The 62,104-nt window shown below is 42.4% G+C and overlaps 6 protein-coding genes and 1 gene segment (V, D, J or C); 2 read left to right on the top strand and 5 right to left on the bottom strand.

Moving 5' to 3' along the window:
- Positions 1-3,621: 3,621 nt before the first annotated feature.
- Positions 3,622-9,495, bottom strand: btbd17b (BTB (POZ) domain containing 17b). Its single transcript, XM_048246038.1, has 3 exons — positions 9,221-9,495; positions 6,314-6,599; positions 3,622-5,420 (listed from the first exon to the last, which is right to left on the bottom strand). The coding sequence occupies exons 1-3, from the start codon at positions 9,315-9,317 to the stop codon at positions 4,346-4,348; spliced, it is 1,458 nt and encodes a 485-aa protein (XP_048101995.1). The 5' UTR covers positions 9,318-9,495; the 3' UTR covers positions 3,622-4,345.
- A 4,076-nt stretch (positions 9,496-13,571) lies between these two features.
- LOC125296242 (G-protein coupled receptor family C group 5 member C-like) lies at positions 13,572-20,364 on the top strand. Of its 2 annotated transcripts, none has more exons than XM_048246037.1 (5): positions 13,572-13,654; positions 16,117-17,196; positions 18,193-18,293; positions 18,564-18,689; positions 19,552-20,364. In XM_048246037.1, exons 2-5 carry the CDS (start codon positions 16,209-16,211, stop codon positions 19,576-19,578), a joined length of 1,242 nt encoding a protein of 413 aa, XP_048101994.1. In that variant the 5' UTR covers positions 13,572-13,654; positions 16,117-16,208; the 3' UTR covers positions 19,579-20,364. The 2 variants fall into 2 exon arrangements, with proteins under 2 accessions (XP_048101994.1, XP_048101993.1); XM_048246036.1 differs by lacking the exon at positions 13,572-13,654 and adding an exon at positions 14,621-14,919.
- A 2,720-nt stretch (positions 20,365-23,084) lies between these two features.
- On the bottom strand, positions 23,085-26,136 carry ccdc137 (coiled-coil domain containing 137). Its single transcript, XM_048246034.1, has 6 exons — positions 26,013-26,136; positions 25,410-25,543; positions 25,061-25,271; positions 24,873-24,955; positions 24,655-24,734; positions 23,085-24,537 (listed from the first exon to the last, which is right to left on the bottom strand). The coding sequence occupies exons 1-6, from the start codon at positions 26,072-26,074 to the stop codon at positions 24,337-24,339; spliced, it is 771 nt and encodes a 256-aa protein (XP_048101991.1). The 5' UTR covers positions 26,075-26,136; the 3' UTR covers positions 23,085-24,336.
- A 6,160-nt stretch (positions 26,137-32,296) lies between these two features.
- Positions 32,297-34,715, top strand: LOC125296240 (retinal cone rhodopsin-sensitive cGMP 3',5'-cyclic phosphodiesterase subunit gamma-like). 2 transcript variants are annotated; one of them, XM_048246033.1, is made up of 4 exons: positions 32,297-32,347; positions 33,212-33,408; positions 33,555-33,595; positions 33,743-34,715. In XM_048246033.1, exons 2-4 carry the CDS (start codon positions 33,254-33,256, stop codon positions 33,817-33,819), a joined length of 273 nt encoding a protein of 90 aa, XP_048101990.1. In that variant the 5' UTR covers positions 32,297-32,347; positions 33,212-33,253; the 3' UTR covers positions 33,820-34,715. The 2 variants fall into 2 exon arrangements, with proteins under 2 accessions (XP_048101990.1, XP_048101989.1); XM_048246032.1 differs by having other exon boundaries at positions 33,209-33,408.
- A 251-nt stretch (positions 34,716-34,966) lies between these two features.
- On the bottom strand, positions 34,967-36,943 carry LOC125296239 (tetraspanin-10). The gene is made up of 3 exons (XM_048246031.1): positions 36,795-36,943; positions 35,897-36,519; positions 34,967-35,570 (listed from the first exon to the last, which is right to left on the bottom strand). Exons 1-3 carry the CDS (start codon positions 36,885-36,887, stop codon positions 35,237-35,239), a joined length of 1,050 nt encoding a protein of 349 aa, XP_048101988.1. The 5' UTR covers positions 36,888-36,943; the 3' UTR covers positions 34,967-35,236.
- Positions 36,944-50,371: 13,428 nt separating this feature from the next.
- On the bottom strand, positions 50,372-53,861 carry LOC125296238 (immunoglobulin lambda-1 light chain-like). Its single transcript, XM_048246030.1, has 4 exons — positions 53,773-53,861; positions 53,364-53,685; positions 51,385-51,422; positions 50,372-50,868 (listed from the first exon to the last, which is right to left on the bottom strand). The coding sequence occupies exons 1-4, from the start codon at positions 53,810-53,812 to the stop codon at positions 50,546-50,548; spliced, it is 723 nt and encodes a 240-aa protein (XP_048101987.1). The 5' UTR covers positions 53,813-53,861; the 3' UTR covers positions 50,372-50,545.
- A 6,202-nt stretch (positions 53,862-60,063) lies between these two features.
- The window catches only part of LOC125295673, a 6,773-nt gene continuing 4,732 nt past the window's right edge, over positions 60,064-62,104 (bottom strand). Inside the window, 2 exon segments of the C gene segment in view lie at positions 60,064-60,465; positions 61,139-61,192. Coding sequence covers positions 60,145-60,465; positions 61,139-61,192 — 375 coding nt within the window.

Below are 62,104 nucleotides of genomic sequence, written 5' to 3'. Positions count from 1 at the left end.
GTCTTGCATAGAAGCCATAATAAGGCCATATCTGTGTATTATTTGAAATTTTAGGCTATGGTATGTTTATTTTTTCTTCACACAGGATTAGTGTGTTAGTGTGCCGTGGGACATTTTAAGTGTCAAAAGTGTGCCGTGGCACAAAAAAGGTCGAAAAACACTGGTTTAGATCATACCTTCCTAACTGTCAACAATTTGTACAGGTCCATAATAAACCATCTACCCAGATTATGGTAAAATGTGGAGTGCCTCAAGGCTCAGTACTGAGGCCCCTGTTGTTTAGCAGCTGATACATAACTATACCTCTACATAAAACCTGATGAATTAACACTGTTAGCCAAATTTGACACATGTATAAGAGATATAAAGACATGGATGTCGAATAATTTCCTGCTTTTGAACTCAGATAAAACAGAAGACATGGTTTTAGGTTCTAAAAAGATGAGGGATATCCTATCCACATCACAGGCTACATATAGTGATCTTCCACTGACCTCATCCACAAGTGTTAATAACCTAGGAGTTATAATTGACCAGGACCTAGCACTAAGTAATCACATAAAACAGATCACCAAAACTTAATTTTACCATTTAAGAAACATTTCAAAGATAAGGAAGTCCTTATCCTTACCAGATGCCGAGAAATTAATGTTTTGTCATCTCAAAGATAGACTATTGCAATGCTATTGCAATGTTATTATGCTGGCTGTAATAATACCTGTCTAAAGAGCTTACAGCTTATACAAAATGCAGCTGCTCACACACACCAAAAATATGAACATATTTCCCCCATCCTAGCATCTTTACACTGGCTACCTCTTAAAAGTCATTGACTTCAAAATATTACTTATAGTTCTTGGTTGGTTGCCTGCATTGAAAGAGGACACCTCATGAAGACGCTCTTTTGTCTGCTTCTGACAGAAGAAGCACTTATCTATGCTGGCAGCAGCTGCTGCTGAACAAGTGTCCCTCTAGATGGACTTGATGCAGTTGCAGGTGTTGCTGCAGGTTCAGAAGATGGTCTACCGCGTCTTTTCTGAAGACACTGAGTCCTGCCTGCTTCACATGATTTCTAGTAGCGAATCTTAGCATGCTGCAGATGCTCACTGTTACAGGTGGATTTGTAGCAGTTCCTGTGCCAAACTGCTTTGTTCTGTTGTAAAATAACTGCACTGTAACAATGTAATCGTTGGCTGATCTGTGATACCCATCTCCATACTCTCTCATGGACAAAAACAAGAAATTTGGCATATGTCTCTAGTGATGGGTCATTCACCAGTCCACACATATCTGCCACTGGATATATATAGCCCAAAATCTGTTTCTTTTAGAATATGTGTGCCATCACCTGACTAACATAAAGACACACCTCAGAAACTAGACTGTGCCACCATGAAATATGAAAATGTGCTTGCTCAAATGTAGAAGGCTAGAAGGTCACTAATATCACCAACCATGAAGAACAGAACACTATGTGCTTCAAGTTATTCGATATTCTAAATTCTATCACTGCCAGCTATCAACAGCCAACTGTCACTGGTAGTCAGGGATGGATTACTGCACGGACCTACCGGGCCCAAACCCAGAGGCCCAAGGAGTCAGAGGGCCCAAGCCATTGCATGGAATCATTGCCTCAATATCAACACATCATATCAACACATAGGCTATGAATCTGATTGAAATAAAGTATTGGCCATCCCCAAAATGCACCAGAATACAGGAAATCACATCAAATAAATTAAAAAAATGTCCCCCGCAACAATTAGTGGGGGGCCCTTAATACATCTGGGCCCAGGGGCCTGAAAGTTCATAATCCGTCCATGCTGGTAGTGTCTCTCTTTCTCTTTCTCTCTCTTACACACACACACACACCTGTCTGTTTGTCTAGCTGATCCTTTACCCTTTCTTTTCTTCACACTTACATAGGCTTCGGAAGGCCTAATAGACTTCAGCTGGTACTATGTAGAAGTCTATTAAACTTGATTTAACAGAGATCTCTGCACTTTGTGCTCTGAAAAAATGTTTCATAATGTTGTATTGTTTATGTGGTCCACTTTTGCACACTACCTTGTAGAATATCTTTGCTTTTTGGCACCAAACCCTATGCTATAATACCAGCAATGTGAGATTTATGGACAAAACACCAAATTTGACCTTTTCCGAATTTGACCTTTGATTTGGGTCCTTCAAAACCTTCAAAAAAAAATGGAGACATGTTTTTTTTTACTCTTAAGAACCCCTAGAACAAAGATATAATACTCTCCAAAAATTAACATGCGAATCCCACAAGCCCCCAAATTAGACACATAGGCCCCCCTACTATTAGTGTTTAGGCCTACAATTGACATTTCAAAGATTATTAGGTTGATCAAAACCACAAGGAGGCCTTGCCTTACTATTAGCAAAACAAACATAATATTAAAATACCTCCAGTGATTAGCCTAGCCATAGCCTATTTTCAAGTGGCCTAATAATGAAAATCTGAGCGATTATCTTCCTGTAACTGTCATACTGTTGTTGTACAGTAACTGGATTATCGTGTTAGCTGGTGAAGATGGCTGACTTTGCAGCTGGAGTTAACATAGCAACCTCCTTGTGTTGCAGATCTGTTCAGCCTGCCGCTCACGTCTGCTTAACACAGTTTAATTTTAAATGTGACGCGATATGCCAGCATTTGAAGTGTCAGGTCCTCTGTAGCTAATACCCACAGAGTAACATTAGTAACGGCAGCAATAAACTTGATGTACCGCATAGCGGTACAAATTATGACCGCCTCTCAGTCCTGCATATTCTCTTCGCAAAAATAAATCACGCTTGTCAATTTGTCTCCATCTCCTACTCCTGCAACTCATGTGCATGTAAATGAGTGTGTGCATATGTGAGTTTGCTTTTGTTTATAAGAGTGTGTGTGTGTGTGTGTGTGTGTCTGTGTGTGTGCATGTGCGTATGCGTGCCTGTGTTTGTGTGTTTATGTGTGTGTGTGTGTGCGTGTGTGTGTTTCCATGCGCACATGCGTATGCGTGCCTGTGTGTGTGTGTTTATGTGTCTGCATTCATGTCGTAATGCATTACGAAAATGACACAGTTTTAAAAAACACACTTTTTGTGTTCATTCAAGTCTCCTACATGCTACATATATCATAGTTTCGGCAGGTTCCTTCAAAATTCACAGAGTTTGTAGAAAACCTGTAATCTCTCACAAAAGTGTGTCCATTTCATGTCACATCCATAACGCTGATAAAATGCCTTGTATTCTTAAGATGAAATTGATTATATGAAATTTGAGGATTTTTCAGTATTCAGAGGACAGAGGTTACATTAAAAGTTATGCAAATTAATTCACTGATACTAATTTTGCCCCCACTCTAAGGCATTTTGTTTACCAATATGAGTCCAATTGTCACATCCATAACGCTAGAACTGCCCCTAAATGAACTCGATTGTGTGCCCACCTGCGATATTGTCATGCCATAAACAGCACATGCATGACAACGATTCCACTATTACCAATGCGAAAAGAAACCTAAAGCAGAATTTGAACGTTGTTCTTTATCAATTTAGGCTACAACATGCCATTTGGTGTGATCAAGTAACCCTGAGGTAAATAGAAATTTTGCACCACTTTCAAGTTTTTATCTTTATTTGAGGTGAGCAAAAGGAAAGTAAACATCTATTGAACAGCCTAAGAATCTTAACACTGACCAATATATTGCAACCAAGACATTAGGCTACCTCTTGTAGTTTATGGCAAACAGGTTTAATGCATTCAGTGAATATTTAAACCACATCAAAACTGTCATATTCGTAAACTTATTTCAAATGTGAACATGTTTGCATGGTCCTGAATAACTGAGATGTTCAATGTAATAATGCACATTTTTGTATCATGCAGGAGACCAAATGGAAATCAGGTGTCTATAAAATGCATGACATATGATCTGTGAGGATCTAGTAGCACCAACCAGTTGACAGTTCAGACATTAAAACACTTTGCCTTAGACTAAATAAACTGCTGTTTCAACAAAAATGCACCAAAGCAGCTGTTTCAAATGAAAATGCATTCAAAAATGATACCATAGGTTTAAGCAATGCAGTACATTGCCTGCATAAGCAACAAGTCAGGACTGAGTTTATGTAACCTTAAAGTTAATGATACATGACAGCACAGTATAGGCAGTGTTTAATATGAGGAAACACAGGTGAAAATCAAGAATCTGTGTGAAATCTCATAAACTACGAATGTTTAATGGTGAATAGAGGTGTACTACTTATTTCCAGGCAGGTGTGTGAGTGCAGGGATGGAAGTTATGTCAGACTAGAACAGAAGGTTATGAAGGGGATGAGCTTTACTTCTTGGAAACAATAAGACTATGGTAGAGGGGCTTGACTATGACATGTAAAAACAGGGAGTTGTCAATGAGGTACTCAGAGCCACGGCGCTGCAAGTCAGCCTCCACCAAGAAATCCCCAGATTCCTCAGTGCTCTGGTGGAAGTTGTAGACGTGACGGACCACCATCTTGCCTTGCTGCCTAGCCGACACAATCACTGTCTTCTGGAAGCTCACGCCTGCAAAGTCCGGGCTGGATGTGGCCGGGGTGACGATGATGCGTGGCCGGCCATGCTCGGTGCGCGTGGACTGCAGGGCGCCATGCTCACCGTAGCCTGAGCGCACGCTCAGTGGCAGCCAGCGTGGCGAGAACAGGGCGTTCCAGGTCACCCGCTTGCTGGAGTCGTGGCCGCTGGGGCCCAGCTGCGTCTGGAAACTGAAGCTTCGGTCATCGCGCGTTGGGTTGTTGATTACCCAGGGCGCCCCCCACGATGAGGAAAGGTAGTTGCGCGGTGTGAAGATGCTGCAGTTGACGTCAAAGTACTTGGCGAGCTGAATGGGAGAGGCCGAGTGGAACTGGAAGGCTAGGAAGAGCAGATCGCGGATGGATTCGTAGTACTTGATCATGAGCGGTGACTGCTTCTGCAGGCGGAACAAGTGCTGGGGCGGGATCATGCCGTAGCGGATGGCTCGCAGTGCGTTCTCCACCATGGTGCTTTCTGGCTGGTTCTGCTCGATCCAGTTCTCCAGAGCCTCGTAGAGGTCCAGCTCGCTGTACAGGATGAGGTCCGAGCGCTGCAGGAGCGACATCAGCAGCTCGTCACTGATGGAGGACCACTCGGCACTCTGCAGCACGGACGACAGGTTCCAGGACAGGTACTGCAGGCAGCTGTCTCGCAGCGAGACGTCGCCGATCTGCATGGCATACTGGTACCAGCCCACCACGTGACCCGCTGGCGAGTCACTGGAAAGGTGCTGAGTCATGTAGCGGGTCAGTCCTTGCTGCAGGCTCCACACGTGGTACTTGCTGGCGAGCTTGTGCAGGGGAATGGCCTGGTCCAGACGCACAGCGATGTCACCGCAGTAGAGGTACCTGCAGGGAATGTGAGGAGGTTAATGAGTTAAAATACACTAACCAGTGACTATATTGACTTATCGCCATGGCCACAATCCAGTCAAAAGTGGTGTTGGTCTAAAATTTGTGAGCTGGTGTATTGGTGTAGTCTTTCCGGTGCCAAGAGTAAGCACTTGCTGGAAATAGTTGGCGAAAGCTTTTCAACCACTCACATGTGGGGAAAGTTGTTATTACATTCATTTTATGCCCACCACGACCACAAAACTACATAATAAAAATGCCAGGGTGGCTAGTGAGAAAGATGATAATGTGTTGTGATTATCTCCCTTTCAAGTGACCTTGAACCATCTATTTCAATTTGAGATTGTTCTAAAAGACAATTAGTAATACAATTATACTTTATGAATGCCCTAAACAATGCCTAATGGTTTTGTAGTAGTAAATAGTATCTTTTTTTCTGGTGCGTGAGATTGGGTCAGGTCATCCAATCCATGTTAGTACCAGAATGCAACAATAGGGGGAGCCATCTGACAAGATTATACACTGCAAGAGTGTCAAGTGAGGTCCATCGGTGAGGCTCACATCAGTCAGAGATTTTCTCCTAATAATCTGCCCACAAAACTGTGGGTACAAAGAGGGTTGGTCAGTCTTTCTGGACAATTACCTTCAGCAGTGATATACTTCGCATGGGACCTATCAGAAACTTTGTGACTTATGTTAAATGTCTTAATTTCAAAAAGGAAAGCTCATTCCTATATGTTTGGCATGGCAGACTTGATGTGAAACTGTGAAACTGAACAGTGAAACTGACTTCAACACAATCCAACTCTGAATCCATTCCAATCCAATCCAATCCCCAGGAGAGACAAATGGCTTAAAGTTATGGCTTAATCTCACCCAAAAAAGCCTACCTGATAAATTTGTCAAAGACGGCAGCACAGTCCTGGGGCTCCCTGAGGACGAGGAAGCTGTTGTTGTTGTTCTGGAGCATCTCGTCGAACACGTCGCTCTGCAGTGTGAGCACCAGACTGTGGGCCTGGATCACTTTCATCTCATCCGTGCTGATGGTCCGCACGCGTAAGGTCACGTCACTGCCGTTCCCTTGGACCAGCAGGGACTCCATGCGCTGCAGCAGAGCCATGGAGTGGTTCAGGGTGGTAAAACCATTCTCAAGGTTCATCTCCTGCCTTATAGCAGCTGCGGAGAAGAAAAAATATATTTACATATTTAATACATTTATATATATTGTAGTTTTCACCCTTCCCATATCAGTCAATATAAATTAGGAGTGCTGATTACAAAATATCAATGCATACATTAAAAATAGACTAGTAAAATATTTAGTATATGACCATTAAAATGTAGATGAGGACGTCATTTGTCTGCTCCCTGGTTTGTATAAAAATGGACTATTGCACATCTGGTTTTAGTACGTAGTGCGGTACACTGTTAGTAATGTTGTATTTACACCAGTGTAGTATAATGAAGTATTTACACCAGTGTAGTATAATGAAGTCTTGGCATTGTCATAAACCTATCCATGCTGCCAGTGGTAACCTGAACTATAACTGTGAAATCTACAGATTTAAACATCATTCCAGCTAAGAATGACAGTGTCTACACTACATTGTGTGGACAACAACATGAAGAATGGTATCATAGTGGTCACTTTTAGAACAATTTTGGGAACAATAGAACGATAGACAATCAAAATGCATTGAATTCTATAAGCATCACATTAATGAAGAATACTCCTCTCATATTGTTGCATTTCTAATTATCGTTAACAGTCTGAACTCCCTGACTACCAACATTCAGCAGCTGTACTTCATGTAACATGCAACTGACAGTAGTAGCCATAGGGTATGTGTGACCTGAGGTCAGTGTTGCATGGACAGTTCACTAATGATGATCAGTAGCTTAGAGAGTCACTAGATCCACTGTGGTTCAGCATGAGCCAGCACTTTTCATGCAACTAATCCACTTGAGCCAAATGCGTCTCAGATGTGCTAGGCACCTTCTGAACTTGAATGAAAGATACAGACAGTTCACTTTAAACATGTAGTTGTACATGTGATACTTTTCAGGTTCTAGTTTTTATTCCTCGCCTTAGTCTAAGCTGCTTCTTTTCTGCTTCCTGTCTCCTCATTCCTTGAAGCTATTCCCCCTTTTGAGATTGGGTGTGCATGGTTTCCTAAAAGCCATGTCTCTTTCACCAAGTGATTCCTCTTGGGGTTTTAGACCTCAGTATCAGTCTCAATTGTTGACACCGCAAAAAAATGAATGAAACTCAAATTAAAATTAGGCTACTATATTATGTCCTGTGTCAAACTCCTTTATGAAACAGACGGGGCAGCCTTGGAGTGTCTGACTGCATGTTTCTGAGACGCTTCAGAGGAACACAAGTGGTGGGAGGAGGAGAGGTGAGGAGGCGAGTAGGGGGCTGTGTGTGCAGCTGCGGAGCTGCGCTCACACTCCCGTGCTGGAATCACACATGAAAGGCATGGCGCGGCACTGCGGGCACGCGTGCAGTCTCCCAGCCCAATTAAACATCATCAGATCTCTCATCCTCAAAGGTCACCAGCTGCTCTGCTCCAATGGCTTTGAATGAGATTCAGAATCAAGTCTTTTTTCTCTCTCTCTTCGGTCTGGCTCGTCTGTCAGTATCCTTGATGCTCAGTAGATCTGGTAGCTGTAACAGTTTGAAACAACTGAGCACTTAGCTATCTGTTTTTAGTTAATACTAGTTTTAGGAAATACTAGGAATTACTCTCAGAATCGTTCTCAAATGAGCTTGTGTGTGTATGTGTCAATCTGCATATTATAGCCTCCAGAGCAAAATTACAAACAGTTCCACTGTAGAAAAGGTTTTATGAAAAAAAATAAATCTGGCAAATTTCTTCAGAATGTGTTTTCATATAAGTAATATCCAAATTCATTCATTGCCACATTTATCCTGCAGTAGTGTGACAGCTGTAGAAATAAGACAATTGTTTACGGTGTTTACAGTGACCTCAGAACATACAGATCTGGAAAATATTAAGAGACCACTGCACATTTTTCTGATGTCATCCTACGGTAGCTGAGTGACATTCGAATGAGTTGACGGTCATATTCAAAATTAAGAGACCACTGCATCCACCTTCAAACTCATAGAATATTTGCATAGACACCTGAATATGTGTTTTTTTCGCTAAAAGTATCCTGAGCTATCCAATGGCTATATACCGGTACATTAAAATGCATCACAACTGCTGAAGTCTGTCTGTCGATCTGTGCTCAATTTTTTTATTTTTATTAAAAGCACCAAAGCGCCCAGGGCTGTCCTTGTACACATGCAGGGACTAAGAGGATGTTTGGGGAGTGCAACAGCAGTGTTGTCATGCTGATAAAGCAGCCGCCTTTTGTTCGCGTGTCCAAGTGTCTCCCCCAGGGCTGAATTGAGAAAAGCTACACTGAACACAGACACTGCCTGGACTGCACTCACTCAGATAGAGCCTATCACGGCCAAGAACTGGGCTTTTTGATGGAGCGGGATAGAGAGAGAGAAAGAAGGAGAAAGAAAGAGAGAGAGAGAGAGAGAGTCTGCAGGCACTCCACAAGCACCGAAGCAGGAGTAATTCACCTCATTCACCAGGGAAGGAGATTAGGCAATGGCAGGGAAGACAGAGCATTTATGAAGCACAAGCAGTTTTTTAAACCAATAACAATAAATATAACAGCAAGTGTAACATAAGTTGTACATTTTGTTGTTGATATGCAGTCTGGAGAGAGAGAGAGGCAGTACAGTGTGTGTTTGTGTGTGTGTGAGACCTTACCTCCCCCAACGGCCACGGTGTGGACGCCTAGCCCCACCAACAGAATCACTAGATAGAACTGAGTAGACATTCTCCCTCCCTTAAACGAGTAGGCCATGCCTGGTCCGGTCCTTCTCTCTTGTTCTTATCGCTCTTCTCCCTCTGGTCTGTATTCCCCTGCCTTGTCCTCCCTCTCTCTTTCCGTCCACTTGTCCTTCTTTTACCCTTCTGTTTCTCGCTGTGCTTAGGATGTCGGGATGCCGGGTCGCCCTGTGTGGTGCTTTGGCTCCCAGTCCTGCGCTCTTTATGTAGGACGCCGGCCCTTCCTCGCGCATCTCACAGCTTTGCAGTCCACATTGATTGGTGGAATCTGCCTAGGCCGTTGCCATGACTACAGCTTTGATTTTGAGTTTTTCCCTTTTCAGTGTTGCATGACATCGATCTGCGTGGTACTTTGCCAGTTGGGGGTCCATAGTTTTTTTTTTTTTAAGATTATTTTTGGGGGATTAGTGGGAGGGTGGATGAGTGGGGTAGGATCTCTTACAAGGGAATGTTATTGCTGAAATAAACGTACATCAATATTCACATGCACTGCATCACAACATAACAGTCACCACAGAGGATATGAAAACAGTGTTATGCATGCATGTCCACCACATGTGTTCTGAAGCTAAATAGAGTTAAAAAAGTAAATCAGGTGTATAGGCTACATAATTGCATAATTAGCAGTCTGCTAAATATGTAATTATTTGAGCTACTTTACTGTTATTGTCAATTTGCAACATTACACTTTAATGCCATGCAGGGATTAACAATATGAAATCTGAATAAGAAATAGGGGACTTTACTGGTAGGCCTATTGAAATGTCTTACCTATTTCCATGGTCTAAATTTTTGACACACAAGAGGCACAACACACAAGAGGCCTGGGCAGTGTTTCAGTGACTGGAGTTGTAAAATCTTTGATGGCAAAATCTCCTACAGGCTTTGATAGTCTGCAGACATTCCGAGGTGAGCACATTAATTGCCAGAAATGTAGGTGTTGCTGCTACACCTATTGTCTTTGCTTTTGAAACACTGATGGAAGTTTCATTCACTCCACACACGGACAAAGCTCAACCGAAGCACATCTTCTGAAGCAGACGCTTGCTGAGAGCCTGTGCGTGCACGGTGTGGTGTGGGGAGAGTTGTGCCCCGGTGCGTGCTGTGACCCCAGGACCCTGTGTGCATTAAGTTCGCTGGCAGCTGCAGGCGGGGAACAACGCTAATGACCAATGCCAGAAAAGTGCAGGCAGTCAATACTACGCTCTACCCACTTCTGCAGGCTCTGCACTCGCACCACAAACTGAACCAAAAGTACCAAGCTTGTCCAGTCCCGTGGCATGAAATAGCCTATACGATGCTCTGGTGTCCTTTCAAAACTTTGCTATAACATATTCGTCCACTTTCAAAGTATATGCAATTTTCATGGCAGTTATACAACTTTCATGGGGTAAGTTCATGACATAGTTCATAACAGTTCATGATGACATGTTAAGTTGTTGGTATAGCTACTCTAAGGCATAAAGTTACAACCAACCAGAGGAGGTGCTTATTAAAACAATAACTTGAGCCCTCAGTCCACAGAATAAATGTGATAATGCAAAATATTGCCCTGTATTTTAGGATATTCTAAAATAAATGCATCTACAGAAAGATATTTAGTAATATGCAATGGTACAAGTCCGTGGTTTCTTTTTGGTTACAGTTAAATACATATCTGGAATGCTAAAACTCTAAATCCTTCTAACCTGCCTGCATATGTCATAAGTACTGCACTTACACAGGTATGGTATGGTATTACATGGTATTGCAAACAAAAAAACTTGGCAGTAAGACACTATTCCATTTTTTCTTCAATAAATTCATTATTAAGCTGGCATTTGGAAGAGCGGCATACAATACATACAGTAACTGTCAATTATAGCCTATACTTCTACCTCTGCATCTTGCTGTGTACTTTTGGCATTGTTGCATTATTGTTGCATTGCAGTTCTTTGTTCTCACTCTCATACACCATAAACAAGCTCAGAGGATGGCCAGAGACCAGTGTCGTAAGAAAAATGGAGATGCAGACATACTCTCTCTCTCTCTCTCTCTCTCTCACACACACACACACACACACACACACACACACACACACACACACACACACACACACACACACACACAAAAACTTCAGGTAATGAGTGCTCAATGTTGAACCTGTTCATTTTCTCACCACCCTCATTTACAATCTATAATATCACATTCATACAACATTTCATGAGAAGCATTTAAGCAAATCTCAAACATATCAAACATGTTTGTTCAAGCATTACTCTGGTGGAATTAAAATTGTCCTGTCATCCTGTCGTTGTTGGAGTTCACCAAGGTCAGCCTCACTTGTGCACTGGGTCGCTCATGGCCATGAATGTGCTGACTGATCAGAGTATACTCTCTGACAAGGTGCCAAATTCTTAAAAGCCCCCCTGGGGTAGATTGGCACTGAATGATCAATGCCTTTAACGTTAATCTAACTGTTAACGTGGCTGTTTAGGTGAGAGGCGGTGAAAGCCAAATACAACCCCCCCCACAAACAGAAAAGGTGTCAGTAATGGCCTTGCAATGTTACATGAACCGTGTGGGATCAACGGGTTCATGGAATGTTTTTTACTCTCTTAGCATCACGCAGGAATGCTTTGTACTCAAGTTGAGTATGGCCATCAGGAGAGTTTATGACACGAGTAAGCCTATATCAATAATGCAAACATTGTGTCAGTCATGCATTCCATTGACATCTCACTGTTCGTTGGTTAATATGTTGCAAAATAATGCAACATTACAATGCAGTGCAAAAGAGGTGATAATGATAATGAGCGGTGATAATGAACAACAGTTAAGAATCCGATAATCGTAGTTATATGGAAGAATATTACCTAGCGTTCATGGGCTTCGAAAAACCTTTTTCTAAGTGAAAACATCATCATTCCGCGTCATTCACGTCACGTAATGTGTGAGTCAGAGGTTGGAAACTGGGGCTAGATTCAGCGTATTTCCCTAAAAAAAAAGAAAGAAAAGGAAACTGGGGCTAGATTTTGCTACCCCACCTCAGGGTACCCTCAAGTACTCCGAGGTAAAGTGGGCGTGCCTGCCCAAAATGCAGCAAGAAAGCAGGGTAATTTACACTTTCCAACTTGGGTGGCGGATTTACGAGACAACCCGAAAGCACCATTATTTAAGACCAGATTAACTTTAATACTGGGATGAGCTGGCATGCATGTTTTTGACTTTTGCTGTATTTTTAGTATTAGTAGTAGCAGGTTTGACAATACCCCCTTTAGGAAGCACCATTAAGGCTTAACTTCCTTTCACCTTCATTACTGTATTTGGGTGAAGGGGGAAGTATAATTCAGATGTTTGCGTTTTGTTAGGGCAGTATTGTATGTTTATGAAGCAGTGGGTACAGTGGGTTCCATTTAGAAGTGGCCACTTCATTTCCGTGATTCATGCAGCTGCGTGAAATGTATTACAACTTATCGCCACAAGGTGGCAGTTTAAGTCCGCTGTAGCATTTGTAAACAGGGCAGCGGATTGCATTCAAAGGCGTTGCAGTGGCAGTGAGATACTGTAAGCAGAACGAAACTTAAGATCACCTCGTTGAAGTCATACAGTAGACTAGGCTAAATCAGAGCCTGCTTTTGTTTTATCAAGCTGGGGCCAGAGATGATGGCATTTGGCGAACAGTTTAGGTCTACTCAAAATTAGTAAAACCAAATTTGGCGAAATCTCGCCAAAGCTACCATGCGAGCGAGCCACCAATTATTGCTTGACGAGCCGCATGTGGCTTGCGAGCCGCGCAATGAACACTGCCGTAGACCTACGTTTGCTCCGGAAAACATTAATTGTGCTCTGGATTGTCATGACGGAGAAGTTAGTATGTTAAGCTTAGGTTTACATTTCGATAGCTAGGTTAGTATATACCAAGGTCCACATTGCATACACGCCAGCTGGGAGGAGAAAAAAAGGACATCATTTCGCCTGGAAAACAATTATGTGGATGGTCATTGTACGCTTGAGATGCAAGAGCAGGCTAAGTTAACAGATCAATGGACTAAAGAGAGAAGTTTCAGTCATCATGACAGCATCACAGATTCTCTTTAGAGTTTAGATGGAGTTTACGTGCACAACGCAAGCACAACACACCACCAACACAACCCACCCACGTTGGTACACTCCTGGCTCTGTGATTGGTTAGTGAACTTAGATTCCTGATTGACTAGTCAAACCTGAGCATCGCCATTGGCTATTCAACAGGAAGCGCCAGAATCGTCTCAAAAGTACTTGTGTACTTGAAGAAAATACTTGTGCGAGCAGCAGAGATTCGTAATTGAAAGACAGCAACTGTGGAAGGTTTAGTACCTGTGGAATATATTTGTAAGTGAAGGAAATATGAGTAATAGCCTACTTAAAATCGTTCGTGTTATTTTTTTGTTAAATCACGAATAATGTTTACCGTTACAAATCCTGATACACACACACACTTCTCATCCCTAAGGTGGTGCAAAAGTCTGTGCACTTGCAGAAAAGATTTGTAACTGTAGGACAACTTTTTGTGCGTAGAATATTGATTTGTAATTGTAGAATATTTTTGTAATGGTAAAATATTTTTAACTGTAGGATGATTTGTAGCTGTAAAGCCGATCCGTACCCGTAGAATAGATTTGTAAGTGTAGGGCATATTTGTCATTTTGACAATTACTTGTAAGGATCATTTTTACAGTTACAAATAATTTCTACAGTTTCAAAACGTGATACACACGTAGGCTACAAAACATTTAAGTCTAATATTCTTCCATACAGATAGGCCTGTCTGTTTTAATCTAAAAAACACTGCACACATCATAATCTACCACTGGGTGGCACAGGCCACCACATTTCACTTGAAATGTTGTAAACCATGGAGCTATTGATTGATGTTAATCTAAATATCCCTTTTTAGCTTTTAAATGATTTTGTTTCGTTACCTAATGGACCTAACTTTATAGCTGGACACTCACAACATTCACATCAATTAGTACTACTCCCCAATTACAATAGCCAGCCTACTACAAGGTTATGTTGGTGATTGTTTCCTGCTTGACAGTGAAGGCTTTGTATACAACATAGCTGTATAATATTAATATGGCTGTGACATTGTGTTGATAAGCTATTTGCATAAAATAAGGAAGGCTTTCTGTAGCCTGGTAGAAAGACGAAAATACCATTGGTTTACTCTGAGTTAATACCCGTGATAAAAAAGGGTCGGAGCAATAACACATAGCAAATGCCAAGGGAAAGGTGGATTAGCCTTCAGTAAAACTGGGTGCATGAGAGATGTGTGCGAAAGTTGATGTGGGCTCTGCAGGCCTACAGTAGGCGGACGGAATGATTTGACTGCGTGGGCGGGGAGCGCTACATTCTGATCAGACTTGAGGTGACGACGGTGTGAAGGGAGAGCTGATGTCTTGATCAAGAAAATATGTGTTCATGTGTTTTGCTTTGATTTACTGGATTACTTGACATGACAGCGAAGAAACAACGTTTTATTTTAATACAAGAATACACTAAGGAAGAGAAGTCTGTCCATATTTGGGCCTACTTGTTTGACTTAGCAGGTGGTGCCTGTGGAAAGAAGGGAACAGACGACTGACAGGTCGCAGGTAAGAGGTCTCAGGTGAAATGCTTCTGCTTTGATACAGTTACTGATGATATGCTAAACTATATCTTACATAATTTCGACTCCCATTTAGATATTAAAAATATTAAAATTCATGACGTGATATTGCGCACTACAGACGGAAAACAATGGGCTATTTTAGTGTCGTGTTATTGACTTGTGAAATGTGGGAATGTGACCATTTTCATAATTCCGCTCGTGACTTCAGGGTATTAACTCCCATAATGAGGCTGGTTGTTTGTGCTCATGATATGAAATTGTCAGGGTTTCACGCAGCTTTAAAAAAAAAAAAAAAAAAAAAAAACAAGAGTTGAACTAGCCTATTAAATTAGTGGTTCTCAAACTTTTCCGTCATTCCCTAGCCATTCCCTATTCTAGTCAGAAGTTCGGAATGGCACCCTGGCTAGTCATTCCCCTCTTTGGAGGTGGAAGATTTTCAAGGCCCACCTGACCTCATCACCCCAGAAAAATTATAGCGTTAAAATATGTTCACATTTTGGTTCCACAGCCTACATTTCTCCCCTGATTCTGATGTTTTAAATTACATGCAGGCCTGTTTATGACTCCCATGTTTGTGTGTGGCTGTTTTGTTTTGTTTTGAATATGATCTTCCATATATATATAAAAAAGAAAGCCATTAATAAAGATAGTCACAACATAGACAAATGTTCCCACTTGTCATGTCTCTATTCCCTACCAGTGGGGCCGCCCCACACCAATGATGGAAATAACACGAAATAATGTACAACAAATGTCAACCGTGACAGTATAGGCTATCTGAACCAGCTTGTTTCGTCAACCTGTTGCCACTGGTCAAACATTGAATTGAAGACAGTAGTGTTTCCACCAGAATGATAAAACAGAAAATGTTGAGGTGATGTGTTGGATGACATAGTTGCTAAAAAGCTTGACCAAGGTCTATAAGAAATTGCCAGGGAAACGGACTGTGAAGTTTAGTCAGCCTGTCTGTTTCAACAACTCTAAAGACACAATCTCAGACCAAGACTCTATTTATTTGGCTACCTTTCCATGCTGTCTCTTCATCGCCTACTATGTATAACTGTCTTATGGTCAAGAGTAAGTGTTATAAACTCATAAGTCTTAATGTATGCTTGGTTGTTGCCTTCCCTCAGTTATCATGGCCAGTGACACAACACGTGATGTCCCTGTGTGTTTTCAGGTTCCTATCAGGGCCCAATCCAGACTGTCCAGGCCCTGTGTCTACTTCACAAGGCCACCCATTGCGCTGCGCCTCCCCCCCCCCCCCGTGCCATGGCTTCAACCACACGGCCCCCAAATGGCTGCGGCGCCAACATCCAGTCTCTCTACTTCAACTTGTGTGACCTGGAGGCAGTGTGGGGCGTTGTGGTGGAGGCCTTTGCCGCCGCTGGCATCGTCTGCTCGTTTGTGTTGCTCATCATCCAGATGGCGAGCCTGCCGTTTGTGCAGGACAAGACGCGCAAGAGCATGACCCTGCTGCAGGCCAGCTTCCTGGTGTTCACGCTGGGCCTGTTCGGCCTGTCCATCGCCTTCATCGTGGGCCGGGACTTCACCACGTGCGTGGTGCGCCGCTTTCTGTTCGGCGTGCTGTTCACCGGTTGTCTGGCGTGTCTGCTGATGCACGGCCTGTGGCTGTTTCTCCTGGAGCGTCAGGAGCGCGGGCCGCGCGGCTATCTCCTCTGGCTGGGCGCCCTGGCCGTGTGGCTAGTGGAGGTCATCATCAACACTGAGTGGATGATCATCACGGTGGCGCGCACCCCCGTGAGCAAGGCGGCCGTGACGTCCGAGTTCCTCTCGTGCCGCATCACCAACAAGGACTTCGTCATGGCGCTCATCTACGTGATTGTGCTGCTGGTGGCCGTGGTGCTCATGGCCGTGCCGTCGCTCACGCACAAGCACCGGAGCCTCCGCCGCGACGCCATCTACATCCTGCTGACCGGCGTCCTCTCCATGAGCATCTGGATCACCTGGATCGTCATGTACATCCATGGCAACCGGATAGTGGGGGACGCCACCTGGGACGACCCTACCTTAGCCATCGCCCTGGTGTCCAACGGATGGGTGTTCCTGGTGCTCTACACCATCCCCGAGATCTGCCTGCTCAGCTATGAGAACCAGAGCGCAGAGGAACATGAGCATGAGGACCACCTTTACCCCACCAGGGGGGTGGTGTATGAGAACATTCTGAGGGACCAGACTCAGGTTGAGCAGAACATGTACATAGAAAACAAGGCCTTCACTATGGATGAGCCTAGCACAGGTAGGCAACTATGTTTCTGCTCTACCATACTGAGTTCTGTTTCCAGCTGGTATGGAGCATTTATATTCTGGATTGCACGTGTGGGCCACTTGTGTATACTGATATTGTGGTGGGTGTCATCATATTTTTAAGACAGTAGGCAAAGGTTAAGGCCAGTTTAAAGTTTATGTGGGTTGACAAGTGATTTCAAGTAACAGCCATGTTTGTAGGACAAATCCCATGTTTCTAAGGGAAAGAGAGATGGAAACTTGTCTGGTTTGTAATGTGGATGAAAGGGTTGGCAATTCTGTTAAACCAGCATAAAGCATAAACTTTGAGAAATAAATACTTAAATAAGATCGATTTTAGCCATCTGACATTAGCCAAATCAACATTGAAGAATAGAATAAAAAAGAATAGATAAATAAACAACTTTACAAATTTTTCATTTAGATATATGTAATTATTTTCAATTGGGAAAGGTTGTGAAAATAATGTTCCTGCTGTTGAATGCAGACCTCTAGCTACTGCATTGATCCGAGTCACACTACAATGATGTACAACCTACAGCCCCATGCTTTGGAGGGATCTACTAAATAAGTGATTTGATATGGATACATACCATGTATGGTGCTGCATTTCACAGGCCTTGAAATTACACTGATGTGTTAAAATGAAAGGAGGCAATGCTGCTGTAATGGGAATAGGTCAAGCTGCTCCTTTCTAAATAATGCCCTAATTCCTGCCGGGGATAACCATGTGCATGGTACAAGAATCCCCCTCAGTACAGATTAGTTTGAATCAACAGGAGTATTAAATAGAGTTAAGTGTATCAGACATAGGCTGCCCTAGACTATAAGTGGTCAATCCACAGTCAGTCATAGTCAAGGGGTTTAAAACAGATGTGCGTCTGTCTTCTCAGACACATATACGCTCTATTCATGTTTACATTATATTGTAATGCCCTTTAATGTGTTAAATGCTGCCCACTTTCTTCTGTCCCCTTTTGTCCATCAGCCAAGAAGTTTGCTTCTCCGTACAGTGGTTATAATGGCCAGCTACGTGGCGGTGTATACCAACCAACTGAACTAGCGCTGATCTCCAAAGGTCTTACCAATGTGAGTGTTGAAATGCTGTACAGTACATTCAAATTCTCAAGCCCTCAACAAAGGGGTTGGGATGACCTCTTGGTTTCATACTCTCATAGTCATTTGGTTAGACTAGTGGAGATGACGCTTTCATGCCCCAAATCAAGAAAAATTCAAATAAGGCATCTGATTAACCACTGATAGTCTTTGTCTTTCTCTTTGTGTTTGTCCCTCTGCCTCTCTCTCTCCTGCATGTTTGCCTGTTGTGCGATATCAACACGACTCATCTCCCACCTTCAGAGGGACTTCTCCCATGAGCCAGTATTCCCCAGAGCTGCCGCTCCTCCGCCTGGGCAGGGCAGGAGTGGCTCTCTGCCCAAAACACCACAGCCGCTCCCCCTCATAGGCCTGGCTCACACAAGCAGTGTAGGTGGAACAAAACAAACACACTCTTTTTCTCTCTCTCTCTCTCTCTCTCTTAGTCCCTCAAATTCAATTTCAAAAAGCTTTATTGACATGACAATTAAGGCTTTTGTATGGTCACACAAGGGAGATAAGAAACAAGAAATTAAAGGGGCTCTAAGTGATGTCACGCAGTTTCTAAGCTAAAACATTTTTTGTCACATACAGCAAACATCTCTTACAATCTGCTAGATGCCTGTCCCCTGAATACACTGTAAAAAAAACATGGTCTCTGTAAAAAGCCCAGGCTCCAAAAATGGGAACAAAAACAGCCTGGTGCAGTCTGGACCATGAAACATAACAAACTTTTCCAGCCATTCACCGATGAGATGAGCGTTCAGGAGAGTTTCAGTTGCACGGGAGGGAGGGGCGAGCTAGCTCTCTGTTTTGTTTGAACGTCAACAGAAGTTACCCAACATCGCTTAGAGTACCTTTTAATAAATCTGTGTTAAATAGTTTTGTCAGTTTTTAACATCGTAGGGTAGAGTACCCATCATGGGTAGGGTATCCCATTTAGTGCTGAGGCTCTAAAACCAACGAATTGGGCAGTGCTCCTAATCATGACAACAGTATTACATTGTATGGATTCACAGCGACAATATCAGACACTCCGTTGTCCGTATTCTAAGTCAGCGAAGCATCACAATGAGTTTGAAGCCGAAAGGAAAGGAACTACACTGTGCTGCTCAGAAATGAGCATAGCTACAAACAAAAATACTATACAGAAATACAATATGACTCACCAATATATGGCTATGATGTATTTTTTATTATTTGCTGTTAGGGATCTAAAATAACAGAATCTGTTTTTTTCTTTTCGTTTTAGGGAAATGGCTTACATAAGCAGTGGTGAATGAAGTGCAGCAGCATCGTGGATATTTGCCTCTTAGTTTGTCCTTTATGTCATTTCGTCACTGTTGGTAACTGATCTGAACTGAAGTCACAGAAGGGCTGTGAGAAAGGGCCCTGTCCAGAGGAAATGACCCCCCTGCTGGAAAGAGTGTTTCTGATGTCCTCAATCGCCCAGCATCCCACGACTGGTAGCAGAGCCCCACCACATCCCCAAATTCCAGCCTTCGCGGCACTCCCAACCCAGAGGTCACATACCATGTGGGGGGGTGCAAATAGTTGAATTGGATTTGTTACTGATGATACAATTAACCACACAAAGAAAAGTGTAAGCTAAACTGAAATGCAGCCTATTTCTCATTTGGTTCTATGTGATCAGTCACTATTTTTATTAGCATACCTATTCTCTTTTCGGTTACCATGTCAGCAGTAGTCACTATTGCTCCATGGTTTATATGGACCTATTGAAGGGGGTCAGGGACACTGAATGCAATTAATTTTGAGCCAATATGTTAATCAAAGAAATATTATATCAAGCATAGCCATTTCCAAAGATGCTGCAGCTTATAATTATTTGTAAATAGGGAAGATCATTTCAGTCAAGCATTGGTTAATGTTAGTGATGGTCAAGCTTACACTAGTTTATAGTGTGCAAGAGTGAGTGCAGGCTTTTTAACCTTTAATCAAGCATATCTGTACTGTTAAGCAATGTTTAATCAAGTTTTTATACCATAACTATGATGACTATGCTTTAAGATACAAATCCTTCAAATATGATTGATAGTTTAGTAACAAGTTTAACAATGTTACTAATTATTTTTAGTAAACATTTATGATTTTGGAAAATAATCTAAACTTATTCTTGTCAATAAATTATCAATCGCTATCCCTGTCACTTTCAGTAACAAAACTATAATAAATAATGTTGACATGAAAAAAGGAAAAAAAAAAGAAAATGGTGATGGTGAACCAAAATGATGAATATTATTTGAACAGTGTGAATGATTGACAATAGTGATCCAGATGGAGCTGTCAAAAGGCTTCTTTGTTCTCTGAAGCCATGGAAAGAGGAAGCAGCATTGAGATGAAAATGTTGGAACTCTTTTATGAGGGCGGATTTACATGCACGTTGATAAGTGGCCCCCATCGTAACCCAACGTGAGCCTAAAGGCAACCTCCCATGTACTCACTGCCAGGAGATGCTGTCAGCATATTCAAATAGTTCTGGTCTGTATGTGTCCTGTTGTCCCCTTCCTGTTCACTGTACTGCGCCATAACCTGGCTAACTCTGCCAGGACTGGAAAACAGGTTCAAAGATGGTGGTCCTTTAGTTGAGGCAGGCCCTGCATGACCTAGATGTGTGAAACAACTGGGGCTGAAAAGCATTCTGATCGAGGTTGATACAGAAATTCACCACGTCACTTTATCATGAAGCAAGTGACCTCTTTGTCCACATGTGGCGACAGGAATACAATATATACTACATGTGTTTTTAAAGGACAGACATCCCAGTTTGCCCCTGGATATCTGTGATGAATGAACACATTCTCCCTCGCCATCATGTTATGCGCATATTGCACATCTGGCAAGGCACAATCAATTCTGAATGATGTACACAGATTTTGAGCAACATATACTGCCATCCAGACAATGTCTTTTTCAGAGAAGACCTTGAATATTTCAGGAAAACAATGGCAAGATTAACTCTGCACATATTTAAACAATATTTCTCCATAGAGGAAGAGTCCAGGCTAAAATGGCCTGTCTGCAGTCCAGACCTGTCAATAATGAGTGCATCATGGAATGAAAAACATGATTAAGAAGACACCAGACTGTTGAGCTGCTTAAATCCTATATTGGGCAGGAATGAGAAAACATTTCATTCTCAAAACTCTAGCAACTGGTCTCCTCAGTTCCTAAACATTTACAGAATGTTGTTAAACAAAGAGATGAAGCAGCACAGTCGTAAACATGCCCCACCCGATCCAACTTTTTTTTAAAATGTTGCTGGCATCAAATTCATAATGATCCTATATTTTTCATGACATAGTCAAATTTGTCATTTTCAACATTTGATGTCGTCCATGTCCTTTTTTCAGCGAAATATGTGTTTATGAGATTTGTAGATGATGGCATTTTCTACAACGTCCCACATTTTTCTGATTTGGGGTTGTAAAGGACAGACATCCCAGTTTTCCCCTGGATATCTGTGATGAATGAACACATTCTCCATCTCATCCTGTTTACAGGGCCATAAAATATGTACATTCTTATTGAATGTGCCACTTTGACTCCCTTAGATCAACTTCCTTCACAGCACTTGGTTTTGGCCAGCATAAATAACTGAGAGCATGTCTGCAGAATTTTGAAAGTGGATTATTTTACAGTACATAAATTGTTTAGTTTTCCATTCCAAGTGACAAATAACATCTCACCTCAAACCTGAAACCTGTTTTTGTCATTACTATGCAATATTTCATTAAGATGACCCACACCTGAAATACATTCATAACAAGGAGAAATGCATCACCTCTTTTGTCATCTCAACACTGTAGGGCCTTCTTCCAAAAATAGCACATTTTGATACCTGCTTATATTGAAAAAAACAAAAAAAAAAGGCAGTGGGTCAGACCAAGCTTGAGTTGATTTCAATGGGTGTCCAAAAATATTTAACTGGAGTCTACTGTTACATAAGGGTCATCCCTTGACATTTGTGGTGAACACCAGGAAAAGACAATAGTGATGGGAACTGATGGAAGATGTATCACACAGCACGCTTCCATGCAGCCAATACACGGTTTCGAATCAGTTTATTGGGAATAAACCGAATATGCGTGTCTTACACCTTATTCGGATTGAAATAAACCGAAAAAGGCCATATTCGGTTTACTAATAAACCGTTTTGAAAACACCTTAAAAGGAATATGTTCCCAGAAGGAAGAGTGTTGTAGGGCTGCGCATGCACAATTCACACAGAATTAGGATAAAATGAACCAATTGTCTCTCACACAATATTGACATAAACGGAATTTGGGCAATAAACTGAATCAAAATGGATTATTCCCGGCATGAAAACGTGCTGACAGATAAACTGTTTAGGGCACTTCATCTCCATGTGATGTCAGACGATACTGTTTGCAACTTTGGTAGAACTAACACTTCTCTTCCTCTCACATACAACAATGAAACAGCCAATGTGATATGAATTACAATCTAGTAACTTAGATCATATTTCACATACTCACATTTCACAGAATCTTAGCTGTTGTGTAGCATGTGTAAATTATATGGTAACGCCATTTAAATTGAAATGGCATCCAACCAGCATGAGCTACTATGTGAGGGTGTTGACAGCATTGCCAACATAATAAAGAGCAGCCAATTCAGCATCATCCAGAACATAACATAGCTTTCTCACATGACAGTGTTATCTGTTTTAGTTAACTTAGTAGTTTATTCTCAGATAAAGGAGAAAGGAGAATGCTGAAATAAATTTCAAGGACAACAAAAGATTTGCCAGGACTTTTCAGCTTTTCACTCATTTTCCATGGCTGCAAAATCAGTCAACTGTTTACCAGGATGTATGTGGACACTGTACAAACATCATTACAAAGTGCATTGAGTGTTGGAGAGACCACTGGGTTCAGATATGCATATCACAGGCTTTAAACTGTCCTCACAGTGATTATGAGCACTCTTTACTAGTATACACAAGACCATAAATGAGTGTAAAAATTGAGTGGGCATAGTCCAAAGCTGAAGGCACAATCAAGCCACCACTTAACATCAGAGGCACCTGCCACAGTTGCCTAGCAACTGATGGTCACCTGGACAACCTAAACCATTGGCACACAGAGTCTGGACCAGTGACGTCTCTCATTAAGCTCAGTGGCCTGGGCACAGGTGTGACCACAGACAGGTGGCTAAAACAAAACAGCCCAAAGGAAAAGAGGAAAGGCTTCAGGAGGGGTACTGATTTAAAGTGACAGACAAAAATGTTTTGAGCAAGATACTGTGAGTGCTCCATTTTCTTATTAAGTGAACAGAATTAGCACATCAGCTTATTGTACCACTAAATAATTGTACTACCAAAATAATGTTTTAGTTAATGATATTTACTACAATTCAAGCAGAGATGGTGGCACTTGGTTTTATTAAAGGTTTAATCTGTGGAGATGAAAAGCTTATTTCGTACTTACATGGTAAAAAAAAAAAAAAAAAACACTTTGCTTCAGACATAGAAAACAAGATTTCCAAAAGCATGTACAATGCATGTACATAGCTATTGATGAGACTTCTCTCTTCTCTGGTCCTCTTCTCTTGTGACTCAGTGGAGGTACCAAACATGCTGCGGGCACTGTGGATGCATTGAAAGTTTGATGTTGCCATCTAGTGGTCAAGAAAGTCCACCACTCATCCTGGCAACTGCAATTTGTGTAGTACAAATTGAAAACATGATGGTGATAAAGTTCTTGCAGCATCAAAGAACACTGAAATATTCCTGCAACTCTTTTAGCTGCCCTGAACTGAATCATTGAAGCTTTGGCCATCACATAGTGGCACTCAGCTTAGTTTCCAATCACACTGGTCTTGCCACTGCCCGCTGTGTGGCCAACACAAAACTTGATTCCAATCGCCATGTCTGCACGGTTTCCCATGGCATCCTGAGGTCTTTGGCGCAACACCCTTGTCCCATTCTCCACTGTTGGGGATGGCAGGCGGAGGACAGCAGCCTTGGGATGGTGGTGCTCGCCATTACGCTTCACTGGGGGTTCAGCAGCTTGCCCATGCTGGCGGCTCTGAGCGCGTTCTGCTCCTGTTTCTGCTTCTTCAGGTGGCGGTAGGCCTCCACCACACGCACCCGCTCTTCCTCCATGATCCTCTGCCTCGCCATTGATGGATTCACCACAGACACAGGAGTGTGGCCTAGGAGAGAGTTCAGCAGCAGCCCCTTTGAAGCCCCCTGGAGGTAACAAACAACAAGAGACACAGGGTTATACATTACATACATCATCTGACAGCTGTAATGTCATTGCCTCTTCACTTAACACACAACACATGCATATTTTAGTAGGCTTACCGTGGACTTGTTTGGGGCCTTCCTAGGTTTGGCACTCAAAGTGGGTGGAGCCATGGCAACCTCTCCAAACTCTACTTTATCTGTACAACATTCAAAGTAGGGGACTGACTGATTGATTGATCCATCAAGTAACTGACTCACCAACCAATGCATCAGAATACATTGTAAACTATCAAATATTATTTATATTCATCAATGATAATTGAATGCATACATGCCTTCAAACCTCTCTTTCTCCTCCCTCTGCACCTGTCGGTCCAGCTTTTTCTGATGCAATCTCTGCAACCGGTTCTGGCCATGCCTAAAGAGGAATAATTATGCCAAGCTTGAGACAACAACTAGTACAACAATACAACAATAAAACGAATGAGGACAACCACGTCTATGTGCAAGGTGATAAGCTCACTCTTTCTTCTTCTCGGACTTGCGTTTTCCTGCCTTCTGCTCCTGCTCACTGAGCTCCAGCTCCGGTTCCCGCTCAAGCTGGTTCTTGGTAAGGAACATGACATGATCGGTCTCTCGTGCCATACGCTTCAAGAAGGACGTTTCTGATTCACTCTGCTTTCTGCGAAATTCCGGAATCGGAATGTCTCCATCCTGAGGTTTTGGGACAAGAGCTACAGATACAGAAAAAACAACGTGCAAATAAGATTAACCAGTTATGACAAAACGTTAACAACACGAAAGTGTTGCCTGCAGCGAAATAATTGTCAATTTAATCGTCAGAAAAGAAAACAGATAACATGATCACTTACATTTCTTAATTTTTTTCAGCTGCTTGGCACCCATTTTCATCCTCTCCTTACTCTTTATAATTTCTCGTAACCGGAATGGAATCTGCTCCAGATGCTCATTTTGATTTGGCTTGTCATTGTACTTAGGCTTTTTCCTACAAAGTCAGGAGACATGTCCTTACTTTGATTACCACAAAACTTTGTTTCAAATGACGTTACCTACAGGTTCGCCTTTACACATGTAGGCTAACAGGGTAAACGTTACTAGCCTTCAGCAATTGCAGCAGGTTAGCAACATGCTAACAACATTACCAACCATCAGCTTAAATTGTGGTCATCTTATTGAACGATTAACTTAACGCTACCCATTACCCAGTTTCTATATAATGTGGAGTCTATACAATGTGACTAAACTCTTCATAATCGTTGGTTATAGGAAGGAAGTAGCATGGACCGACATGGCTAACAAATGCGTTAGCTTGAAGTAGCTAACGTAATTTTAGCCTAAGTTACATAGAGGTATAACTGTGGCTAATGTAAAACGTTAACAAATGTAGCCTAGTAGGTACAGATATGTGAAAATGCATGTATGTAGTTGGTCTTGGATGGAGCGCGATACTTTACCTCTCATGTTTATCAAGCTTCTGTGAAGATCCGGCTTGTTTTGTGGGCTTATTCTTCCCCATGTTGTTTTCTCAATGACCACGTGGGACGTGGGCGAAAGACGGCTGGATGCCCTTTGACCTCTGAACTCTTCAAAGAACACGCTAGACGGGCTCTGACGCTACCAGAGAATGCCTAATAAATAATAATACTCAACTCTAGCTTGACCTGTCAGAATTTTAGGGACGCTATGTAATTTGTATACGCTGTTTAATGTTTTATTCCCCCTATATTTCTGCCAAACATGGGTATTTCTGTCAATAAGGAATTCAAAGAAAGGCTTTTCCTCTGATATTACCTTCGGATGCACCCATGTAGAACACAGACTGCAATAATAATTTCTGAATGAAGTAGGCCTAGAGCCTAACCAAGGATACTCTCAATACATTCTCTAACATATTGCTTGTAGCCTATGAAAAACAAAGAAGCTTTCTTCACCAATTTTAAACTGCACCAATGAACATTTATGCTCTGAAACAACTGTTTGAACCTGCTAGCTTCTGGAAATAGACCCTAGGTTGTTTTTGCTATTGAACATTCCTTTAATAGTTGATGCACAGAACTTCAGGTTCTGAACAGATATAGTTTACCTGCCTTTATCTACCTGATTTGTTTGTCCTGCACCAATTAACATTTATGCATTTATGCTCTGAAACATTTATGCTCTGAAACAAATGTGGCCGGAGGGGGCCGTCTCACAACTTCAGGACTGCTTTGAAACAACAGACTGGGATATCTTCAAAACAGCTGCCACCCACAACAACCACATTGACATTGAGGAATACACAGACACTGTGACCTCCTACATCACCAAATGCATCGATGATGTTACAGAAATAAAACACATCACCACTCGGGCCAACCAGAAGCCATGGCTGACAGGAGACGTCCACAGACTGCTGAGGGCCAGAGACAAAGCCTTCAGAGCTGGAGATGTAGCTGGCCTAAGAACAGCGAGGGCTAACCTGTCCCAGGGCATCAGGAGGGCAAAAAAGGATTACACAGACAAAATAACAACACACTTCAAAGACAGCAGAGATGCACAGAGCCTATGGCAGGGCATACAGGCCATCACTGACTACAAGCCTGCGCCACGGAGCTGTGAGAACAACACCTCTCTGCTAAATGACCTGAACAGTTTTTTCGCCCGTTTTGAAGCACAAAATGACACTCACCCACAGAAAACCCCACCCCCCCCCCCCACGACCAACCCCTGTACCTGTCCTCTGCCAGCGTGAAGAGGACACTAGCCACCATTAACCCACCTTAAAAAAGCAACAGGCCCAGACAACATACCAGGACGAGTGTTGAAGGACTGTGCAGAAGAGCTGAAGGATGTTTTACAGACATTTTCAACACCTCTCTGGAGCAAGCAGTCATCCCATCACTTTTCAAAACTGCCACCATCATACCCGTGCAAAGAAATCATCACCATCATGCTTCAATGACTACCGTCCCTGTAGCACTCACGCCCATAATCATGAAGTGCTTCAACGGCTAGTCATGTCACACATCAAAGCCACCCTACCCCCACCCTGGACCCCTTCCAGTTTGCATACCGAGCCAAACGATCCACGGAGGATGCAATCTGCTCTGCCCTCCATCCAGCCCTCACCCACTTAGACAATAAAGACTCATATGTGAGAATGCTGTTCATAGACTTCAGTTCAGCATTCAATACCATAATACCACAACAACTCATCAGCAAACTGGACAAGCTAGATTCAGTACCTCCCTCTGCAACTGGCTGCTGGACTTCCTGTTGCAGAGACCACAAGCAGTAATGTGTCGGGACAACACTTCAAGCACTCTGACCCTGAGCACGGGGCCCTCAAGGGTGTGTGCTCAGCCCCTGCTCTTCACACTGCTAACACATGACTGTACAACCACTCACAGCTCCAACCATCTGGTGAAGTTTATGGATGACACAACATTGGTGGGCCTCATCACTAAGGGCTTATGAGGCTCACTACAGAGAAGAAGTAGACCTGCTGACTAAATGGTGCAAAGACAACAACCTCCTGCTAAATGTCAGCAAGACCAAGGAGATTGTTGTCAACTTTCAGAGAGGCCACAAACAACTGCCACCACTGTCCATCGACGGAGATGCTGTGGAGAGAGTGAGCAGCACAAAATTTCTGGGGGTACACATCAGCTTACGACCTCTCCTGACCACCAACACAGCATCTCTGGCTAAGAAAGCCCAGCAGCTTCTACTTCTTGGCGCAAATTGAAGAAGGCAAGTGCCACGCCTCCTGTCATGACTACATTCTACAGAGGGACCATTGAGAGCATCGCCTCCAGCAGCATCACAGTGTGGGGCGGAAGCTGCACAGATCAGAACAGGAAGACCCTCCAGCACTGTTAACACAGCTAAGAGGATCATTGAGCACCACTCCCCTCCCTGCAGGACATTTACACCACCCGCCTCACCCGCAAAGCACTAATGATTGTCAAGGATACAACCCACCCTGCACACAAACTGTTCAGCCTCCTGCCCTCTGGAAAGCGGTACAGGAGCCTCCGCCTCCCGCACCACCAGACTGGCAAGTAGCTTCATCCACCAAGCAATCAGGATGCTGAACACTCTACCCACTCTCCCATCACTGACAGCCCCCCACCCACAGCCAGCCAGGAACCTAGGAAACTAGGATCCTGTCTACCCTAACCCCCCCCCCCCACCACCTCTGTGGAACTGCACTGTGACTGGCAAGCAGCCTAACGTGTTGCTGCTTCACATCAAGCCTGATATACTTGAAATTACTGCATACTGCATATCAATGTAAATATACAGGTCACACAAGCACAAGTTTAAACTTCATGTAACTGTTAAGACTATATAAATATACAACACAACTACCTCTATTTTTTTTTTTTATATATATGTCCTATATTTCTATTTTGATACATACATGTTCTATATTTCAGTCTTGCACTTTAATTTAATGTTTATTGTCTATGGCTATGTCTATAGTATGTCTATGTCTGTATTTAAAGCATGTCTATGTCTGCATGGGAAAGTAAGAAACGAAATTTCAATTCTTTGTATGACCAGTGCATGTAAAGAAATTGACAATAAAAGCCGACTTGACTTGACTTGACTCGACTTGACTTGACTTGTTTGAACCTGCTAGCTTCTGGAAATAGACCCTAGGTTGTTTTTGCTATTGAACATTCCTTTAATAGTTGATGCACAGAACTTCAGGTTCTGAACAGATATAGTTTACCTGCCTTTATCTACCTGATTTGTTTGTCCTGCACCAACAGAAGTTTCATCAATGTCACTGAAAAATACAGCTGACGTGTAGAAAAGAAAAAGTGCCTGACTACAGTTTTAATATAAGCAATTTCACCTCAATTACACATTAACAATTAACAAACATTTTCCATCCAAAACAGAATCCATTTCAAGATTTTACTGATGGTTTAAAGCTCTATGGCCTGGCCCCAACCTTCAGATCTCATTCACCACCACTCAGCTCCCAGGTCCCTAGTCTTCTGCATGATCCAAACACAGACTCAGGCAGTGCCCATAATAAAGCTTTCTGTGGCTGCTGCGCCGGCCCAGACCTATGGAATCAGCTTAGTTTTAAATCTAGTCTCAAAACACACCTCTTCCCCCTAGCTTTTCCTGCCCTTTTATGATTGTTATTCATGTATTGTCCTTTTTTGTAACAATCTGCTAATTGCTGTACGACATTTGTGCAAACTGTATTTTAAATGTAGCCTAGAAATCTAGACGCACCCTAGCGGCGGCAAATTAATTTGCTCAGCCTGTACGTCTAGAAGCAAACCATAGGAATTTCTATTGGCTGACGCCGTGGACGTCATCCAATCACAGCGCTCTATTTTGTTAGAGAGTCTTAAGGCGGGCTTAACAGGATGACGACAGTCCTACGACGGTGAACAACAAGGAAGGTGGCTATTGTCATTCCTTTCGAAGAAGGATATATTTGCCATTTTTCCGACCGGATACGGATATGGTTGTAGCGCTGGCCTATTGCAGGCCTAGGCAGTTTGAAAGACAATTCTCTGCCTGCCCCTTGGATTAAGCGAGGTGAATGGGTCGATTCCAGACTATACATTTCAATGATATAGGATGGCCCGCCAGGCTATTTTAAATGTGCTTTATAAATCCATTTTACTTACTTACTCTAAAGGTGCTGACCAACCAATTCTTGTATTAGTATATATTTACAAATTGGTATAAGAAATAGATGCTGCCTTTTCCTACATTCAGGGCCACCAATGGCAACATTTTCAAATCCCCTCCCAAAGCAAGGGTCAGTGGATATTGATTTAGAACAGAAATTCAGAAAATGGATCATGTCTCAGACCATTCATTTCTCAGTGTAATGTATACAGTTATTGTCAGAGCCTTAAGTACATTCACTGAATCTCTGAATTTACTGTATAGCTACCATTTTATGTACCATTTTTTTCTTTTATGCTAAGCACTCATCCCCCTCCCACTAATGCATCTTAGATATCCGCCACCCCATTTGACAACTATTACCATAGACAGACAAGTAACAAGTGGTTATGGAATGTGCAGTCACATCATATCATACAGCCAGTTTTTAGATTAAAATATTGAATAAGCACAAGTTTTTTTCTGAATGAATGAGATAATTAAATTGATAAGTCAGAAAAAATGTTCTGTTTTCTGAATTAATGTGATAAGAAAGTGGCAAATTCAGAAGAAACAGGGCCAGTTTTTTTCAGTGAATGCATACTCTTCCTCATTTCTCAGGCTATGTCTTGCAACCGATGATGTCTAGAATTCTTTTGTCCTCTTGTAAACAAATGTAGCCCTGTCTCATACAATTGATATAGCACATTATCTGATACATTTTACTTTAGAAATTTATCATTCTATTTTTTTACTGCTTAAGCTAGCCTATTTATACAACATTTGAAACTGCTGTCCAAGTCTGCATTATGTGAAGGACTACAGTACACACACCCATACACACACACAGGGTCCGATAAGTACGAGCTACGTCAGAGGCATGTATAGCTCCTGTCTGAGACAAAGTGCTTGTGAGGCTCAGCTGACACGTGTACACCAGGATGACTGGCCCAACAATGTCCAGCCAGGCCCAGTCATGCTCAGCTCATCTGCCCACTGGACCGTTGTTCCTGTGTGTCTGCCACATGGAGGCTCAAATTGCGTCACAACAATTTGCACTGCACATGGACACTGACGAATATGATTAAAAGATGACTCCACTTCGCTGATTCGACCAATTCAAACCATGTGTCCAGTTCTGAGTTTCTGCATTCTGCTTTTTTATAAATATTGTTCCTAATTTGGACATGCTGGTTTGAAAATAAATAATTTAGGGTTAAACGTGTTACTGGTTTTCTTGTCTAATTCATCTGATGCTTAATTGATAACATAAAAGCAGTGCCTATATGTAGATTTTTATTTGTATATGCTATATTGTTTGTGTAGACATATCTATGTATGATAAGGTTGATAACTACAAACTCACAATTTATTTTCATAACTAGAGATATGAGAAGATTATGACTAGAAACCAATAACTCAATCTGATGAGCAAAGTGAAGCTCTCTGCTGCCCACCTACTAAACCGAAAGAGAGAGATCAGAGGATGGATTTGGGAACAGGGAGTTGCGTAACAGGAACGATTTGGCCCCAATTCTGTGACTAGAAAGGATGACTCATGTTCTGGAGGGACTCTGAGCACATTATAGTTCTCGAAAAATGACCTCTCTGCATAGTTCATACTTACATTAAAATCTTTTAAATGTTCTTTGCTCTGGAAAATTCTGTCCTTCATCATTGTGGAATCTATACATTTCTGCTCACAGGAAATTAAGTAAGTGATGACTATGCCATAGCTCAGCAAGAAAATGTTGTGTAGTATCACATCCATGATCCCCATTGCACAATCTTGAAGGGAACCTGGTCCTGCTGTCCACGTGGAGCCCATTGAGCTGTCACACACCTCAAATAATCTCTGGTGTGAGACTGAAAAGACCTACACTGCTGACCACCATTGTTCTTCCTGGAGGATCATCGGGACTGGAAACCCACTACGCCAGGCCACATGCCCAAAATACATTCAAACGGCACCAACCACGTGTGCCCCCTGCTGAGCTGTGCCTCGGCCTCAGGTACAGGGGCAGCAGTGAGGGAGGGGGAGTCGGGTGACCCGTAATCTCCTTAGGGTCTCAGGAGGTATAAAAGTCCATGTCGGTACACTTTCTTGTCAGCACACTGCAAGACTGAGCAACTGCTTCTCAGAGAGAAGAGCCATCACTATCTGGTGAGTAAAGAGACTAGAATATCTTTTGAGAAAGATCAATGAGAGGGATCTGAGATACTGTTGATAGACATAATACCAAGTATTTTTAATGATGCTGTTATTGGTTTGACTGTACTGGATATTTTGTGCATAATTAATTGTACTAGAGACGTGATTGACATTATTTTGTTATAAATTGTTTTATTTATTTTTACTTACACTAGTCACAGCTATTTACAGCTATTGCACTGGTGCTTTGCATTTGCAAGTAGGATTGATAAGATTTGATCACTGGAGTTTTGTCAAGAATATTAACTAAATAATATGAATTTTACCTCAAAGGCAATGGCCACCATTAACTCTCCATTATCATATTGGTATTATTAATGCAAAGGAGCACAAGCGTTAGGAAAAGAGACTAACTAGATCAAAGGAGTTGTTGACATCCAGTAAATTCTGCATATTCTGCAATGTCCATGGTTTAATAAGATTATACTCAATCCCACTCAATGTTTTAGAGGACATCTGCCTGTTAATTTAAATGAGGGATTACAGGAACCTTAATTCATCTAGTCTGTGCATCTACTCATCTACTCTGAACCTGTATTATAAATCATCCTAATAACTTTTTCAAATGCCAGTAGAGCTCAGTTGACCTATGCTATATGCAAAACAGAGAGGGGCTTAAAGCTATTTACTAGATTGTCTTATACACAGGTTATTTTACTGTATTTAAGATTAGTCTCTTACTCATTCTCTCTATCTGTTTCTTTCATTTACTCTCTCTCTCTCTCTCTCTTTCTCTCTCTCACACACACACACACACACACACACACACACACACACACACACACACACACACACACACACACACTCATTCAGAAGGCATTCTAAGCTTATCATCAAGACCAGATCTAAAGGAGAGCCATGAGCCCTGAAATAGGTAAAGTGGAGGTGAGGAAGGCTGCCAGCAAGGCCCCCATCCGTGCCACCGCTGGGCCCTCCACCTCAGGCCCCCCCAAGTTCAAACAGAGGAACACACGCCAATTCAAGAGCAAGCCCCCAAAGAGAGGAGTCATTGGGTAAGTATGTTTAACAGCCTTCTTCTCCTGTTTTTTCCTACTCTGTATGAAATATGATAGAATAGCATGGGTCTGTGCTTCATATTATTTCCATTATTGTCATAGTTGTTTTGTTTTAGTAATCAGTCTTTCGATTCTTTCTACAGGTTTGGCGAGGACATTCCTGGAATGGAGGCCTTAGGCATGGGTAAGTGTGACAATTGGGTAAAAAAGTTATGATGTGCTATAATTGTATTCAATTCAGAAAAAAAAACTACAATTGGCTAGACGCATGTGTTCAAGACTCACATTTACATGTTTGTTTGTCTGTTTGTTTGTTTGTTTTTGTCCGCAGACTTCAATACCATCTGTCCATGGGAGGCTTACAGCCACCTGGAGTTGCATGAGCTAGTGCAGTACGGGATCATTTGAGAGTAGCCCCTACCACCCCTGCCCTACACACCCCTGCACAAAGTCTGGCATTACCCTACCATCACACACTTCCTTACACATCACACTTAATGTCTGCAGTAATGTTGTGTTTTGGTCCTCAGAAGTCTCATACTAATCTGCCCCCCCCCACCCACACCTACCTCTATACAAGGGGAATTCATTTACTCTCTTTCCCATACATAAACCAGTAACTAAGAATGGATTGTTTTAGAGGTGCTTTCAACTCACAGCTAACATGAGAGTTTTTCCACAGTAGTTTATTTCTCCTTGTTGATGCCTTGCTCCCTTTTCAGCATTTTTGGGGTATGAGCTCAGACTGAGAACACGTTGTTCACTGGCCCTCTGACTGTTTGGCATTTTCAGCCGTAATGATGTTTGATTTATGTCAGTAAACATTTTTATATCTGAATACACTTCACATGTGCCACTTCTGAAGGATCGGCTTGCACTAATTACATGTGAAGTTGACTCTAACAGTCTCACCATCTTAGAATTACGTAGGTCTGCCCAGGGCAACACTTAGTCCATGCTTTCCTTTTTGTACCACAGACTTTGCTCTGTTTAGATGCATTGCAGACCTTCGAGCTGCCATGTTTTTGTCTCGTCCACGCTGTGTCCAATGTTGTGGCTGTCCTCGGAGACTGGCCATCAGGTGGAGTACAGCCTGGGAGCAGCTCGCCGTTTGGGGCTCATAGCTCGGCTCAGGCTGTCAGCCTTAAAACGCCTGTATGTGTGTGTAGGTGGATGAGGAGGGGCACCAGAGAGACACATTCTGAGTGCACTGATGTTGTCTATGGTTTGATATGTCTGTCTAGCTTGCACAGTCCTGTGAGCACTGGAACGGCAAAAAATAAAGCTTCACAGTTTTCCTATTAGCACTGTTTTAGTGTGTCTTATTTGAACCATGTCACAGTGCATTCTATATTCATTGTGTGGATTTTGAAGACTGCAGGTCACATTTCATAGAACATTCCACTTATTCACTGTAAGTAAAATGACAAAATATATGCTACTCACACAAAATATTTTCCTTGGGAAATTCATGTGCAATCTTTCACTATATCAAAATGAGACCCTATAAATGGCAAAATAGCAAAAATGTTGGACAATCCATAAAAGTGTTTTAATGAGGATAAATCACAGTGACAAACAAATATGACCGTGAAGAATGGTTAAAAATTAATTATATACACTGCAGCATGTAGACAGCTCAGCATCCCAGCTGCATCCTGTGGGAAGGTGGTAGGGCTGTTTGCTGTGTGGTTTGGTGTGTGTGTGTGTGTGTGTGTGTGTGTGTGTGTGTGTGTGTGTGTGTGTGTGTGTGTGTGTGCACTAATGTTTATACTTGTGTCTGACTGTGACTGTAAGTGTCCATGCTGCACATCTGGCTCAGCCCTCATGTCCTGGAGGCCTGTGCATAGTGTTGACTCACTGCCCTGTGCCAGTGTATCTTATCCATTAGCCTCGTGGTGACGAACAGCACGAGGATCTGGACGAGGAGCAACGCCACGGCCACTGTGCCGATGAGTCCATTGTGCTGCTCGATCCAGCGGGCCATGGCGCCCAGGCAGCCCCCGAGGAAGATGACGCTCTGGGCTGTGAACTCACCCAGCTCCTGGGCCCGAAAGCCACACTGTGAGTTCCACACGGTGCCGTTCTCCAGGGGGTCCAGGCAACAGGAGGCTGGGACTCCACACGCCTGCATACCGGGGGCTGAGCAGTTAAAGTACCTGAAACAGACCACCAGGGGGCAGTGTTATAGCTCCTGTCACCTTGGTTTTATTGGAGAGAGTTGAAGTTTGAGTGTCAAATGTATGTTTTGTTCTAATTGGAAAAAAGTTACACAAGGTACATTTTCCCTGTAATTTTGTTGTTTGTTTGTTGTTGATTTCAGTGTTGTAGTCTTCATGATGACTAACAACATGATGATACAACTTTATTTTAATCTAACTGATTTGTTCTACTTGAGTTTTCTGTGGTTTCTGTGGTTACAAGTGCAACCACAGAAAAAATACACTGTGACTAAATATAAGCAAACAGCTGTGCTGACACTCACACATTGACCTCCCAGTCCCTGTAGTTGTCTGCCCCACAGCACTGCAGGCCCGTCTGGATCTCGTCGGTGATGAACCTCATGTCCAGGTCGTCCTGGTAGCGCACCATGGCCATCAGCATGCCGGAGCGCAGCACGCCCACGATCTTGTCCTGCAGGCTGTAGGCCAGGATGGCGGCCAGCACCTGCGCCGCCACCATGGTGAGCACCATGACCGAGAAGATGCGCAGCAGGCAGTAGTTCTCGCGCAGCGCGCCCACGCAGCCCGTCACGCACAGCAGCGACAGCAGCAGGCCCAGCAGCACGAACAGCAGCATGGGGTCGGTGCCGATCTGGCCGATGCGCTCCTGGGCGAAGGACTCCTTGTTGACGAGGCCCCACAGGCCCAGGCCGAGCAACGCCAGGCCGAAGGCCGTGAACACCAGGTTGCAGGTGAGCAGGACAAGCTTGAGGATGTAGTCGCCGAGGGTGTTGGGGGGCGTGCGAGGTAGGGACGCAGGTGCGTCCGCCGCACCACCAGGCGGCCTCTCCTTCTCGCCCTCAGCCTCGACTGGTCTGTCGGACTCCCTGGTTTCGGTCCCCTGGTACACAGAGGCACCTGTCGTCGGACCATCATCGCTCTCTCCCTGGACGACACACGTAACAATACTGTGACCTTCTGAGGCATCTCTCTCTCTCTTTCTCTTTCTCTCTCTCTCTCTCTTTCTCTCTCTATGTTCCTCTCTGTTTCAGATATTTGTTGACATTTGGAATATAGTATTTGTTGACATGTGCACTTATGTAATGTTGATCTTACTGGTAATATGTCAGAAAACGAAACACCAAGTGTATGCAGTAGAATATCAAGCCCATAAGCAATATTAGGGGAATTGCAAACATCCCTTATGATCCTGATCCTTACCTTTGGTATAAGTAAGCGGGTTTCTCCGTCCTGAGCACCGGCTCTCTGTGACCAGAAGAAAGGAAACTTCCTCAGCAGCTGAAAGCGCCTCATGCTCCCAGACGGCTGGGAGAGGAGATCTTCGTGACTCCGTCTCTCCTTCCTCGCACCACAGCAGGACAGTGAAAGAAACAAGAGGAATACCGAGAAAAGGGTGAAAGAGAAAAAGAGAGTGAGAGAGAGAGAGGGGAGGGGGAGGTGGAGGTGGTCACTGAAGGCAGCTGAAGAGGGCGAAGCAGCCTAGCCGGGCCCTGAGGCTGGGAATGGTAGCAGCAGGAGAGGAGGGAGCGCAGCGCAGCGGCATCATGTGAGAGTCACAGTCTAGAGATTAGGGGGCCTTCAGGGCGCTCTACTGGACCAGCCGCCTCACAGCCCTGCTGGAGCCACTCACATGCTGGGGCCCAGGGGCAGGGCTCACCAGCACAAACAATGCCCATTACAGTTACCACTCAGGAGAGCTACACACCCTATATGTGCTTCTGGATACAACTGGGATAGCTAATTCTGTGTAAAGCCTTAGACATTTGTGTATGCATATGTGCACAGTGTACAATGTGTTTTTGTGTGTCTGTGTATGACAAATGCCAAAGAACAGATGTGCATGATCATTTACACTGGCTGAATCGAGCTCTCGAGTTGTGAAATCCGTCTTTGTTTTTGCTGTTTAGCAGGTGTTTTTGAATTTGATGTCAGTATATCAATAGGGTTGAGAACCAATTGCAAAATGCAGCCTCATCTGTCTCAATTATGGACTGTTCTGTATAACATGTGGGTGTTAAATATCGATGTCACTGATATTCTCTTTCTTTCTTTCTTTCTTCTGTTTATCTGTCTGTCAGTCAGTTTTGGTCCCTTTCAACATATTCCAGTATAAATATTCAACTAAAAACAGTCATTCACTCAGTCTGCCTGAGTTCCAGATGATGGGAGATTGCGTTCCACCCGTGCCACGGCTTTAACAAGTCAGCAGAATATGTTCAGGGACCGTATGTCAACCGTTGTGATAAAAATTGAACATAAAAGTATTAGACTTTTCAAATACTGTAGGTCACATATCTCATTAAAGAACATTCCCCATTTCACTACTGAGGGGAGGGAGCCGCAAGGCAGTGCATCAGTTTGGAGGCTTGTTTGCATTTTCTGTCTGCTGTCTATCATCTTTCTGTATACAGATTCCCACACTTATCCATATCCAGACATTTGGCTGTGTGCTCGCTGATTAACGCATGTCACGTGTGTGCTCTCTTTTGCCAAGACCAACTAGAATTTATCATGGCAGTAGCAGCATTGTGAGGCAGCCTTGGTCTAGAGCTGTATTTTATTACCACACATTGGCTGGTTAGCCAGGCTACCCACAGGGAGCTATTGAGCTGCCAGGGGTGTAGCAATGTGCCAGCACCCCCCCCCCATACACCTCTTAGGGCTGCTCCACATGTGCCTGCTGCTCTCTCTGAAGCCCTCAGTCTAGAGAGCATGGCCTGCCCTCTCGCTGTTATTTTTTAAGCATATTTTTATGGAGCATAGCTTAATGCAGTAGGCATCTGAGGAATGGGATCAACACATTTCCCCCCGCCCGGCTACTGATCCAGGGCACAAAGCACACCTCGCCTCTTAGCAGCAGGACGGCGCAGGGAGTCAGGGAGGCTCATAGAGGATGTGTTTGTATTTCAGCTGACGTATCGTCCTCAGCATATTAGACTTAACTAGACACAATCTCTTCAGACGTAGTGAGTGACATCACTGTGTTTAGGAGCTTTGACCCATAACTTGCTTTTTTAGTCGGTGTTGAGGGAAGAAAAATGTCCTAATAGAATAGAATTCCACTCTGAAAAGCCAAGGAAAAAAAAAAAGCATCAGGCCTCCTTAGTGAAAAGCAATTACTCACATAAAAAAGGGAACATGTTAATAGCCTCATCAATATCATAAAATATAATCCAAGGCTAGCACTGAGCGTTCTTCATTATACAATTAATGCAAGACGTACATCCACCCATTTCTATTTTGTTCACCCCAAGAACGTCTCTTGAAAGTCTCAGGGAAACATCTGCACAAGATATAATCAGAGCGTATCTCTGCACGAGTGCCATTCAAGAGTGTACCAGGTCTTGTTAAAGGTTTTCTGTTACCAGCCTTTTCCTGGCCACACTGGTCATGCAAAGCACATGCTATATGCAGCCTTAAAAGTAGTTTTCCTGATAATGGTAGATAGCTATCATAAGTCAATATTATGATGCTGTTAGAGCTTGCAAAGCTGAATTCGTTATTTATTTTCCCTCATTGGACTAGATTAATGGTAAAAGGTGTCAGTTTGTGCTGACTTTGGCAAAGACAGTCGGACTAAGTTGCAGAGTGAGACAGCGTGTGTGTATGTGTACGCGATAGTGTGTGTGTGTGTGTGTGTGTTTGTCTGAGTGAGTGAGTGTATGAAGAAAGCGAGGGAACAGAGACTCTGGGAGAAGTCACACATAAGGCAGTATAAAAGAAAGAAAAATGTGGTAATTATTTCACCTGCTCAATACCCCTGGGCAGAGTGAGATGGATTTTCATTCCACCCTTCAGTGATGGAAAATCCTCTCGTCATGATCACTTAAATGTGTCCGTTTCTATCTGGATTTTAAAGCTTGATTTCTGGAAGCAGAGAAAACAAAATAGAGTGCGTCATCTCGCAGTGTTTTTACTATTGACATATTTCTCAAAATGGCTACCCTTTTATGATATTTATCAATGCTATCAAGGCCGTAGCCAGGATTTTTAAAATACCGAGGTCAGCGGCATCGCCAGAAATTTTGGGCCCCCCGTTTGTTTATAACTTGAACCAATACACTTTTCCACAATTTCCATTTTTTTAGATGCACCTCAAGAGCCTTTTCCCAAATTGGCTTTGGATATTTAGACTGGACCCTGCTCCATCTGTAATTAGGAATGCTCTGCTTCTCCATCAGCATAGGGAATGTTGCATTTATAAATTGCAGGGTCATAGGCTGCAGAGCTTATAGGCTACCTTCTCACTCACTTGGGAGGGCCCTTCATCATTTCCCTCTATTCTCTTCTTTATCCTCAACTGCCTGATTTCTTTCTCTTCTATCTTGTGATGGATTGCTTAAAACAACAAATCTCAATAATGTATATAATTTGAAAATGTTACAGTATGTTTGGGCCATGTGATAATATCCATCACACCATTAATTATCCATCCTATATAACATTAATAGAGCTTCAGTTTCAGTGCAGGTTAGCTAACTGCATCTCCACTGAATTTCAACATAACATTTTCATTCCAGGTTAGCATCTCATTAGTAGCCATTTTACAGCTGTACTGTATTCGACCATTATCTTTCTTACCTTCCCTCCTTCTCTTTGTCTGTGGAACTTCTTCTGGCTTTCCAAACATTAACTTTGTTGCAGCCTTTGTATAGGTCAGGTGAAAGCCTTCTGACAGAAATGAACCAACCGTCAAGTTAATTTATTTTGGATAATGGATTTATATTGACGTTTATGTGAGCTGCGTTGCGTTTGTTAAATAGCCTAGTTTATTGGCACAGTCCACGATAACCGAGTCGACGCTACTTTTGTTTTGACATGTCAGAGGTAGCCTATCTGCAACGGCGTGTCACGTGATGGTACGTTAATGCAAGGATAATTGTCTCGTCGGATATTCGTAGCCTACTTAATAAATTACACGAAACTTGAAGAAAATACCGAGGACATGACCTCGGTGTCCTCAATGGTAGCTACGGCCATGAATGCTATTGTTTCATAATAAATTTGGTCATCATATGATTGTTTCTATTTCTCTCTCTCTCTTTCTTTCTCTTCTCCCTTGAGCATTTCTAAAACATTGTCTGTAATGACCATAAAAGCAACATTTAATCTCATATGATGTTTGTTAGCACCTCAAAGAATTCTTGGGGTTCTGACCATAACTCTTTGGTAAGGCTCGTAATTACCCAGTTGTTATGACTATCATGATTCTGTGGTCAGTGTATTTGGAAAAACAAAGAGGTGGCTTGGCCTTGGCCTATCACAAGCGTGCGCTTACCATTGCCACGTGCCTTTGATGCCTGGAAGCACTCAGTGTCAATACCAATAGGAACTAATGATTCACATTTTTTAAGAGCAGATGAAGTCAGGTTGCAGTTGGGTCTGTTTTTTCCCCCCTCAGTCTCCAGGCCCCTCGCTGTGGAGCACTGACAGACCTGGAATGGGGGGGGGAGGCTACCTGCGTACTACCCCTGAGAGGTGTTGAGGCTCTATGCTGCTATTATTTTCCAGAGAAAAGACAGCATTGCGGTCTGATAAAGCCATCATCGAGGCTGAGGCTCCACTGTGTGCAAATGTAGAGAGTAGCTCTGAGAGAAAGAGAAGGCCTCCTTTTCTTTCCCCCCCTCCATATTCACTGGCATCCATGGCCCTTCAGCAGTCATTCTTTCCCTAGGTCGGCCGTTGGCCCGGGCTACTGGCCTGCTGGCCTTGCCCCAGGCTGCTGCGATGGATTAAAGAGCACCACTCCTGGCGGAGCTGGTTTGGAGGAGATGGGGCTCAGGCCCATGATGGGTGTGTGTGTGTGTGTGTGTGTCAGAGGCTGGGGATCAGAAGGTCAGAGGAGCTAGAATGTTCCTCATGGCACAAAGGTGAAGATCAAGGTGAGAGCTGAGTCTGATTTAAATTGACTCAGTCATTGGCTCCTAAACAATTGATCCCCAAAACAACTCTATTTTGCCTCAAACAGGTAGTAAGAACTTTTCATAGACTTTTGTCTCCAGAAATTATCATGGCTGGAGAATGTAATGATATATAAAATATTGCGAAATAACCTCTGCAGTTCAGGACATTAAATGTCCTACTACTCAACACTGGACAATCAGGTGTGTCTGAGCCACATGAAATCTCAATTGGAGTGGAAAATGAGTATGGAAAATGACTTAACTGGCTCTTTGGCTTGTTTGTACTCTCCCACTGTTACACAGTCTGGCACACACACAGACTGCAGTCATCATCTGCATCTTACCCCACAGTGGTGTCCCTGTTTTGGTTAAGCAATCAGAAAACTTCTGTGCAGCACAGATTCATGTCCCTTTCCCTGATATCAACTTTTGAAATCTAAAAAGGAAACCTTAACCAAAACTAGTAATCGTGTGATGATATGTAACCACTTTTATGGTATTGCTTTGGCTTTTGTGTTCTTTTGGATTTGAGCACTACTTTGGATGAGGCACTTTGGGGAAAGGACTAGAACATCGTGTTTATATTTATAAGGGCACCATGAATTCATTTAAAACTTGCCTGAGCTCTGTTCCCTGACAGTGAGCAGTAAGTCTCAGCCCTGAGATGAAGGCAAGCTATCCACTCTTCCAGAAGCCCACCCGGCACACCTGCTGTAGGCCTAGTTCTCTGTGCTGCTCCACAGACAGGGCCATCCTCCCGCTGAAGGGAAAATGGCATCGTGGGATTATGGGATGCTCATCCCTTTCCTGTCATGTCCTCCTTTCCCCTCGGCACTCAGATTTATATCCACTGCAGACGGGCTGTACTCCCTTTCGCTCCAGCTGGGAAGGGGAAGCCCCGCCAGCTTTCCACAAGTAACTCACTCTGATATATGTGAGTACTTCCTGTTTCTCGCATCCCCACTAATCGCATCACAGATTTTAATATGACAGGTTTCTTTTAGTTAAGTCTTAAGGAGAATTAATTACCTCCGTCAAGCAGGTTATATTTTGGTTGTGATTTGTCTGCTTGTCTATTTGTCTATGTAATAAGCCTGTGTAAAAACTACTGGATCTGATTTCATGAAATTTAGAGAAAAGGGTATAGCACGTGCCAAGGACAATTCCATTGCATATTAGAGCAGCTTGACAGGGAGCACACAGCAAATTAAGTTTCACTTTGCCTAATGTTGTGAGATATGCCATTTGACTTTGGTCGAGATTTATGCTCTTTAAGAGGCCCTATTGTTGTGTCATCATATAACAGCAATTGAAATATTCTTTAATTACTGCTCAGGGGGGCAACAGCATTTTTGCATTAATTCCTTTTTTAAAAAAACCTTTTTTATTGTGCCTATGACTAGTGGTTGTGTCCTTGTCCCTTAGCCCCAAGCTTACCTGATGGTGAAGTCATTTGGTCTTGTCTTGTGCTTCGAGGAAAAGTTGTTCTGGTCACGTGTCTGCTGTTGTGTGTGATGGGAGACCATAAAAAGAAACAGTCTTCTCAGATGTGGCATAAATAATGGCTTTTGGCGAGAGTGTCTTGGATGGATGCTGTTCCAATATATTTTTGATGAGAAAGTGCTAGTCTTCACTTTTGAGTCCCTTTTCCAGACTGGTTCAAACCTGTCTGGTCTTTATCGGAAAAACCAAAAGGAACTGGTCAGTTTAAAGATCCAAGGATTGTTCTGCGTTGTGAATTCATATTGTCTGATGTGAGTCTCATCATGCTCAGCCCAGGGACTGTCCGTATCATGGAGGGCAGAGAAAGTTTGTCTGATGTCTTGCTTTTATGTATCCTCTTGAGACTGAGGGATACCTGTTTTGTTGCAATCTCTGTCATCCAGTCAATAACTCACTCACTAACTCACTCATTCACCAGTGCAAACACACAGTGCTTGTTTGGGGCCAGCTGAGGTCATGAACTGCAGTCTGTTGTCTGCCTGTTTATGAATTCCACTGCTGACTTGACCAGTGGTGCTTCACCATAAACAGCACCAGTGATAATTTGTTTCCATAGTTTTGGGACAGCAACGTTTTCTATGAGCCATTATTTCTGTGACTTGTGTTATTACAATAATAGCAACACATGTTTTTCATGCTGCCATGTGCTGTCCAGACACCCTCAAGTGAAACCACCAAGGATACAAAACTGCCTCCTTTAATTGCATATGATCTCTGGTACACTGCTGAGATGAAATCACAGAACACCCCCTCTTCTTGAGAACATCATCTTTATTCCAAGGGAAAGTTTTCTGAACATCAATCTCATAGTGATTTAATAATAATTAGAATTTGTTATAAATTAACTAATTCAAGCCCTTTGAGAGATGTCGGTGTCCATGTATCTCATTCTGAGCTGATTATTTACTGTTGTCACATTTTGTACAATAGGAATGATTGTCTTTTTATGACCGTCAGGAGTGCACTGCTGGCGCCACAGGGAGTCACAGAGAGTCGCGAACCTCTGTCACGATCCTCTCCTCCGATCGAAGGCGCGGACGGTGCTGGCTCCGATCCGGGTAGCGCAGATGTCGGGCAGACAATGACGGCGTGGCGCAGGAATGCAGCTGGGCTCGGAGGGATGCTGCGACATCAAACACTTCAGCCGGGGCGCCTGGCCTGGCTCCGGAGTCAGCACGTCACTCAGCTTCACCGGGGAGGGGGGAGTGTCTCTGCTCACTGCACAGTGGGAGATTTTATGAGGAGGCTCCTGAGAGGGAGTTTAGGGGGTTCTGGGGAGTCAGTGTGAATTTGACAAACAAGGGAAAGAGAGGAAGAGAGAGGCATAAAGTATTCATGTGAGTATGTGTGTGTTGTGTGTGTGCACGTGTACAGGTTTGTGTTAGTGTGTCATATGTGTGTGTGAGGGTCTGTCCAGTCATGCATGGATGTATGCCTAAATGTTTGTATGTATGTGTAAGAGAGAGATCAAGTAAGTGTGTGGGTTTAATTTGCAAGTGTGCATGTGTGCATGTGTGTGTGTGTGTGTGTGTGTGTGTGTGTGTGTGTGTGTGTGTGTGTGTGCGTGTGTGTGTACATCTGTTTTCCTCAGGAGTGTGTGCAGTGAACACGCGATCTCCACAGAATGGTCATCTCGCTCTGAGCCAGTAGGTGTGGCCAGGTCTGACTGAGAGGAGGCCCGTAGTTTTGGGCATCCCTTAAAAGACGCACGTCTCCACTTCGATCTCCTCACTGCTCACAAGCCGCAGAACCACACATCACACTCGGCTGGATACGTCCTCTTTGGGAATACATCTAAACACAAGGTAGGTAGGTACTCAGGTTTGGCAGCTGAAGATACGTTATGTGAGACTGGCTTATTTTCTGCATCCCTCTGCTCATATATCAGTTGTAATATTCTTACTGGCTTACTGAGTAACTTAATGTTGGTACACTTTGGCCATTGCATACTTTATTGACCCTTTGTGTCATAAATCATATTTCAATGTAAACGTTTTAAAAATGTCTTCAATTTGTGTTAAGAAATTGAGAACTAAATGCCTTGCATGGTGTGTTTGATAGTTTCGGAAATCTGGAGTTTGTTAGAATACATTTTGCATGTGTGTTTCTCATGTTGCATGTGTGTGTAAGTAAGAACACAAAGGATAAGGAACTCATAGATTCTGACTCTTTGCTGGTGGGAATGTTTGTAAGTTTGCCTGGCTCCAAATGTGTATGTGTGTGTGTGTGTGTGTGTGTGTGTGTGTGCATGCAAGAGTGTCTACTTGCGTGTATGTGTGGTGTGTGTGTGTGTGTGTGTGCGTGCATGTCTGTGTATGTGCGTGTGTGCTTTCACTTGTGCAAAGAGCCATGTTCTTATGTAACCAGTGGGATGAGCTCATGCTTGTTTTTCCTGATGAAGATGGGGATGATGAGGGCCCTGGCCCTGCTTCCTGTTCTTGCCTCGTTGGGGTTGGCTCAGAAGAAGTGGACTGAGGAGCCTGCATGGGACACCAGAGGTCAGACTTGTTCTGTGTGGACTTGGAGACTTGGATTATGTCCTGGAACCCTATGTCAGAAATAGAAAAAGAAAAAAAGGCTTTGTAATTGTTTTTTAATAACCAGAGAGCCGAAGGCGCTTTAGTCATCTTCACATATCAAGCTGCATTACAGAGTAACACATTTAATAGAAGAAACTTATTGGCAACAAAGTAATGGGAACAGAATGTTCATAATTCAAACTTCTACTTTATGTGTTTCTCATTCCAACATATGTAGCAGTGAACAAAGCCCTGTGATGTATACGGGAGGTTGCATCCTAGCAAAAATAACACAAGAAGACATGAGAAGTTTGAATTGTGGATTATTTTTGTAGAGCAAATAGTTACCGAATTTACATTTGCAAAAACATTTTAAAAAGTGTACCTTAAAATGATAGCTTCAAAATAATTTTGATGGTACACTACCATTTGATGGTCTCTAGTCATTGTCACAGCGCACACAGAACGTCAGATATTACATATGCATTTAATATATGCATTTAATGTATTTAATATATGCATTTAATGTATTTAATATATGCATTTATGCATTTCCCCTTGGGGATCAATAAAGGATCTATCTATCTATCTATCTATCTATCTATCTATCTATCTATCTACTGTATCTGTCTATCTAACATACACACTTTGGTGTACTGTGTCAGAAAAGTGAAGCTTTTTCATCACTTTTCGACATACTAGGTACCCTTTTGACTTTGTTTTTCAATGTGCTGAGCAGTCCGATGGACTTTAATGAAAGCCTGCACATTGAAAATCTATGCTAGGTTGGTGGATCCAGTACATTGGACATTTTCAACAAGGGTTAGATATCAATTCTTGCATAATGCAATAATGTCATATGATGAAGCTCTTGTCCATACTGAATCCTGCCCATGTTCCCTGTCAGTGTCTGAAAAGCCAACAGCAAAAGGTTGCTCCAACCTGACGCAGGTGCTGGATAACTGGAAGTTTGCCATCATGACTCAGGTGAAGGACATGCTAGTCAATGACCATGCCGCTGTGCTGCCAGAATACGTCAGGTATGATTTGTCAGGTGCTGTGGGTTTGATCTGATAGGAACACATGAATATACTTCTGTGTTAGTGTGTGTGTTGGTGTGTTTCAGAGATTTGGGCTGTGAGGAATGATTGTATTATTTAAAAAAAGTGCATCCCCTCACTCACTCTCTCCCTCCCTCTCATTCTCCCTTTCTCTCTCTCTCTCTCTCTCAACTTTTTTCTCTCCATATGGTCTAAGCATTGCATGCATCTGGATCTGGAGTTGTTCTAAACTCACCAGTGAGTTCTGTCCTGGCGCTGTTCATTTTGCATGCGATCAGATGTGATGACGTATGTGGGGAGTTGAAGCTCAACTGGTGAGCATGTGATGGCAGCAGAGTAAAATGAGACCTACACTCGAGCCAATGCACTCCTCTGTTGCTTCTGGACAACGTGTAGAGTGCCACATGTGCAAATTATGTAATAGCCCTTACTATAGAACACACACACTCACTCCATCTGTGTGGTTGTGTGTGTGTGTGTGTGTGTGTGTGTGTGTGTGTGTGTGTGTGTGTGTGTGTGTGTGTGTGTGTGTGTGTGTGTGTGTGTGTGTGTGTGTGTGTGTGACAAGGTGTGTATGCGTGCATCAGTTTGTGTGAGTGTGGGTGAGAATACATAAGCATTGAATGGGAAATCTGATCAATGGATTCCATATTTTTCTGTTTGATTAACACTGGTTATGCCTGAAGGTGTTTCAGTTGTTCCCATGAACTCTTTTTGACCTTCAGAGATTAGATTAGATAAGATTATATGAGCAGATTGTGTTGTCCAACCACAAAGGAATGCAAAGATACTATTTAACTACCACTATAACAACTTTCTAATGTGTAAGAAATTATGCATCTTTACGCTTAATATTTGAAGAGTTGAAGAGTTCTTGTGGAACATGTGTCTTTTTGGGATCACATCTGGAAAAAAACATAATTGGAACCACTTCACATGATAAGAATGTGATTCTTCTTCAGAAGATGTGAAACAGAGCCATGCATGTTGTCTCTCCTCAGAATCAAGCCACTGTCTGACGCACTGGGTGACCTGTACAAGCAGTTCAACTCTCTGAAAGAGAACCTGGGTGCCCTTTCTGCCAAATTTGACCGGGTCGAGGCTTTCGTGGATGATGTCCAGGCAGGGAAATTCCCCAAGCCCAGACCCAGGCTGCCATCGTGGGCCGCCCCTCGGCGGCCGCTCATGAGGGCCTCGGCCCGGGTACCCCTAAGGGACGCCCCGGCCAAGGCCTCCGACTCGGGACCCAGACCACTGAGGATGAGGACACAGAGAAGGCCTCAGCTGTAGAGGGGGGGCAGGGGGGGGGGGGGGCCTGAGGGAGAGGAGCATACCATTCACCGGGAAGTGCGGGGGGAACAGAGGTCACGGTTGATAGGAGAAAGGGACAAGCTGTATATACTTGTTTTGAAAACTAGCTGGTCTATGACACGTCATCTTGCTAATGTACGAATGTCTTAGAATTTTAGGTCATAATGCTGTAAATGACTAAGAGTAACAGAATTATCCTTATGTAATGAGTGGAAAATATATTTACATGTAATGTGGGCAAAGGAAAGGTTAAGGTGGATTCACTGTTATGCAGCAGTTTTGCCACAGGGTGGCAATATAGTCCCCCTTAAGCCTTTATAGGTCTGCAAGACCATCAGGAAAAGAGAGGGGTTCAAGATGCAGTTTATTTTTGATGATAACTATCTATGTTTATCTGTATATATCATTTGAAGAATGTTCAGTAAGTTGTTTCCAACTGCATTATTCTGCCAAATATACACAGCATTAGAATTAACAGCAAGGATTGAAATGTGATAAAATGTAATGATTTAGTCTCACACCTGACATTAGTTCAAAAGAGATTTGTCCGCATTGGATGACTCCTGTTGTGGAAAAAAATCCAATAAACCACAAAGTAGAAGTAAATTCTGAAAAGGTAAAGTACATTCTTTTTATAATAGGGTAGGTGGTCATCTCTAAATAAAGATATATTCTAACCAAGTATCCTTATGTAATGAGTGGAACATATATATACATGTAATGTGTATAAGTATATATACTCTTTTGATCCCGTGAGGGAAATTTGGTCTCTGCATTTACCCGTGAATTAGTGAAACACATTCAGCACACAGTGAACACGCAGTGAGGTGAAGCACACACTAATCCCGACGCAGTGAGCTACCTGCTCCAGAGGTCCTTGGGGAGCAGTGAGGGGTTAGGTACCTTGCTCAAGGGCACTTCAGCCGTTCCTACTGGTCGGGGTTCGAACCGGCACCCCCAAGTCCAAAGCCCTAACCAGTAGGCCATGGCTGCCCCCCCATTGTGTTTACCAATGTGTTTATACTAAGTTTTACTATTCTATTAGATTAATTTCACATTGATTTGTTTACTTAGTTTTACTATTCTATTAGATTCATTTCACATGGATTTGTTTACTTAGTTTTACTATTCTATTGGATTAATTTCACATGGATTTGTTTACTTTGACACTGAACCATTTACTGATATTCCAATTAAATAAGTTCAATGAATCATGGTATGGTGTTAAGGTTTGGAAATAGATTAATTCATTTAGATTTAAATGACACGAGTGAAATTTCATTCTCACAAGCACCCTCTACATTTATTGGTTGAGAAATTCTTATTTCTTATATTCTTATTTAAATGTATCATGAATAAAAAAATATTTTTTAGCAAAAACACCAATACCACATTATTGGAATCCCAGAAATTATAATGTAATTTAATCTTTTTTCCATTGTTATTCAACTTCTTTAAGTTAATCAGAGTGTCTATGAGCTTTCAAACAATATTCCATGACTTCCTGTTTGACTATGATACAAAAGTGACCCAGGGTTCAAATGCCGGACACATCCAACATATGAAAGACAAACACACAATGCAAATTTAAAACAAAGTATGTTTACCTCTGTAAGTCAAGGAATGGCTGTAAACATAGGTGCTCACAGTGAAAATGTCAAAACCTTGCCTGGATAAGGATCCATGTTTATCTTGCCCATACACACACAATGAACTAGGAGGATGGTAAGAGAGGCAAACAAATCCATAAGGACCTCAGAAAAAAGTAGCATCTTAGGGTCATCAAGTCTCCAAAAAAATCAGCAGTGACCTCCATTTCATTAAGGTGCACAATATTATGATATGATAACCAAAATATGTCTGTCTCTGCCAGGACACTAAAAACATGTGTTTACATATACGTGTAACGTGGTTATGTCAGTCCCCTAATGTGAATTCCATTAATATTGCAATAGATGATTTTTAGGCCCTTTTAACTCAACTTTACCAGGGGTGAGATAAAAGTGGAGGGTGCTGTATATGAGAAGATCTTGGCTGTACTACCTCTACATAATGACTGAGTGCACTGTTTCTTTTAAATTGAATTAATATAAAATCAAGTTGAATTAACATTAATATAACATTTGAATGAGTATGTATGAATTGACGAACTGATTGTTATAAATAAAATAATAAGGAATCAGAAGGCAGCTTCATCTCCTCACACCTGCAGGTGTAGTAACTGTAAGTGGCGTGCCCCTTGATCAATCATGTGTGGAAAAGAGAAACCACCAGATTTTCATGGAACTATAAATAGAAACATCAGGTACTTCCCCATGATAAGTAAAACTGATGAGACAGAGATGTGAGGAACAGACATCTAAAATGGTTTAAAATTTCTAAAAATAATAATTTATACATTTTGTCTATGAAATGCACAAAATTTCAGTAAAAGTAGAAAGACTTACCAAACATACTTAATAATATGCTCTTTATTTAAAACAACATTATGGAGTATTCAAAGGAATGTGTAATCTTGCAAATGTAATATGTAGATAGTCCAAAAAGGGTTCAAATCGTTACAGCTCTTAAAAACGTATAAAAGACTTCAACCAGACGCATTTATCCTCTGTAAAATTGGCCTCAGTTGCTGCATCCGTTGCAATCCGTTGGCCTCAGTTGCTGCAGTTTGACTGCTTGATGCTCTTGGAGGCTGTGGAGCTGGCACTGGCCACCTGGCAGGACACGTCTTTGTCGCTGGTCCAGTCGGCCGTCTGGATGGTCAGGAGGCTGCTGAGCCGGAACTTCTTGTTGGGCTGCTGCTGAGGGGAGCCGGTGCTGATGCCGCTGCTGACCGGGTTCCCACTGACCGCCCAGCTGACCTCAGCAAAGCCCGTGGGCAGGTCCTCTGCCACACACACCACAGTGACTCTGTCGGCCTGCAGCTCCGCGCTGGACGGAGGAAAGAGGGTCAGAGACGCAGCGGGCAGCGCCGAGTCTGAAACACACACAGCACAAGACACACAGCAGAGATCAGCAGCAGTGGACACATAACAACATGTGTCACACACACAGACAACTATTATAGATGACGGAAATAGTAGCAATAGTAGTATCTCCTAAAAAATTAAAACATCTCAAAGCAACACAAATAAGATACATATTTACCACTGTCAAAATTACTATTCATGAAAAAAATAAAAATATCATTATAACCAATGATATATGATTAAATGCATAAAGACCTCAAATCTATAAAATAATGAAAAGTTAATTAAGAAGAAATCTGCTGACTAAAGCATTGAATGAAATGGGACAACCACATCATTCTTAATGCTTCCTCCAAGGTTTTCACAAGCAAGTTTTACAGCATTGTTGATGTAATGCAGTTCTGTCAAATATAAATTCATCACAGTTGGAACTCAGATTGAAAGTGAGTTATTAAAAATACAATATTTACAAAAATCCAGAAATATTTCTGGCACAGTAAATTTGAAAAGGAAAGTTGACTTACCAGTTACAATCAGCTTGGTGCCTTGTCCGAATACCACAGTGATTCATCTCATATCTTCCGTCGTACAAAAACCTCCCCAGTTTCAGAACTGAGAGGTGGAACTGAAACAGCATCTCTCCTCAGACCTTCACTTTCTCCACTTCCTCAAGATCACAACAGTCCCTCCAGGGTTTGGATTAAAATCTCACATCACAGATTACAGAGGTTCCACAAATAGTCACAGTACACACAACTTCAGAGATTAAATCCTTTGTTTTCTTTATATCCAACCTTTCGACATCCAAGGACACGATGTCTTGATAACTGCCATAAGCAGAACTGAGGTCACTGGGTGGGTTTTTGTCATGGTGGAAACCACTGTGATACCCACTCCTTAGCAGTGTTGTCCCATGTAGCACAGTAATATGTGGCTGAGTCTTCCACAACTACATTGCTGATGAGTAATTGATAGTCTATGGTTGATGAGGCTTTAGATGTGACATGGTCAGATGAGAAACCAGTTCCATAAGCATTTGGAGAACTATGAGAGTGATAGAACCTTAACACAAACTGTGGAGTATCAAGAGGAATCTGTTTATACCAAGAAACATGTTGGTTCTCATCTTTTGCAATGTTACAGTTCAAAGTTGCTTTCTCATCTGTTTTCACAGAAAGTGATAATGGTGTCTGGGTTACCACTTTCTGACAGCTGATATCTGTGGAGAAGAATGTGCAAAATTAATGTGAATATTTTGTTGTTGGTGTTGGTCTGCCTACATAATATATTGTCATTTATATCTTACCATGTATAAATAATATGAACTTACATGCCAGAGCCGTGATGAGAATGCAGAGTGTCCCCAGCATGTTGTCAGTGTGTGGAGTGAACGGCTCCTACTGTCCAGCAGAGAGATGAGCAGAGGTGGAGTGTGAGGAGAGGACACACTGCAGGACCCTCCTATAAGGACACAAGCAGCTGGGGAGGGGGAGGGATGATGGGGCATCAGCCAATCACTAGTTGTGTCTTGTGGTTATTAATCCATGATACTGTGCCAACCAACTGTAAATCACAATTGAACTTAAAAACGTAGGAAACGGAACGTACATGTGCAACGAGAGAATCGCTGGCAGTCCTGGAAAACAGAGCTGTTCTTTGAGTTCTTTTTTTTTGTCAGTAAGGGACTGCAGACTCTGCAGTTTAGACATAGTTTTATACAGTATGTTTGAGTCTTTGCAACTTATTTCATATATTTAATATTTTAATGTACCTTCCCCTTCCTTTACTGTGTAGTATAACTTCATTTTTGGTCATGGGATCTCAGCTTCCTTGTAAATGAATGCTTCCCTTAATGAACTCTCCAAGAATAAAATAATATAATAAACTTATACCACTACAAGACTACAGTACTTCATTTCAGCTCCGCAGCTAAAGGATTACAGTTACACAGGTAAAGAGACAGAAAGTTAAAGTTCTTCTTCCATGGCAGCATGGTGAGGAAAAAAGGTAAAGTCATCAATCTCTACATTTTATAGTCCATTTTATTAGGTTGTTATGGGTGAATGAAAAATGTTGATTTCTTTTAGATTCATCATCATAGAACTTATCTTTGATGCTCTTTGATAAACCAATACATAGCTACAAACTCTCACCCGTGAGAGTTGGCGTGAGAGTGTGTGGAGCCGATCAAATGAATGAATCTCACGGTCAATGCGTGAGAGTTGGCAGCTACTGTGTGCATTCAGAGCAACTGCACATTGGTGCTCCAGTGGCAGCATGGTGAGGAAAACAAAGGTTAAGTCATGCATCTGTGTATTTTATTGGTCATTTTATTAGGTCATTATGGGTGAATGAAAAGGCAAAGAGAACTTCTCTTTGATGCTCTTTTATAAACCATTCAGAGCAACTGCACATTGGTGCTCCAGTGCTGCTGATGCTGACTGAAAGTAGAAGTGAGTGTGAGCAGTGAGGAGGTTTTTGTCATGGGCTGAATCACTGTGATATGTTCTCATTGCCGTCCCCTGTGTTACAGTAATACACAGCAGAGTCTCCCACCTCTACAGTGTTAATGATCAAACTGTAGTCAGTCTGAGAGGAATGTTTTGAATCAAATTTAGGTGCTGAGAAGCCAGATCCATATGTAGGAGAACTGTTACTGCGATAAAACATCAACATGTACTGTGGAGTTTCTCCTGGAATCTGTTTATACCACCAAGCATAATTGCCAGTCACAGTTCCCAGGTTGCAGTGCAGCGTGGCTGTCTCTCCTTTCCTCACGGTGAGAACAGGAGGCTTCTGGGTCACTACAGTGACGCCACTCACACCTGAAAAGAACAACAGCACACATGTAACAGCCATATGCACCCTCTCCCATCCAGCAGACACACACTAAAGCCTGCAGTGGGTCTTACATGCCAGAGCCGTGATGAGAGTGCAGAGTGTCCCCAGCATGTTGTCAGTGTGTGGAGTGAACGGCTCCTACTGTCCAGCAGAGATGAGCAGAGGTGGAGTGTGAGGAGAGGACACACTGCAGGACCCTCCTATAAGGACACAAGCGCTCAGAAATCAACCAATCAGGTTTAGTCCCTTCAAAATGTAACAAAATATTTTTACCCCAGCTTGTCTATTAGTTTATAATTAACAGATATTTGCAGAAATAACATGCAATGGGACAATGAAATATTTATCACACAAATACATCCACAAATTAATCTTAGTACTCTATTATTAAAGTCTAGTTTAATCAATTAATTTGGGTATTCAGCAGCTAAATAGTTTCACCAACAGCTATTTTTGGTAATGAAAATGGTTTTACATGTTTTTCTGGTCAGGTGAGAGGACCAACTCTGTGTAGCATCACCATGTTTTCTCACATAATCTATCACTTCACATCATAATGTATGACTTTAGTCATCCAGACTGACATCAAACTAGTTGTAGTGCAGGATATTCAGTCAGTGTAGATGTAGCTGTTTTGCTTATTTATAATTAACATATGAGAACTGTCTGTTCCTGATTATTTGTTGTTTTGTTGTTTTACTTGGGGCAATGGTGATGTGATAATTAAAAATGTTCTTTTAATTTCAGTGTCTGAAGCAGACAAATCTATCCATTTAAATTTCTTAAAGATCATCCTTAAATGACTCTCATTATATGATTACTGTTCAGATACTGAGAGGACAGAAATGAAATTCACTGTCTTGGTTGACTGCGTGTGAGGATTCGTAAAGAGGGGTTCAGTATTTGCATTGTCAGAAATAGAGTGCCGAGGCCAGCAGGTGTATCCTGTGTGACCTGGGTAGAGCGTGAGAGGTGCTGGAACAGCCTGACTGGTGCTGGTGGGAGTTGGACACACTTCACACTCTGAAATATACAAGAGGTAAAGCTGTGTTGATAACTCACTTCATTCTCTAAATGTGTCCGTATCTTTCTCTCCTTTGGTCAGAAATGGAATAAAACTGTTTGTTCATACAAATCTGAGATTTCTTTTACTCCATAATAATAATGTTTGTATTAAGGTGCTGAAGATTTCAGAAGTCTTTGTGTAAAATGATAAATCACTTCGCTTTTTTACCTTTGAGTAAGTATGACAGTTTACTTTGTACATATTTTCTAATGAATAATGCGCAAGGCAGCACTATTTTTATTTCAAAACTACAATGATACACATTATTGTGTTTGGAGGGGGTTGATTGCAAAACAGAGGATATGTTTCAAAGTTTTAACTGTTGACAGACATTGTGACTGTATAAAGAAAACCAAGGCTTTTACAGCATTGTTCAAATGACCAATATACCATAAAACACCCCTTGGTCAGAGCTGTGCACCACTGTACATCTTTCTATACATCCTGACGTTCCCTTCTGTCAGGTCACATATGTATTTGCTAAACAGATTATGACAACTAGTTATGACAGCTAGTTCAACACATTTGCTTGTAATGACACAATCAATGAAGTAATGCCAATTTGTTTTATGGGGTAGGACTATTCAGCAGGGAACCAGTATAGTCCAACTTTCTCTCCTTTGTTCAGAAATCGAAGAAAACGGTTTGTTCATACAATTCTGAGATTGCCTTCACTTCGTAATAATAATGTCTGTAATATATTAGGTGTTCCTCGTTTTACCTTTGAGAAGAACAGGGAATGATCTTAGATCAGAGCATGGCTCTTTACTGCCACCATGTGTTTTTACTCAGAAATGCACACCACAAACTACGCAATTATGACTTACATTTAATTTCGAAATTAGGTCAAAACCTTTTGTTAAAATAGATAGATAGATAGATAGATAGATAGATAGATACATACATACATACATACATACATACATACATACATACTTTATTGATCCCCAAAGGGGAAATTCAAGGTCTCAGTAGCATACAGACATCAGACACAACATGCACTTACAGCAGAAAAAGTAATACAATAAAAAACTCCACTGTACAATAGAGAGTAGAAGATAAACATGATACTAAAATACTAAATACTAAATATACTATATAAACTAAATCAAATATCAACATAGTGTGCAAGCATGATAGGGCAGGGACTGAGCCTGTAATTCAGTGTGCATTGTAAGGTGTTCTATGAGAGTGAGTGTCATGGTGATGGTGCAAATAAGTAAGTCCAACAGTCGGGAGGGGGGTACAGCTGAGGATGATCGCTTCCTTGTTGTCCCTGCCAAGGGTGCCATGGTCGTGGACCCCTCACCAGACACAAGCTAGATGCAATATACAGTTGAAAGGGTGGGGATAGTGCAATATCAGTATGGTTTAAGATTAAAAATAAATATAGTGCAAGGCAGTTCAGTGCAATGATCATGTATTAATAATACTATTGTAACTGGGGACAAATTACTTCCTCAGTCTGTCAGTGGTGCATGGCATAATATGATTATAACATCTGAAAATCAGTTAGTCTGCTAGAATTTAGTAACTGTAATATCAGTACAATAATCAGTACTGATTTTTGTTGGATCAATTTAGTAATTGTAATATCAGTACAATAATCAGTACAAATGAGTGTAATTTGAGATAAAAAGTCTTCTCCATTTACTAAAAAGTTTAAAAATATTGTGTCTTTTAAATATGCCTTCAGGTAGGACTGGTCTCTGACTTGTGTTTATTGTGTAACTAATCTCCCATGCACTCTACATTGTTATACTTTTATAAATGAAATATATTTTATACCTATAGGTATGCTAATATCAAACACTGAATAGCTAACTGGCCTCTTGTACATGTCCTACCATCTCTCCACACACTATATGGATAAAAGTACAGGGACTAATGCCATCACACCCACAGGAACTTAATTGACATCCCATTCTCAATCCATTAATAAAGACTAAAAAAGTATCCTTTTGTGATGAGTGGAAAATATATTTATTTAAGGTGGACGAAAGAAAGTTCAAGGTGAATTCACTGTTGTGCAGCAGTATTGCCACATGGTGGCATTATAGTGCACCTGAGGCCTTTGGACGTCTGAATGTAACAATGATGAATGTACTGTATGAATGTAACGATTTATTAAAAACACATGGCAGGAAAAAATCCTTTAATCATATTCTGTGGTCAGATGGAATGAAAATGAGATTTTTGGCGAAAACACTCATGATGAGTTTGGTGTATGCTACATACAAGAATGACTATCCAGAAAAAACCCCATTCCTGCTGGTGGAGGGACTGTGGAATGAAAGACCTGCAGTAGCGTTCCTTCTTACAAGATGGGTGCAGCAGTCGGTTTCTAAAAGAGCTGCTTAGAGCTCCCACTGTCTCGTGCAGGGGGTGAGAGGGGTTGGCCATGATGGATGCAAGTTCGTCCAACATCCTCCTCTAAACCCACCACCTCAGGTGTCCAGAGAACAAAAAGTGCTTAACAGTGACCTGCACACACCGAAGGACCTCAGTCTTCTCAGCAGATGGAGCGACGTTCTTGTACAGGGCATCTGTGTTGTGTGTCCAGTCCACTCTATTGTTAAGGTGAACACCATTAGATAGACTTATACCACCTCAATCGCCGCTCCCTGAATGCTCAGTGGTGCAAATGATGGCGCCTTGCTGTGAAAGTCAGTCACCATCTCTTTAGTCTTACTGGTGTGCATCCAAAGGTAATTTCCTCCACACCACTCGACAATGTTAGCGATGACCTCCCTATATTCCAGACCATTCCCCAACAATGGCTGTGTCATCTGAGAACTTCTGGAGGTGACAGCTGTCTGTGTGTTTTATCTGAAGTCCAATGTATACAGGGTGAAGAGAAAGGGGGAGAGTATACCTTGTGGGGTCTCTGTGCTGTAGACTACCACATCCAACCAGATGGATTTGAAAGTAAAATCAAGTCATTTCCATCTTTTTACCATGTTACCAGGGATGGGCAGTATTTCTAATACATGTATTTAAAATATGTATTTCAAATACAAAATACTATTTTGTAATTGAAACACTTGAAGCGAAAACTATCATTAACTTGTTCAGCAAATTGAAATAGTCTGGCGAGGTGGGGCCACGGGTTGGCACATTCCCAGCATCCATAACCTGCTGTGTCTTCATCCATTGTTTCGTCCATGGTGGTGTCGTCTCTTATCTAAATCTGACCATGGAGTTGACTTTGGCGGAAAGCTGAAGGTGATTGCTTGATAGGCTGTTCCAATCAGTTGTGCCTGCACAATCCAATCACGTTTGAGAGGGAAATAACAAATTGAGGGTTTCCGAGATTTTTCTTTTTTCATTTTTTTTTTTAGAAGAAGTAACGGGTACTCACGGTTATGGATAGAAATGTAGTGGAGTAAAGAGTACAATATTTGCCTCTCAAATGTACTTGAGTAAAGTCATGAGTACTCCCCAAAAATGATACTCGAGTAAAGTACAGATCCCTCAAAATTGTACTCAAGTACTGTACTCAAGTAAATGTGCTCCGTTACTGTCCAGCTCTGCATCCAACTCACATCCACAGAGTCTCACATACTGTGGTCTGTTAGTGAGGTAGTCGGTGATCCAGGCAGCCAGGTTGCAGTCCACCCCAGCTCTTTCCAGCTGCACCCTCATCAGTGCTGAATGAATTGTGTTGAAAGCACTGGAAAAATAAAAAACATGACGTTTACAGAGTCCCCAGTGTTCTCCAGGTGAGAGAGGGAACGGTGGAGCTGGAACACCTGGTCGGTACGCGAACTGGAGTGGGTCCATCTCACTGCTTACCAGGCATCTTAGGTGGTTTAGAATGATCCACTCCATGCTCTTCATCAGATGGTATATCATGGCTACTGGTCTGAAATGGTTAGGCTCCCAAGGGTGTGCAGTCTTGGAGACAGGAACAACACAGGAGGTCTTCCACAGGGTTGAGACTTCCTCCAGCCTGAGGCTAACGGGGTGGTGATGGTGTAGCACCGACTGGTCTGGTCTCTAGTGGGCTGGTTCTGGGGTGGTAAGACAGGCAACATCAAATCGGTTGAAAAACAGTTTCAATTTATTCGCCCATTCCCTATCTCCATGTTCAGGGCATCTTCCACTGTCTTTATCATGGCCTGAGATCATTTTCAAACCCCTTCAGATGCTCCTCCAGTTTCCTCCTGTAGGTGTCTTTCTCTTCCTTATCTCCCTCTTCAACCTCTGAACTCCCCTCATCTCCTCTTTGTCCCCAGATCTAAAAACCGTCTTCTCGTTCAGAAGGGCCTTCAGCTCAGGGGTCACCCAGGGTTTGTTGTTGGGGAAAACACCTCACCCTCTTGACAGGTACAGTGATATTCACACAGAAGTTGATGTAGTCTGTCATGCAAGTTGTCAGACTATCCACATCTTCTCAGTCTGTTATATCAAAAGTCTCTGAGCGCCATGCTGGTCCATGCTCAGCAGACCATTTCCTTACATACCTCTTGGCTGGCGGTTGTTTGTTCACTAAAGGTATGTAGCCAGGAAGCAGATGGACTAGGCTGTGATCAGAACAGCCCAGTTGGGGGAGAGGTAATGATCTATATGCATCTTTTATGTTTACATAAAATAAGTCTAAAGTTCTATTTTCTCTAGTGTGGCAGTTTACATACTGTGTGAATGTCAACTGTGGTAGACAGGGAGGCATGGTCAATGTCCCCAGAGATAAGGAGGGCTTGGGGATGAGATGTCTGCAATTCAGACATCTCATTTAAGTATTTTTACTGCCCACAAAAAGTCACCTTAACGTAAAAATAGATTCTTCATTATTACATTGTAATAAAGCCCCTCGTTCTGATTGGCTTAGCTTAAACTAGTTAGCATGGTAGGTGAGCTGAAATTACTTGTGTCGGTCATGGGCAGAAAAACTAACATTGGCACAAACGGGCCAGTGACTGGCCTACCAACATGCCCGACCTGCTCTTTTACTTGTCTCGGGCCAGGGGGGCGTTGCTTATATTGAACCCTGCCTGCAGGTGTAGTAACTGAGTGGCGTGGCCCTTGATCAATCGCGTGTGAAAAAGAGAAACCACCAGATTTTAATGGAACTCTAAATAGAAATGAAGAGACAGGTACTTCCCCATAATGAGCAGGACTGATGAGATGTGGCGAAAAGACATCTCAAATGCAGTTTGGTTAAAAAAAAAAAAAAAAAAAAAAAAAAAAATCAAATAATCATTTATAGATTTTGTCTATGAAATGCACATACATGTAATTTCAGTGGAAAGTAGGAAGTAAGAAGCAGGAAGACCAGAAGAAGTCAAAGACCAAACAAACTTATGCTCTTTATTAAAATAAAATAATGCAGCATTCAAAAGAACATTCAATCTAACATTAGTAAAAAACTTTGGCCTCAGTTGCTGCATTCTGACTGCTTGATGCTCTTGGAGGCTGTGGAGCTGGCACTGGCCACCTGGCAGGACACGTCTTTGTCGCTGGTCCAGTCGGCCGTCTGGATGGTCAGGAGGCTGCTGAGCCGGAACTTCTTGTTGGGCTGCTGCTGAGGGGAGCCGGTGCTAATGCCGCTGCTGACCGGGTTCCCACTGACCGCCCAGCTGACCTCAGCAAAGCCTGTGGGCAGGTCCTCTGCCACACACACCACAGTGACTGTCGGCCTGCAGCTCTGCGCTGGATGGAGGAAAGAGGGTCAGAGACCCAGCGGGCAGCGCCGAGTCTGAAACACACAGCACAAGACACAGCAGAGATCAGCAGCAGTGGACACATAACATGTGTCACACACAGACAACTATTATAGATGACGGAAATAGTAGCAATAGTAGTATCTCCTAAAAAAATAAAACATCTCAAAGCAACACAAATAAGATACATATTTGCCACTGTCAATATTACTATTCATGAAAAAAACTAACCCTTTGTAGATAAGATAAATATTTCTTGAATTGATTGACTTCCGTTGAGATAGGTCATATGACCCATTTTACTTCTATACAACAACAACTAATGATCAAATATAATATTGTTCATGTAATTTAATACTTGGCATCATGAATTTTGGTCAGATACTGTACATAAAAACATATAAATCCACAATTATAACCAATGATATATGATTAAATGCATAAAGACCTCAAATCTATAAAATAATGAAAAGTTAATTAAGAAGAAATCTGCTGACTAAAGCATTGAATGAAATGGGACAACCACATCATTCTTAACGCTTCCTCCGAGGTTCACAAGCAAGTTTTACAGCATTGTTGATGTAATGCAGTCAAATATAAATTCACCACAGTTGGAACTCCGATTGAAAGAGTTATTGAAAATACAATATTTACAAAAATCCAGAAATATTTCTGGCACAGTAAATTTGAAAAGGAAAGTTGACTTACCAGTTACAATCAGCTTGGTGCCTTGTCCGAATACCACAGTGATTCTGTCACAGACTGCTAGATAAATTGACCAAGAGTAGATTTACTGACTTCAGTTACAGAGTGCAGCGCAGGAATCTTACAACAATGACACAGAAGGAACATAACGAAACTAGGGGTTTATATACACAGGGATTTAACAAGGCTCAGGTGGACAAGGAACAAGGTAAAACAAGACAGGTGGAAACCATAATTAACAAACTAACGCGGATCAGGTGAGGGGCGGAGACACGGGCACAGGGAACAGAAACACATGGCAAAACAAAGAAACACATGGAACAGGACACAGGAAGTAAACAAGAGATGAAGGCATGAACACTAAACGGGGAAAACAAAACACGACAGGACCCTTACAGATTCATCCCATATCTTCCGTCGTACAAAAGCCTCCCCAGTTTCAGAACTGAGAGGTGGAACTGAAACAGCACCTCTCCTCAGACATTCACTTTCTCCACTTCCTCAAGATCACAACAGTCCCTCCAGGGTTTGGATTAAAATCCCACATCGCAGATTACAGAGGTTCCACAAATAGTCACAGTACACACAACTTCAGAGATTAAATCCTTTGTTTTCTTTATATCCAACCTTTCGACATCAAAGGACACGATGTCTTGATAACTGCCATAAGCAGAACTGAGGTCACTGGGTGGGTTTTTGTCATGGTGGAAACCACTGTGATACCCACTCATTAGCAGTGCTGTCCCATGTAGCACAGTAATATGTGGCTGAGTCTTCCACAACTACATTGCTGATGAGTAATTGATAGTCTATGGTTGATGAGGCTTTAGATGTGACATGGTCAGATGAGAAACCAGTTCCATAAGCATCTGGAGAACTATGAGAGTGATAGAACCTTAACACAAACTGTGGAGTATCAAGAGGAATCTGTTTATACCAAGAAACATATTGGTTCTCATCTTTTGCAAT

Source organism: Alosa alosa, chromosome 6 (genome assembly GCF_017589495.1).
Source record: "Alosa alosa isolate M-15738 ecotype Scorff River chromosome 6, AALO_Geno_1.1, whole genome shotgun sequence".
Lineage (NCBI taxonomy): Eukaryota > Metazoa > Chordata > Actinopteri > Clupeiformes > Clupeidae > Alosa > Alosa alosa.
This window is presented reverse-complemented; position numbering and strand designations above follow the sequence as displayed.

Excerpts from the sequence above, each read along its gene's own strand:
- btbd17b (XM_048246038.1), bottom strand. The coding sequence starts at position 9,317 with ATGGCCTACTCGTTTAAGGGAGGGAGAATGTCTACTCAGTTCTATCTA. Across the intron at positions 6,600-9,220 it reads CACCGTGGCCGTTGGGGGAG|CTGCTATAAGGCAGGAGATG; the intron begins GTAAGGTCTCAC and ends TCTTCTCCGCAG. Across the intron at positions 5,421-6,313 it reads GTCTTTGACAAATTTATCAG|GTACCTCTACTGCGGTGACA; the intron begins GTAGGCTTTTTT and ends CATTCCCTGCAG.
- LOC125296242 (XM_048246037.1), top strand. The coding sequence starts at position 16,209 with ATGGCTTCAACCACACGGCCCCCAAATGGCTGCGGCGCCAACATCCAG. Across the intron at positions 18,294-18,563 it reads TCTCCAAAGGTCTTACCAAT|AGGGACTTCTCCCATGAGCC; the intron begins GTGAGTGTTGAA and ends TCCCACCTTCAG. Across the intron at positions 18,690-19,551 it reads GCCTGGCTCACACAAGCAGT|GGAAATGGCTTACATAAGCA; the intron begins GTAGGTGGAACA and ends TTTTCGTTTTAG.
- ccdc137 (XM_048246034.1), bottom strand. The coding sequence starts at position 26,074 with ATGGGGAAGAATAAGCCCACAAAACAAGCCGGATCTTCACAGAAGCTT. Across the intron at positions 25,544-26,012 it reads AAGCTTGATAAACATGAGAG|GAAAAAGCCTAAGTACAATG; the intron begins GTAAAGTATCGC and ends CTGACTTTGTAG. Across the intron at positions 25,272-25,409 it reads GCTGAAAAAAATTAAGAAAT|CTCTTGTCCCAAAACCTCAG; the intron begins GTAAGTGATCAT and ends CTGTATCTGTAG.
- LOC125296240 (XM_048246033.1), top strand. The coding sequence starts at position 33,254 with ATGAGCCCTGAAATAGGTAAAGTGGAGGTGAGGAAGGCTGCCAGCAAG. Across the intron at positions 33,409-33,554 it reads CCAAAGAGAGGAGTCATTGG|GTTTGGCGAGGACATTCCTG; the intron begins GTAAGTATGTTT and ends TTCTTTCTACAG. Across the intron at positions 33,596-33,742 it reads AATGGAGGCCTTAGGCATGG|ACTTCAATACCATCTGTCCA; the intron begins GTAAGTGTGACA and ends TTTTGTCCGCAG.
- LOC125296239 (XM_048246031.1), bottom strand. The coding sequence starts at position 36,887 with ATGAGGCGCTTTCAGCTGCTGAGGAAGTTTCCTTTCTTCTGGTCACAG. Across the intron at positions 36,520-36,794 it reads CCCGCTTACTTATACCAAAG|GGAGAGAGCGATGATGGTCC; the intron begins GTAAGGATCAGG and ends TGTGTCGTCCAG. Across the intron at positions 35,571-35,896 it reads AGGGACTGGGAGGTCAATGT|GTACTTTAACTGCTCAGCCC; the intron begins GTGAGTGTCAGC and ends GGTCTGTTTCAG.
- LOC125296238 (XM_048246030.1), bottom strand. The coding sequence starts at position 53,812 with ATGCTGGGGACACTCTGCACTCTCATCACGGCTCTGGCAT. Across the intron at positions 53,686-53,772 it reads TCTCATCACGGCTCTGGCAT|GTGTGAGTGGCGTCACTGTA; the intron begins GTAAGACCCACT and ends TGTTCTTTTCAG. Across the intron at positions 50,869-51,384 it reads CACCAAGCTGATTGTAACTG|ACTCGGCGCTGCCCGCTGCG; the intron begins GTAAGTCAACTT and ends TGTGTGTTTCAG.